The sequence below is a fragment of the Balaenoptera physalus genome, assembly GCF_965194825.1.
Source record: "Balaenoptera physalus genome assembly, chromosome: 8".
NCBI classification, from domain to species: domain Eukaryota; kingdom Metazoa; phylum Chordata; class Mammalia; order Artiodactyla; family Balaenopteridae; genus Balaenoptera; species Balaenoptera physalus.
This window is the reverse complement of record NC_138887.1, coordinates 117842648-117906897: the sequence shown is the minus strand read 5'-3', so window position 1 is coordinate 117906897 and position 64250 is coordinate 117842648. Positions and strand designations below refer to the sequence as shown.

General features: G+C 50.9%; 1 protein-coding gene and 1 pseudogene across 14 annotated transcripts; one reads left to right on the top strand and one right to left on the bottom strand.

Annotated features, from left to right (window-relative positions):
* Positions 1–4010: 4010 nt before the first annotated feature.
* KRBA1 (KRAB-A domain containing 1) lies at positions 4011–32098 on the bottom strand. Of its 13 annotated transcripts, none has more exons than XM_082473298.1 (18): positions 31881–32098; positions 23765–23891; positions 23237–23356; positions 22423–22557; positions 21376–21528; positions 20530–20661; positions 20140–20322; positions 19109–19264; positions 18267–18485; positions 17606–17779; positions 17011–17184; positions 14912–15064; positions 14227–14409; positions 13213–13419; positions 12994–13125; positions 11954–12058; positions 11271–11516; positions 4011–9724 (listed from the first exon to the last, which is right to left on the bottom strand). In XM_082473298.1, the coding sequence occupies exons 1-18, from the start codon at positions 31890–31892 to the stop codon at positions 8826–8828; spliced, it is 3510 nt and encodes a 1169-aa protein (XP_082329424.1). In that variant the 5' UTR covers positions 31893–32098; the 3' UTR covers positions 4011–8825. The 13 variants fall into 13 exon arrangements, with proteins under 13 accessions (XP_082329424.1, XP_082329430.1, XP_082329434.1 ...); XM_082473304.1 differs by having other exon boundaries at positions 11954–12055; XM_082473308.1 differs by having other exon boundaries at positions 17011–17112.
* Positions 32099–60430: 28332 nt separating this feature from the next.
* Positions 60431–61059, top strand: LOC309666180 (large ribosomal subunit protein uL22 pseudogene; annotated as a pseudogene). The gene has a single exon. The product of its transcript is annotated as a large ribosomal subunit protein uL22 pseudogene (transcript).
* The last annotated feature ends 3191 nt before the right edge of the window (positions 61060–64250 follow it).

Genomic DNA, 64250 nt, shown 5'->3' with positions numbered 1-64250 from the left:
CTGATGGGGCCCGGCGGGGTCAGCAGCCTGAGGCCAGTAGCCAAGCCATCGCCAGCTCCACAGTGGTCCACGGCCACCTCAACCCTGGGGCCGCTGGAGGCCCCTCTCCCCAGGCTGTACCCTCTCTCCCTTCCTGGGGACAGGGACTTGGACAAAGACTCTGGAATCCTCACCGGCCGCTCTGCTTGGATTTCCATCCCTTTCCCCAGGGTCAGGGAGGAGACTCGACGTCTCACATCCCCTCAGCCATGAGCGAGGTGCGCTTTGCAGGCTGGAAATTGTAGTTCCTGGCAGACGCCTCTCCTTCCCTCATGTCTTCCCTGGACCTGGGAACTCTGAACTGCCTGACACAGTGAAGCAATGAGAGGCGCTCAGCATTCCCTAGTCTTGATGAGAGCCTTGAACCTGAATCCAGTCATGAAGAAACAATGAGGCAAAACCAGACAATGGGGTGTTGTATAAGACAACTGCTCTGACATATTAAGAACTGTCAATGTCCTTAAAAAACTAAAAATAGAGTTACCATACGATCCAGCAATCCCACTCCTGGCATATATCTGGAGAAAACTCTAATTCGAAAAGATACATGCACCCCTATGTTCATAGCAGCACTATTTACAATAGCCAAGACATGGTAGCAACCTAAATGTCCATCAACAGATGAATGGATAAAGAAGATGGGGTATATATACACAATGGAATATTACTCAGCCATTAAAAAGAATGAAATGATACCATTTGCAGCAACATGGATGGACCTAGAGATTAGCATACTAAGTGAAGTCAGAGAGAGAAAGACAAATATCATATGATATCACTTATTTGTGGTATCTAAAAAAAAAATGATACAAATGAACTTATTTGCAAAACAGAAACAGACTCACAGAGATAGAAATCTTACCAAAGGGGAAGTGGTGGGAGAAGGATAAATTAGGAGTTTGGGATTAGCAGATACACTGTACTATATATAAAACAGATAAACAACAAGGACCTACTGCATAGCACAGGAAACTATATTCAATATCTTGTGACAACCTATAATGGAAAAGAATCTGAAAAAAGAATATATATATATATAATGTATATATATATACACAGAACTGAATCACTTTGCTGTACACCTGAAACTAACACAACATTGTAAATCAAGTACATTCATTAAAAAAAAAAGAAAAAAAGAATTGTCAATGTCATGGAAGAAAAAAAGTAGGGGCGGTTCTAGATTAAAGGAGATGAGAGATGTGTCAGCCAAATGCAATGCATAACATTTAGTTGAATCTTGGACAAAAATAAATTGTAAATCATTATTGGGACAATTGGGGAAATTTGAATGTAGACTGCATTATGCAATGAGATTATTATGTCAAAGTTAAATTTCTTGGTAGTAGTAGTATGATTATGTAAGAGATTGTTCTTAGGATATATATGATGAAATATTTCAGAGAGAAATGCCATGATGTCTGCAGTATACTTACAAATGGTTCATCAAAAAAGAAAAAATGTCTATACATATGGGGAGAGAGAGGTAAAGCAACTGCGGCTAAATATTAACAACTGGTGAATTCTAGGTGAAGCATGCTTGGATGTTCGTAGTACCATTCTCTTGCATTTTCTGTAGGTTTGAAATTAAAGGGAAACATATCAATTCCACTACATGATATATATTTGTAAAATTGATACAGACATGTATTGTTAATGCTAAATGTCTTTCAGAAACCATTTGACTTTCCCTGTCCAGAGCCTTAAAATACATATTCAGTGGTCCTATTTTAGGGGATTTCAAAACAGGAAAAAAGCCGTGGGCACTGCAAACACCAAACAGTGAAAATATGTCCAAATAAACGATGGTGCCTCAGTTGCATGAAATATTGTCCAGTGATTAGAACTATAATGTGAAACAATCCACATAGTCACATGGAAACACTTAGGATAGACTCGCGTCTGGCTGCAGGAAACATGGTGGAGGTACCAACTTTGGGCTTTGCTAATAAAATGGACTTTGCCCAATAAAATGTGAAAATTGAGAAAGGGTATTTCTGGCAGGGGGAACAGCAAGGAAAAATGTGAATGTTTGGGCTCAGGTATGCGTAAGGAGCCGGGCTGAAGTATGAGTTCTGTGAGAGAAGTCAGTGCGTGAAGAGATTGTTCAGCTAAGTCGAGGCCAGCCCATGGAAGGCTCTGGATGCCGGGGTAAGCTGAGGGACCTGATTCTGCCGTCCATGGGGAGTCTCTGAAGGACGCTGACCCCACTCCCCACCCCCAGCAAGGTGGCAGCAGCATCAAGCTCTGCTTTAGGGAGAGAAACCTGGCGGCAGTAAGACATGGGCTCACCCCACATCCAGGATGCACACACAGGATGACCTCATGTGCTGCACAGTGGAAGCTTTGAGGGTCCTTCAAATTGTTTAGGAATAGAAGGGGCCTATTCACCGCTTCTCAGTCTTCCTTTCAGCCCTCAGACCACACTGGTTGCAGCTTTGATTTGTAATTGCTTGTCCTCCCCTGCAGGTGGCGCCGAGGCCCTGGAACTGAAGCCCAGCAATTGCCTCCTAAACTGGAATTCAGAAATGCAGCCGCTCTGCCTCGGTTTGACAGAGAAAGTGGTCTCCATGCAATTTGGTGGACGGTGAGAGAGGCATCCCAGGCTAAGAAGAGCCTCCTTTTCTGCTCACAACCACCTGAAAGTCAATATATAGGTGACAGAGGGCCAGGCCTCACTCCAGACCAATAGAATCTGTGCAAGTCGGCCCCGACCTGACCCCAATGTGTGCCCAGGTCTGCTGCTCTAGGGTCTTGTCCTTCGTCACCTTAAAGTTCAGATTACCACCAAGCCAGAAACATTTACAACATTGAGAGTGGAGAGGTTGGAGTGTCTGAGCCAAGTGGACACAGATGCTCCAGGACTAGGAAAGAATGTTTCTAACTTCTTTCCTGTAATAATGCGTGACCAGCCTCTTAACGGGGGGGGCCGGGGCGGGAAGCAGAAACACAGCGCTGAACCCCAGGTGTCAATGGTATTAGCTCACAGTTTTAATTAGAATCCAAGGGTTCTATAAACTCTTGGAGATTTTCAATGAATTCATTCCAATACCCTCACTCTCTGGTGTCTCAAATCCAAATAAAAGCGTTATTCAGATATTCAATACATGTTTATTGAACCCCTACTATGTCCCTGACCCAGTGTTGTTGCAGAAATACAATATGTATCCGCCCTCATTCATAGAGCTTAGATTTGGGGGTGGGGAGCATTCAACAAATAATGCACAAATAAATGTTTCAGGTTAGTAGTTTTAAATATAGTCTTTTTTTCTTCCTCTCTGAATTGCCTCAGACTTGAAGGTGCAGCTTTCAGTGCGCTCTTGCTCTGCATGTTTTAGGATCTCACTTTGCTCTGAAGCCAGATTACCCAAGCTCCAAGCACACCTCAGTCCCCTAGTGGCTGTGTGACCTTGAGCAAGTTTCCTCATTTGTAAAATAAGAACGAGGTAATGAGGGGCTTCCCTGGTGGCGCAGTGGTTAAGAATCCACCTGCCAATGCAGGGGACACGGGTTCGAGCCCTGGTCCGGGAAGGTCCCACATGCTGCGGAGCAACTAAGCCCATGCACCACAACTACTGAGCCTGCGCTCTAGAGCCCTCGAGCCACAACTACTGAGCCTGTGTGCCACAACTACTGAAGCCTGTGCACTTAGAGCCCACGCTCTGCAACGAGAAGCCACCGCAATGAGAAGCCTGCACACTGCAACGAAGAGTAGCCCCCGCTCGCTGCAACTAGAGAAAGCCCGCGCGCAGCAACGAAGACCCAATGTAGCCAAAAATAAATAAATAAAATAAATTTATAAAAAAAAAAGAGATGATAGTATTTACAGCTACCTAAACTGTTGTGAGAATGAGGAATGAAGGAACTCATAAAAAGTGCTCAATGGTTTTCTTCATATAACTCTTTTTTGGATTTATTCCTAGATACTTGAATTTTTGTTACTATAAAATGTTTTATTTTCTTTTATAAAAAAATATTTACTTATTTGGTTACACTGGGTCTTAGTTGCAGCACGCGGGCTCCTTAGTTGCGGCATATAGGATCTAGTTCACTGACCAGGGATGGAACCTGGGCCCCCTGCATTGGGAGCGCAGAGTCTTACCCACTGTGCCACCAGGGAAGTCCCCCCCAATTTTTTTATTTTCTAACTGCCGTTGTTGGTATATGCAAATACAACTTACTCTGATATATTGGCCTTTAGCCATTTATAAACTCTCCCATTAATAGGTTACCTATAGATGTTTTCAACAGTCTATATATATAGTCATATCACCTGTGAGTAATGACTCCTGCGTTCCTTTTCTGATCGTCAAACCTGCATCTTCCTTGCTCACTGTTCTGCCTAGGACATCCACTGCAGTGCTGAATTACAGTGTGAAAGTCGGCCTCCTTTACTTGTTCAATATGTCATCATTAAGTATTATGTTTACCGTAAGCCTTTTTTTTTTTTTTTGGTAGATAATCTTTATCAAATTAAACGATGTCCTTTCTCATCCCAGTTTACTTAGAGTATTTATGGATGTTGGCTCTTATCAGATGATCTTTATGCAGCTACTGAGATGATCTTTCTCCCTTATTATGATGGCGTGTTACCACTAGTGATTTCCAAACGTTAAAACCATCTGTGAATCTCTGCAATAAAACCAACTCAGTCATGATGTTTTTTTCTTTTTATAAACTGCTGCATTGTTTGATAATACTTTAAGATTTTTGCTTCTTTGAACATTTTCGGAGATTAGCCTGTGACTTCTCTTGTACTGTTCTTCCCAAGTTTTGGTTTCAGGGTTATGCTAGTCTCACAAATGAGTCAGAGTATTCTACATTTTTCTGTTCTTTGGAATACTTTCTGTATTAGTGAAATTACCTTCTCCTTAAATGAGGTAGCATTTATCATAGAAGACTTCTAGGTCTGTAGTTTTGTGGGCAGATGTTTGATCACTGATGCAATTTTTCCAGTGTCATGGGACTAGTCAGGTTTTCTATTTCTTCTTGAGTCTGTTTTGTTAAGTTGTATTCTTGTGGGAGTTGTCTGAGTTTTCAAATTTTTGGCAAAATTTGAAGTATCTTTTTATCTTCATACGGTCTGTAGCAGCATCTGTAGGGATGTCACCTTTTTCATTCCTGACATTGGTGATTTGTGCCTTCTTTTTTCAGTGATGAATCACACCACAAACTGGTCAAGTTGTTAGGTTTGTTAAAACCACAATTTTTGGCTTACTTGATTGTATCTATTATGCGTATGCTATTTCAGTAATTTGTACTCTTATGTTTACATGCCTTAACGTTTTGGGGGATTTCTTTTGTTGTCCTATTTGTACCTCCTTGTAAATTCTCAGCCTTTCTTTTTTTTTTTGCACGCTCACTTATTCCTACCCATTTCTAAGCACTGATTTAGCTTTATCCTACAAGTTTTGATATGCCGTACTTTCTTATACTGCAGTTCAAAGTATTTCTTACGATTTCTTCATTGACACACAGGCTATTTAGAAGCACAATTCTTATTTTATTTATGTATATGTATATGAATTTCTCATTTCTTGTTATTTGCTTCTAGCTTAAAAGCTAAAGTATGGTTAGAAAGCACATTCAGTGTAATTTGAATACTTTAAAATTTGTTTACACTTAGGGCGTAGTATAGGGTCAGTTTTTGTAAATGTTCTGTGTATGCCTGAAAAGAATGACTATTCTGTAGTCCTGTGGTGCAGTGTTCTAGATATTCATCAATCGAGCCAATTTTGTTAATTGGCTTGTTCAAATCTTCCATATCCTTCCTGATTTGGCCTATCAATTTCTTAAAAAACTATGCTAAAACTTCCCAAATACAGCTGTAAATTTGGATGTCTTCCCTTTTACTTCTTTAAATGTTGAGGCTAGTTGAGGAGAAAATGGAATGACTGAAAACAAACAAAACCCACAACACTGTCAGTACAAAAGGTGGCAGGAAAGCCGGGAACTCCCCACCACCAAGTGAGACAAACATAAGCACAAAATAAGATGCTATATTCAAATCTCAGTGTATCAGCCATCATTTTGCACATAAATGGATTAAGGGCTCTGAGTAAAGGACAAAATTTGTCAGGCTGGATTAAAAGACAAAATCCGACCGTAGGCTGTTAACAGAAGCCACATCTAAAACACAAGGACACAAGGTCTAGAGCAAGCCTGGTCTGCCCGTGCGCCGAGCTCCTTCCGCAGAGAGCGGTGACGTCGTGGGGCGTCTCAGGCAGGGGACTGTGGCCCCCGCATCCCTTCACCTCCACCGCGGCCCCCCTTCTACTGGGCTGTGGGGAGCCCGCTCCGATGCCGACAGGCTGAGGCGGGACCTTCCCACCTTCCTGCCTCACAGTGGCCTCGGGCTGGCGGGGCAGATGGGACGCCGCGGACCCTGACATGAGGGAGCTCCGTGGGAGCGAAGGTTCTCTGCCCCCATCTCCAGACCCCGGGAATTCCTGAGTTCCAAAGGCCCCTCGGTTTCTCCCACCAGAGTGACCCCATTTCCTCACGAAGTAGTTGGAGATGGACACAGGACCAAACTCCTAAACTGCATACAGATTGCTCACCAAATCAGAGATTCTAGAAGGCTTTTCAGTTAATAAAGGGTTTTGTCCACGTGGCAGGCAGTGGACCTGGGGGACGAATGTGGCTGCAGACCAAGGAGTGCCTCACCATTCATTTTATTACTCGTTTTCTACATTCTCGAGAAAGGACTTGCACTTTCCCACAGGGTCCAGGTGGGCCCGGAGCCCCCGGCCTGGGCCGCAGCCGCCGCGCGCTCCCCGGCAGCAGGAGGCCCGCGCAGCCCAGAGCTACCGCTCCTCCCGCCCTCTGGCCCGTGTGCTCCCTCGCGTGTTGACGTGCAGGCTGATATTTGTAAAGCCCACAGAACCGAACCTTCAAGGGTCACGCAGAGGAGGACGGCGCGCCCCGCCCCGTCCCCGCTGAGAAGGGCGCGCAGAGGGGAGGCCGCCCGGGCGGATGGGCAGGTGGATGGGCGGAGGCCTCCTCCGCGGGGCCAGGGCCCCTCGCCGGCAGCACCGACCCCCTCTCCCCGCCAGGCCGTCAGACCCTTCCTACTGGCTCTGAAACGGGCCCAGCGTCGCTCCTGCACAGCCTGGGAACGAGCTGGACTCATCTTCCTGAGTGGAAAGCCTAAGCCTAGAACTTTTCTGTTCCTTATTCTCCATCAAGTATGGCTAACCGTGAAGACTGTCTCTTACATCCTACTTACATGATCTGACGAACACTAGCTTCCAAGACAGTCATCTTGGGACTTACTCTAGTCCTCGAAATGTTCTAACACCCCTTCGATGGTCTGTCTGCCGGACACCCCGCCGCCAGCACGAGTGGCCTGCTCCTTCCACAGGGGCAGCAAGGAGCGCAGGCCAGGCGTGTGTCCCCAAAGACCCTGATTATAGGGGCGCACTGGGTACAGTAGCCACAAGGCCCCCCTTAAGCACCCATCGTGGCCACAGCCGCTCTGGACCCCGAGTCCGCTTGGGCCTCAGCGCCTCACCCAGGTTCCCTGACAGCACAGCTAACCAGGCCACAGGGCCTTCCCGGACGACATGTGTGCACAGACCGTCCCGAGGATTCCTCAAATCAAGTAAGAACTCGGGCGGGGAAAGATCGGGAGAAAAGATCTGACCCTGGGGAGGGAAATGCGGCAGACGACATGCAGGCCGTTCCCCGTGCTACACCGAGTGCCACCTGAGGGGTGGGGCCCAGGGCAGGCTGGTGGCCGCCGCGAAGGCAGATCTAGTGACCCCGGTCATGCCTTCCCCCACGAGGAACCCAAGTTTAGCTCAGCCCCTCACGTGTGTTAGGGGTTGGAGTGTGCACTCCTCCCACCTGGTTCGGATATTGGAGTCCTAACCCCAGTACCACAGAACGTGATCTCAGCTGGAAGCAAGGTCTTTACAGAAGTAATTATGTTACAGTGAGGGCACGAGGATGGTGTCCTCAGACGAAAGGGACATTTGAGGCATGAGTTCAGGAACAGCACCCTGTGAACACGAGGACGGTCAGCGACCAGCCACGGAGAGGGGCCTCGAGCAGCCTCAGAAGGAACCAACTCTGCCAACACCTCGACCTTGGACACCTGGCCTCCAGAGCCGTGGGGATATAAGCGTGTGTTGTTCAGGGCGCCCGGCCTGTGGTACTGTTACTGCGGCCCCAGAAAGACGACACGTGTGCCGCTCCTTCCCAGGGAGTCGTGTGCGAATTCCGCCCCCAGCCGCGGAGGGGGGTTGGGGGGCGGGGTAGGGGGGTTGCGGATTCTCTGGAGGCTCTGGGAGGGCAGGCTTGTCCCCAGTGTTGGTAACAACCCATCAGCCACGCCCTGGTGTGGCCCCTCTGGGCTCCTTTCTGTAGGAGCCACGGGCCTTTTCCTTAGCAACCAGGGTCGGTAATTTTAGAATCCACACAGGTATATCCCGCTTAGGCCAGGGGGCGGAGTTCTGCCCCAAATGAAAGCTAAGCCCCCATCCGCCAGGAAGAGGACAGCCACGGCTTCTCGGCGCTGAGGTCAGGACGGCAGGTGGGAAGACGGGCTCTCCTGCGTGGCGCCCCCGCAGCGGCTCGCAGCGCCCCGGTGGTGTGCACGCGCGTGTACGCGTACCACCCCCTGCCGGCGCCGGCAGTTCCAGCGGGGAAGGGCCGGAGGGGAAGCGACATTTAAACAAACCTGAGTCAAGAAAGCCAGAGGCGTGGCTGGGGAACGCACCTCCCTGAGCATCGGGCATCCTGGAGTCCGGGGCAGTCAGGCCAAGGGCACACTCCCGGCCCCCTCACAGTCCAGACACGGGGAAGGTTCGGCTGCAGGGGGCCGAGGGGGGCGGCCGGCCCCCAGAAGAGGCGGCCAGGGGTGGGGCATCCTCGGCAGGACGCAGCCCAGTAAGACGGCGGCTAGGGGGCCCCCACCCGGGGTCCCTGTGCTCCCCACCCCACAGCTCCCCCTCAAGGGCTCTCTGGAGCCCCACCAACAGGCAGCTCGGATCCTTGGGCCACTTTAGGGTCCTGGGCGGTGCCGCTGCTGCAGCCCGAGGCTCTGCTCCTGCACTGGCGGCCACCTCGGGGGGTGGGGCAGCAGGCAGCGAAGGGGGCGGGGGGCTCCGGTGGCCCTCCGGGCATCCGAGGGGGTGACACGCGGTCAGCACAGCGGGGCTGCTGCATGCCGAGGAAAGAGGCTGTGGGGAAAGGCCAGAGCTGGGCCCCGAAGCCTCTGCCAGGGGCACGTCCGGGGGCAGCTGAGGCACCAGGCGGGGCCTCGCGCTGGCCAGGCCTGGGGAGTCGCCGGCCCTGCAGCCTTCCACTTGGCCCCGCAAGATCTTCGGTCTCGGCCTGCGGGGGCCCTTGTGCCTCCAGTAGGGCGGGTGTCTGTGAGCAGGGCCACCGGTCCAGCGAGGGCCCCGGAGGAGGCCCTTCGGCCCCGGGCCCCGCGGGTGCCGCCTCAGCCGATCCACCTGGGTTCTCACGGCGGCCACTTCCTGAGCCAGGCCAGCCACGGCCCCGGCCAGCCGATCCAGCTTCTCCGAGAGGGCGACACCAAGGCTGCGGAGCTCGTGCTGCAGGGAACTCCCGCAGGGGCACGGTGGCCGCGGGGAGGTGCGCGGCAAAGCCCTAGGGATGGCGGCTCCAAGGGGAGGCCCAGGCGGATCTCTGGGAAGGGGCCTCGGGTGGGTCCCGGCTGAAACCAAAGCGGTACGCGGGTGAGGGTCCTCGAAGTGTCAGGATCTTCTCTTCCCCCAGGGTCCCTTCAGCTAGTATCTCATCCTGCCCCGCTAAGGCCGGGCTTCGGCCGGGCTTCAGACGGGCAGGATCCTAGTGACTCAGGCTGGGGAATTATGGATGGCTGTTCCCCAGATTCACGGGCAGGATAAATCACAGACCGGGTCTCCATGGTAACCAAGCTGCTTAGAACAGTGGCCTTCCCATCTTCTAGGAAAAGGTGGGTTCTCTATGTCACCTTTGGGCCCTACTGGTGTCCTGAGTGCCTAACTCTGTCTGCCCTTGGGAGTCAGTGGGCAGGGCCTGGAGAAGCCGCAGAAGGCATGAGGCCAAGGCCGTGGGCAGCATCTGGAGAGGGCCCAGGAGGGCCAGTCCAGCCTGGGTCCCAGGTGTTTCTAGTGGGGTGACCAGGGGGCTGTATCAGCACCCAGTGCTACTGGTCACCAGCAAACCACAAGCGTCCCCACCCCCTCCTGACCTGTACCCTCCCTCTTCAGAAGTTACAGACATAGGACTTTAAGTCTTAAGTTACTTTAAAAAAAAATCACCTGCTCCTTCACCCTAAGTTCCCTTGGAACTGGTCTCCACCCGAGGCAAGCCTCATAAGGAAGCCCCGTTACCACCTGGAGCCGCAGGACAGACCTGCTCTCTGGCCACGTCTGAGTCCCCAGCCCGGCTCCGGCCTGCACTTCTCAGGACCCCAGAGCTTCAAACAGAAAAAGTGGAGACTGGAGCCCAAGGACCCAAACGATGCCTGGCCACGTGCTTCAGGAAGGATCTCGGCTAAGGGCCAGCGATAGTGCTGCTGGCCTAGGTGTCCTTCTACCCGAGGCGCAGGAGCGGGGCTGCCGGCCTCAGGCCAGCTCAGCGCTCCTGATAAAGCAGCTGCGCCTGCAGGGACGCCAAGCCCCCGATATGACGGAGCCCCCACTGCAGGCTTCAAGTGTGGGCATCTGGGTGCACGTCCCAGAGCGGACCAGGGACCGAGCCCTGCCCTCCCGAGGCCGGTCTCTGACGTGGTGTAGGGAAGAGCTTCCTCGGGGTCGGGTGACGCAGAGCCACATCTCTGGGGACGCCCCCGCCAGGCCACTCACTACTGCGCCTGTTTCCCCCTCTGTCCTCTAAAGTCGCCTCAAACCCCGAACTTTGATTCTGGATCCATCTATTCTGGGGAAAGTCTCAATTTCTGTTTTGCCTCTAAAAAGGGTCTGCATACTTTTATGAAACAGCCAACTATTCCTGTAGGAAAACCCTGAAATGAAATAAGCAAGCTCAAGTGAGTTCAACGTGAGACTCTTCCTGCCTGTGACCCAAACGAGCCTGGAAGGCTGTTATGAAAAAGCCTTTCCCAGGCTGTGAGCCCGGGGGTCTGGCTGGCCCACCCTGCCACAGTGAGCTGAGCAGCGGGGAAAGAGGGCGGGTGGCCGTGCAGACGCTGAGCCCCCGCCAGCCCCGTGCTTGCAGGGCTCCCGACACTCGAGGGGGCGGGGAAGCCACCAGCTCACCTGTAACACCTGGGCTTCCGTCTCCGGGCCCCAGGCCCCTGGACTCTTCACCAGCCGTCGGATTCCAGGACAGGGGCCCGCAGGCTGACCCAGGAGGCTGGCAGGGCCCAGACCCCGACCTTTTCCCCAGCTGAGAGGCAGGGCAGGGACCCACAGCTGCCCCCGCGGGAAGAGCACAGAGCACTTGGGGTGTGGACACACATCGTGTTCCCAGAGCCACTCTGACCGGGGATATTTGGACACGACCTAAAAAAAAAACCCAAAACAACCAAACTTTCAACTTTCAAATACTGGTTAAACGAGATGCAAGAGGGATACACTCGGCTCGTTCGGAAGCCCGTCTCTGGGCACCAGGGCACACAGCACGAGGGTGGCCCGGGTTACTTCCGCAGTCCTCTGCGGCTCCGGCATGATGCCTCTGGCTCTCCCAGTAGGTGGGGGCTGGAGAGCAGGTGGAGAGGGCCGAGGCTGCAGGTCCCACCCCCAGTGAGGCCCCTCCGGAGACCTGCTGGAGGCCCTGTGGGTCCACGCCTGGCCCCCTCTGCTGTTTCCCGACAGGCCCACAGCCGGTGAGGAATGTGGGTACAGCCGGGGCTTGCGCAGAGGCCAAGTGGTGGGCGGAGCCACTGGCCTGAGTGCGGGGGGAGCCTCCTTCCCCGACCCTGCACCCCACCCATCCCTACCTCCTCCGGCGCTGCCCAGGGGGCCAGGCGGGCCCAGGCTCTCCAAGCACACTTCTGTCCAGGGCGGATGGGACCGGCCTCCCACCTTCTCTTCTGCTTTTCCTGCTGGGAATGAACACTGGGTCAGGCTCGGACTGAGAACTGAGGAGGCCTGGAGTAGCAGGCAGCCGTTTCCAGCTTTCCCGACGGGACAACCGCTTAGTTCCCCAGGTGGAGGGATCTCACTTGTGACACTGTTTCTGTTTACTGCCAAAGCTACTGGCAACACAACCAGGTAAGGAAGCAGGCAGCCCCCCAGATGTGGGCGACCTAGATCAGTGACCACTTGAATGACCCTACTTCTCCCTTCTTGGGCCCCAATTCCACGCTTATGCTTTAAATAAGCCAATAAAGAGTGAACCTGCCAAACCCTAGATACCCTACCCTCCACCCTAATAAAAACACAGTCAGGTCTGCGCACTCTCTCTCCCCCACACCTCGCCAGTGGGCGCGCCACGTAACCTCCACGACCTGCAAGTAATACATCCTGTGCCTCCAAGTTCCCTGATGGCTTCTGCCGAAGTGCGTCCTACAGCACACAACACTGGCTCCAGTGGGGCTCCAGTGTGTGGGGCTGGCCCGCTACGAGTAATACGAGCTGGGGTGAGGGCCCCAGGTGTTCCTAGCTGAGAGCTTCACTATCGATATACTGGGACCGACACAACAGTATATATACACGTACATACGTTATTAAGTGTGTGTAATGTGCATATATTATATACACATATTTAAAAAAATATATATATATATATATCTCAAGTTTACTGTCAGGCTTTCCAATTAAACACACTCATTTAACACTCCTGGGGCCCCATGTGCCTCAATATCCCCGCCTTCTCTCTTGGACACAGCTGAGCCTACGGGGAACTCAAGCGTGACAAAAGTAGAGAACTTTCTGGCAAGGGTCAGGCAAAGTGATGGGTGGGACTCAGAGAACCCAGTCTCTGGACCCTTGGTCCTCCTGGGGGACTTGCCCCCTTCTCAGGAGACCCCAGGCTCACCTGCACTGAGACCACGGTGGTCCCCGGTCTCGCCTCTTCTCCGGCCTTCACCAGGGCTGCTGCCAGCGCGAGGGCCGCCAGGGAGTAGGGAAGGAGGGCCAAGGCCCTTGCAGCTGGGAAGGCGGTCCCTCTCTGTCACAAACAAAGCCGGGGTCAGGGCGGTGCCTACACCCTGGGGCGGGGCTCCCGGCTCTCCCCTCCTCTCCCCAACAAGCTCACCCTGCAGGCGGGGCTGCCAGAGCTCAGGCTCCAGCCTTGGGTCTTCTCCTTCCGAGCTGCTGATGCTGGAGCTGCGGCTGGAGCTGGGGCTGGGGCTGGGGTGCGGGACAGGGTCGGCCAGGCAGGCGAAGCGCAAGGGCCCCCCGGGTAGAATCCCCTTCAGAGAGTTCTCCAGGCAGTGGAGTGGGGAGGGCTTGGTGGCTGGCCCTGGGCAAATGGCAATAAAGGAGCCCGCTGTCCATCAGCCCAATGCCAGGCAGGAGGGCCTCTGCCTCAGTGGGCAGGCTCGTGGAACTGGTCCTTTTTCAGCTCAGCCCCGTACAAGCTCTGGTGGGCCCTGGACAGCTTCCTCTCTGGCCATGGGAGGTGGAGAGATGCAAAGCCAGAGCCTGGCCCGGCCGCCAGTCACTCTGGAAAGGCCGCCGGGGACCCTTCCAGAAGTCTCAAGACCCTGGAAGCCATGAGCAGTCTGGTTCCAGCCAGGCTCTGGGTCTTATAAGCCAGGCGGCCCCTCCTACTCGCACTCACTCAGGACCAGCAGCCTGAGGAGAGATTCAGTTCTGTCCACAGGAGGCCCTCCCAAACCAGCTCTTTCTTGCCTGGTGGGAGTATTAGAAATACTGTACTTATTCAAGTGAGTCAGACCCTACCAGCCTACTTCAGCAAGTCTGGGAAGGAACTCTGCTGTGAGTTCAACTACGCTGCAGCTGCAGCAGTACGACACACGCCTCCACCCCCAGGCAACTAGTACGATAACGGAAGCAACCAGTCTTTCCCCCAGAGAAACCCAATGTCTGGATAAAAGCAGTGCTCTCCCCACTTCTTTTCAGCACACCTCGGGGTGCTCCAGACAGCAGTCTTGGGGAAATGTACACACACTCCAGCTGGCAGTCCAGAATGGGTGAGATAAGGAAGGAACAGAGGAATACAGAGGGAAGGGGAAATCTGTTCCCTCATCAAATGCTGTATCGGGAGGGAAACATGCCAGCAAGTCCCGGCGCAGAGGCAGCTCACCATCTGGGAGCCACGTCCACGGTCCTGGCCTGGCGGCCCCGGGGTCCTTGGGGCCTCGCTGGTGGCAGGCAGGGATGGTGCCAGAGGCAAGTGCCTGTGGGCTGGCCAGGCGGAGGCTCCTGGTGGGCACGTCACCCCCTCGCTGTCCCAGGTGGGCTGGCTCACAGGCCTCGCCCCTCAGTCCTGTTTCAATGAGAAGCCAAGAGGCCTGTCAGCCCGGGGGCCCCGCATTGGCACCGAGGCCAGGAAGTCACTGGACAGAGAACAACTTCTGCCATGTTGGATTCTCGGGCTCACAAGCTCCTGGAGCGGGCCATACCACAGCCCCGCAGACGCTCCCGGGAGCCTCCCGAATCCTCCAGGATCTCCTTATGCCCCGACCCAGCTACCCAGACTCCCGGCAGCCCCACAGCTCAGCGGCCGTGCTGGACGCCAAGGCACGTGGGGCCGACAGCCAGGATACAGACACTCTGCGGCCAAGGCCCCGGCTCAGGCCCGGATTTGGAGCAGCAGCAGTGGGGCTGAGTGTCCCGTCCCGCCTCACCGCCGCCAAGCCTCTGCCCAGGCCGTTTCCAGGACATCATCTCATCTCAGGCCGGGATGGGGGCCCACCAGCTGCTCTGGAAGGCTGCCGCGGAACCTTCCAGAAGTCTCAAGATCCTTCAGACGCCAGGCAGCGCTTTACCTTCCATGCCTGCCGTCCAGTTCTTGGGCTCCACTCTCCATGGCCCCCTGTGCCCTGCCGAGGAGCAGGACCAGGTGGGCTGCGGCCCAGGTGCGGGTATCTCTCTGAGGCAGTTCTCCAGGCCCTGGAGCGGGGAGCTTCCCACGGGGCTTCCTGTGAAAACCCAACACTCGCGGTCTTGGCTGGTCAGAGCTCAGTCCTGTGAACCCCAGGAGCCTCGCCTGTGCCCTGTGTCCAGTGCAGCCGGAGCTACTGGAGGAGGCGCAGGGCCCGAGGCCGGTCACGCCGGCTCAGGGCACCCGGCGGGGGGTACCTGGCCCCAAACCCGTCACTCCTGCCTCCCGGCGGCCCTGGGAGAGGCCTCCCCAGCTCGGCCGCCTACACAGAAACCGGTCAGCGGGTTGTGGTGGGGGAGATGGGCCCTGAGGCTGGAACGTCGTCAGGCTGCCTTGGCTACTCAAAGACGGAAAGGCCAAGGATGGAGCAGGTCAAGAAGGGCAACACTAATGCCTTTCAACTTGGGAAAAAACCAAATTGCCAAAATCATATTTCTAGTGACAGAGCTGTGGATACAGTAGGAACTAGATGGACTGAAATTCTTTTTCTTTTTTTTTTTGGCTGTGCCATGCGGCATGTGGGATCTTAGTTCCCCGACCATTGACTGAACCCACACCCCCGGCAATGGAAGCACGGAGTCTTAACCACTGGACCACCAGGGAAGTCCCTGGACGAAATTCTAGAAAAGGCCCTTCCTGGGTCAGCTGTCATCTCAGCCATGCTCTTTCCTGAAGGCGTTTGCTGATGCTGGGCCAGGCACAGCAGGAGAAAAGAGAAACTGCCAGAGCTTCAGGCCGCCGTGAGGCTGGAACTGCAAAGTCACAAGAGGAACCCCACAGACAGCTTTCCCCACGGACACTGCTGAGTTCTGGGGCAACACGGGGAGCTGGGGAGCTGGGCTGGAAGCGTCTACAAGGCGGCGTGAGATCGCCTGCCGTTTGGGTGACTTAGAAAACCAGGTCTGTTGATAGAGGATGCTCGAGAAGGAATGTCCTGGTCCCGACCGCAGCCCACCGCGCAGCTGCGGGGAAGAGAGGAGGGGGCAGCACAGCGCTGAGGATGCCAAGACCAAACGTGGAAGACGCCAAAGGGAAGCATGAAGACAGAAAGCACGGTGCAGAAGCTGCGCGCAGGATGCCGGGCCACACGCAGCGTCCCCGGAAGTCGCAGCAGCGGGTGGCTCAGCACCACAGGGCAGCAGAGGGGGGCAGACGCCACCCTTCCTCCGCACCCTTCCTCCGCACCCTTCCTCCGCATCCTTCCTCCGCAAGCTTCCGTAGCTTTTAAGCAAGACTGAACGATCTATTACCTACTAAGAACTAAAAATTAAGAAGAAAATTCGGCTGCATGTTGGGAGGTAAAAGCCCCCACACCCAAGGGGCTGACCCGTGGCAGGTGCAGGAACCCAGGCCCAGGGACACCGGAGGCCCCAGGCCGGCCCGATGGCCCCGGCTGGCCTGGTGCAGAGCCCTGGGTGCAGCTCCAGGCCTTTCCACTGACAGTGGGTGAGGCCAAAACACAGAGGAGAGCCCCGGGGACCGGCTGTCCACGGACAAGGCAGATGGAGAGCACAGGGATTATTCAGGTGGAGAAAAAGGTCCAGTCCTGCAAGGTCCCAAAGAGGGGACAGCTCACACGGAGGCCTCCACGAGGAGGTACCCCGACGCGCAGCCGCCAAACACACCCTCTAAGGTGGTTTCACACAAACCTCACGACGTTTTTCCTGAAGTTGGAAAGTCAGTGGATATGACAGACACTGACTTCTTCGTGGCTGGGATAAGGAAGAATTTGATGTTCAAGGAGATCTTTTTACTTTTTAAGACATCTTAGATGTTGTCCTGCCCCTTCTGAGCCAAGTCACTAAAAGAGACCCCCGTCCCCCAAAACAGGCCCTGCGTCTGCTCCCGCCGCGGCACCCCCGCTCTGCTGCCGGCACCGGGCACGATGGCCTGACTTGGTTGCACCGGACACATGGGGGTGGGCGGGGGGGGCCTCCCGTCCGTCCCCAGAATCCACGCCCAGCCTCAGGCCGGCCAGCTCACCTTTTCCAGGCCGATGCCCCTGGCTGCCCTCAGGGCTCTGGAAATCCAGGTCCCCGTCAACGCTGCTGGACGAAGAGAAGCTGGTGGGGGTGCCTTGGGAGCCTGCAGGGAGGGCAGGGCTGTCTCTCGTGCAGCCCTGCAGGCCCAGAGCCGGAAGAGGCCCCAAGACCACCTCTGCGGGAAACAGCACAGCTGGCGTCACGGGAAAACCACAGGAGATGAGGTCCCCTGGGCCCTGGGCTGTGGACGGGCACCCAGAGCTGCCCCAACACCTCTCCCACTGGGATCTCCCCTTAGGTTAGGGCACTCGTGGCGCTGATTAAAATCCCGTAGCACGTTAACCCACATAAACCCAACCACTGGTCTTGTGAGCCTAGAGGGTAAGTGAACCTCTCAGTGGAGACAGTGGGCAGAAGAGTTTAACTGGCTTCCATCAAATGCAGGGGCTGTTTGGGGGTAGGCATGAGAGGGGGCTGGGGTAGAAGGGCTGCACCCCTGAGGCCTGGGATGAGGAGGGGGGACCTGACGGTGTCCTTGGCATCCCCCGTTCTGTGCACAAGGACAAACGCCACGCCGAGCCCATGACGCAGTCTACCTTTGCTGTGTGATTCGAGGCGCTGCAGCTCGGGCCTCTGAGACCCAGGGTCTCCTGGCTGGGGGCTCCGGGACCAAGAGCTGGCCGGCGGCTGGGAAGGTAACGACCCACTCAGGGGGATGCCCCTCAGACAGGCCTCCAGGGCTTCCAGGGGTGAGCTCGAGGCGCTGCCGGCTGGGACAGGGGAGATGCCCCATCACCATCTCTGGCCCATCCCCCCGGCCCAGCCCCGGCTGGCTGCCTGGCCTGCCTTCCGCAGGGGTGGCGAGTCCTGTACCAGGCGTGGGAGCCTGCCAGGCAGGACGCCCTTCTGTGCGGGCTCTGATCTGCTTTCTGCTCCCCAATCTGGGGAAGCGACGCCAGCTGTACCCAGGCCCAGGGGCAGGGTTGGGAGAGCCACACGTAGGGGCCAGCTTCCCGACAGTTGGGAATTCTCTGCAAGACCACGGTCCTTACAATGGAAGGCTTCCTGGGCAAGGGCCTGGGTTAAGGAGGACGGGGATTAAGGGAAGGGATTAACTGCCTGAGAAGGACGGCCAGGTGGATGCCTCTCCGCCCAGGAGACAGGCAAGTGCCCCGGCCCCTGTGGGCTGGCAGAACCTTGTTGGGGGCGCGGAGAACCCCACCTGGGAAGACTCGAGCAGACAAGCCCAGGCCTCACCTCGAGCTGCAGAGCCCCAGCTGGGCACTCGGACCCAGGCGGTGCCTCCATTGTCTCCGGGGCCGCCCGCGGCAGAAGGGCCGTGGGTCCGCTTGCTGAACTGACAGGATGCGGGCTCTGGGGGCCCCTGGGCCCAGCCGTCCTCCACCTTCACTGCAGAGAGCACGCTGCCAGCTCCAGGCCCAGGCCCGGGGGGAGGGGTCTGGAGGGGGCGGAGCCCTGTGGGAAGCCCCTCGTGAGGCCTTCATAGGGTTAGGACGGGGCATCCAAGGCCCCCGGCCTCCACAGCCGTCTCAGCTCCAAGGTCGTCGCTGCTCAATCATCAGCAGATGGACCCAGTCCCACCCCCGCCTCCAGAGATTTCTGCTGAGGGGTGATGCCACGCAGCCCCCCCCCCAGGCAGCACCGAGCCAGGGTCCTGCCTTCAAGGGCGGCACGACCATCTCAGATCGACTTTCTCAAAGTTCTGGGACGCTGATGACCAGTGGTGAGCCCAGGCGAATGTGACAAGAATCCCCTCGTCAAAATGATACCCGGCATGTCTACTGCCTGGAGCTATGCCTCCTATTTTCCGTCTCTCTCCCTCCCAACCATCCCCTCCTTCCTTCTGGAACCCTCAGCTCCTACTGTAAGAGCCAATCTGGAATGTTACCGCATTGCTGCACCTCCTACATGCCTACGCCCTTTTACAGCATGATCCCCGACGTCTGGCTACTCCAACCGACACACTGATGTGTGCGCCCAGGTGTCTGGCTGTGGAGGGTCACCTACTGCCCTGCTTGGAGCGGAGAAAGGCAACGGTTGACGTCCAGGGGCCTCCCTGCCCAGCCAGTGGCCCTTACCTCCAGAATTCCTTTTCCAGGCCCCTGGGTCCTCCTGCAGCCGTGGGTCCCTTGCTCCTGAGGGGCTGGGTTGCTTGTCCCGGGCCTCTGGGATCTCCTTCAGACAGTTCAGCAGACCCTGGAGGGGACAATCCCCTGAGGCTGTCTCTGTCTTCACTACAGAAAAAAGGAACACATGTTCCCCCTGAATCGGTGACTTCAGTCTCGGTGACAAACCACCAAAAGAGGAATTCAGTTAAAAGGTCCAAGGCCAGAAATCTGGAGATGCAGGTCTTCTTATAACTCACTCAGCCTTGCACAGGCCACTGTCTTCTTAGTGCTTGGTTTAAAAATGCCTGTCTACACACCTCCCAGAACTGGATGGATGAAAGGAGGATGTGGAAATGCACCGTACGGGCAGAGCATATGGTGCTACTCTGAGTACAAACGAAGGAGGTGGGCGGGCTGGGTTGCTACTTGTAGATGGTTCTCTGGGCCCTGAACAGAACTTAACTTGAGGAGGCCCAAGCTTTTTACACACACACACAGCGTGTACCTAAGCCTCACAACAGCCCTCTGAGGTGGGAACAATTATCCCCTTTTACAGACTGGAAACCAAGGCTCAAGGCCTTGAGGAGCCTCGCACAGTCTGCCCAGCTAACAGGCGTCAGGGTCCAGGGCTGGGGCTCCTGCCTCCACCACGTCACCCTGCTCCCCCAAGCCCACCGCAAGCATCCCACTTCGTGTGAACATGAAGTGACACTCACTCATCATCTCCTCCTCAGGTGTCCCATATTAGGACGAGTAAAGAACCCAAAGAATCCAGGGCAAAGTCTATTTCTGAGTTTTCTTATACCAGCTGACCAATGCTGTTCCCCTAAGACAGCCATCTGGCTCCAGAAATGTGACACTAATGATACGGGAACGGCCAAGTTGGCAATGATCCTTAGGGAGGATGTTATATTTATAGACAAGGATCTATCAAAGGGCAATTCGAGCTTTCTGCGGGCTCAGAAACCTTGGCGCGAGGAGACGGGTCCGCAGAGACTCACCTGCCCAGGGCGGGCTCCCAGGCCGCGGCTCTGCTCCGGTCAGCGGGGACGCACCCAGGCTGGGGACGGGCGGCAGTACGCTCAGGGGCCGCTCGGGGTGTTGGGGCTCGGGCTCGAGGATTTCCTTCAGGCAGTTGATGAGGCCTTGCAAGGGGCTGTTCCCAGGAGAGATTCCTGCAGCTCCTGCAAGGCCAGCACGCTCAGGGCAGCCCTGAATGCGGCAGCTGTGGGACCTTCAGGGGTCAGATTTCCCACCCGTGAGAATGGGGACGACGTCTGACCGCCATGTCGGGCTGTCGGGAGGCTGAGGTGGGAGCCACACGATGCCTCCCTCTTCCCACCTGCTCAGCTCCGGCGCAGGCCCCGCCCTCAGGAAAGCCAGCCCCTCACCTGCCCCCGTGGTCCCTCTCCCCCGAGTCCTGTGGCCCTTCCACCTGCCGGGGCTACAGGTGGGAGGGCTAGGCTCCTCGCTGGGGGCTCCTGGGCTTTCCTCCTCCACAGGCCTCGGCATGTCAGCAGCTTCTGTTGCAGGAGACAGGAAGGCCTCTCTAGCCCCAGCTCCTGACCCTGAGAAGTCACCCAGGATCTGGTCCCCCGAGAGGACAGGCCTCTCCAGGCTCTAAATCCCTGAGGGGCAGCCAAGTCCTGGGAACGTGGATTTGCGGCAGAGCCAGCTCCCGCGGGCTTGTTCCAGAGTCCATCCTGGGGAAGGCGGGGTCTTTCCCTGTTTCCTTCTGGTGTAAATGTAAACACAAGACTGTTCACTCCGGACCCTCCCCCAACCCCAGCCTCTGACTTTGGCTCAGCAGGTCATGCCCACAGCCTCAACACGCAGGCCCAAGCCTTGTACATATGTTTCTCAAAGCTGGGCACGTGGCAAAGGTGCCAGGTGACACCTGAAACTACAGGCTAAATGGGGTATGTTTTTCAGGAGTGCCAATTTTATGCCATATTAATTTGAAATGTTTCAGATAAAAACAGATATTCAGACAAATGTATAATTTGCAAAAATTGTAAAATAAAATGAGACCCAGAGAAATTCCAGTGGCCACCTTGTCCTCCCCGACTATTAACGCTGCCCTGGCGAGGAGCTCTGAGAGTCAGGGCCGGTGCCACAGGCACGCCACACACAGCACCCTGCGAGTGGGGCCGAGCATCCCGCATCTTTGCCTGTCCACGGGTGGAGGCCCAGCACTAGGCCTGCTCCCTGGGGCCCCCGTGCTGGGTCATACTCACTGATGGGGAGGGGGCTCCCCTGCCCCCTGGCTCTGGGTGGGCTGCTGGATGAGCTGCCGCTGGGCATGGTGGCCAGGCCAGGCCGGCTGACAGGTGTGTCCGGAAGGCAGCCGAGCAAGCCTCGGAGAGGGCAAGTATCCCCCATCACAGCTGCTGTTGGGGGGCGGGACACTGGAATTACGCCCGGCAGGAGGTAAAATGCCCCCACCATTGTCCCATCCTGGCCCTTCCCTGCCATGTTCCACTAACAATGACCAGGACGTCAGTAACCTCTGCCCTGTCATCCCTGGGCTCTGACACGTAGATTCACAGTCAGGTCTTGTTCTGATAAGATCCTTCTCACCCGACCATCAGCTGAGGGACTCAAAGGAACCCTACGGGCTGGGGCTGCTGGGGACAGACCCCTGAGGAGGTGAGAGTGCCTGGCGAGCAGAGCTCGGGGAAGGAGGGAGAGTCTGGTGAGGCGGGAAGAGTGCAGGCTGGGGGGGGCCTGGCCACTCATCTACAGAACAGGGCCGGCCTCGCCCACCACGCAGGGCACGCCACGATGGGGGCCCCAAGGGCATGGATGAAGCCAGGTGGAGCCACTAGAGAAGAGTCAGAAGCTGCTGTCTCACCACGATCCAAGCACTCTCAGAGGACAGGCACGCCGCCCGGGTTCATGCAGTGGGGCGACTCCACCCAGGGCCGGGCAGGGGCTGGGCAGTGGGGCGACTCCACCCAGGGCCGGGCAGGGGCTGGGCAGTGGGGCGACTCCACCCAGGGCCTGGCAGGGGCTGGGCAGTGGGGCGACTCCACCCAGGGCCTGGCAGGGGCTGGGCAGTGGGGCGACTCCACCCAGGGCCGGGCAGGGGCTGGGCAGTGGGGCGACTCCACCCAGGGCCGGGCAGGGGCTGGGCAGTGGGGCGACTCCACCCAGGGCCTGGCAGGGGCTGGGCAGTGGGGCGACTCCACCCAGGGCCGGGCAGGGGCTGGGCAGGCGCACAGCGCTGCCCACAGCTTGAACTTGTCTGTGGGATGCAGAGGGACCGCCCGCTGTCGACTCACCCTCGGGGCTCGCCCCCTCCCCGTCCAGGCTGGCTCCTCCGCTCTCAGGGCTGACTTCCCCGAACAGGAACTCTGGGATCTCCTTCACCAGCTGCACCAGGGCGCTGAGGTGCAGGCTGTGCTGGGGGGCTCCTCCTGCCGAGAGGCCACAGGGAACCCCCCGCGTTAGCTCGGCACTCATGCTGCTGCTTGCGGCGTCACGCTGCGTCTCATGTAATCCTCCCACCACGTGAGGGGCAGCAAAGGAGAGACCCGTGTCCATAGACAAAGAGGACCTGGGCTCAGGGCAGGCGACCTGCCCACGGCACAGCCAGGAGCAGGACGCTGGGGACCACGGGTAACTGAGCTCCTGTCGCTCGTTCCCTGTTACTCCTCCGAGGGGACCGCCAAGGAGGGCTGCCTCCCCGTGCCCTGCCACTATCTGGGCCCCTGCCTTTCCTGGCACCCCCTGGACCACATCCACCGCCCAAAGTCTCTGGACCTTCAGGGGCTGCAGGCTGGCTCTGCACGGGTGGTGGCGGGAAGGGGGCCTAAGGGGGGACAACTCTCCAAGGGTGACCCCAGCTTTCTTCTGAGCACTTCATGCGATGGGCAACAGTGTACCAGGCTCCTGGCCCAGAGGGGTGAGGGGTGAAAGGTCACAGAGGGGTCGGTGTGGCGAGGTGGGGAGGGTTGAGGTCCCAGCGTCCCGGAAGGAACGGAGCCAGGGGCTGAGGACACGTGGGAAGGACACGAGTGAGTCCACCTGGGCCTAGCCTACCCAGGAGGACCAGGACCCCAAAAGGGCCTGCCCTCGCCTGCCAAGATTACTCACCCAGGGGCCCTCCTCCCCGAGGAGGCTCCGGCCCATCACCAGCACAGCTCCCGCCCCCCGTGGCTCCTCCAGGCTCCGAGGGAGACAGGAAGGCAGAGAGGGGCAGCAGCTCCACTGTCCCTGGGGAGGAAAAGAGGGACAGTCCCCCGGGAGCGGAAGCCGGCCTCCGCCCTCCCACACGCGATCACGCCAGCAGCCCAGGCACCTGCAGTCCATGCACCTGTGCACGTGTGTGTCCGTATGACCACCCAAATCCCAGGGCCCGTCAGAACCTCAGGGACCAGTGCTGTTTCGCCAGTTTTTTAGGGCCCCCACTGAATCACACCCAGCACCCTAGTACAGTCCACAGAAACAAGAGCATAAAAGACCCGCGAGGCCCCCAGCTCGGCGCAAGGCTCTCGACGCCACCTCATTGTGTAAACAAAGCCCAAGGCCCGGTGGGTCCCGGGGTCCAGAGCGACTCAGGACCCGCGTGGTGCTGACCCGGCCTCCCGTCCACCCGTCAGCCAGCTCCTGCCTGCTCCTCACCCAGGGAGGCCAGCGTCTCGTAGTTCTCCCGCATCACGTCCAGGTAGAGCGCCCTCTGCCCCTCCCCCAGCAGCCGCCACTCGTCCTCGGAGAACCGCACGGCCAGGTCCTGGAAGGCCATGGACACCTGTGGGCACAGTCTCAGGGGAGTTGGCTGGTTCCCTCCCAGCAAGGCCAGCCTAGTCACCCTCAGCTTGGTGACGCAGCCTGTGGCTCCAGCTGGACACCAGAGAGGGGGGAGCAGTGACAGAGAGCATCGGGAGGGCGCCTGACACACGGGAACGGGCCAAGGGGCAATGGGAATCTGCTCAAGAGACAGTGACGGGGGTCAACTGTGTCCCCCAAAAGATACGCCGACGTCTTCACCCCAGTACCTGAGAATGTGGCCTTATTTGAAAATAGGGTTGCTGCAGATGTAATTAGTTAAGATGAGGTCATAATGGAATAAGGCAGGTCCTTAATCCAATATGACTGGTGTCCTTAAAAGAAGAGGAACAGAGACAGACCCACAGGCAGGAAAAGTCCATGTGACAATGGAGACAGAGGTTGGAGTGACGCAGCCACAAGCCAAGGAATGCCCAGGGCCACCAGAAGCTGGAAGAGGTGAGGCAGGATCCTCCCACAGAGCCTTTGGAGCAGGCTTCATAAGATTAAAGAAACATTTTGTCCTAATTTCTTTAAAAATAGTCATTAAGTGGGCTTTAAAATGCCCGCAAGACCCTAGAAGATGACCAGCATCTAGTAGGCATGAATTTTAAATACAGCAAAAATTAACTTCATGCAAACTTAAGCACAAAGTTTATATTTATATTAAGCAGAATATAAATTACGGGAAGGGTCCTTCTGGCTTAGGAACAAATGCTAAACTATTTATCTGTAAGAAAAAAATTATTAAATAAAATGAAGACACTCCTAATAAAGCAAAGATAATCTACTGCCTTGTTTCATCAACTCAAGTCAGTGATTTTAAAAACCATCGCTGCGGGACTTCCCTGGTGGCGCAGTGGTTAAGAATCTGCCTGCCGGGCTTCCCTGGTGGTGCAGTGGTTGAGAATCCGCCTGCCAATGCAGGGGACACAGGTTCGAGAGCCCTGGTCTGGGAAGATCCCACATGCCGCTGAGCAACTGGGCCCGTGAGCCACAACTACTGAGCCTGCGCGTCTGGAGCCCCTGCTCCGCAACAAGAGATGCTGCGATAGTGAGCGGCCCACGCACTGCGATGAAGAGTGGCCCCCGCTCGCCGCAACCAGAGAAAGCCCTCACACAGAAACGAAGACCCAACACAGCCAAAAATAAATAAATAAATAAATAAATTTAAAAAAGAAAAGATGACTACTATCTTTAAAAAAAAAAAAAAAAAATCCGCCTGCCAACACAGGGGACACAAGTTTGAGCCCTGGTCCAGGAAGATGCCACATGCCGTGGAGCAACTAAGCCCGTGCGCCACAACTACTGAGCTTGTGCTCTAGAGCCCGCGAGCCACAACTACAGAAGCCCATGCGCCACAACTACTGAAGCCCACGCGCCTAGAGTCCGTGCTCCGCAACAAGAGAAGCCACCGCAATGAGAAGCCTGCACACTGCAGCGAGAGTAGCCCCCGCTCACCACAACTAGAGAAAGCCCGCACGCAGCAATGAAGACCTAACATGGCCATAAATAAATAAATAAATTTAAAAACCGTCACCACTACCAACCGTGGCCTTGTCATTGTCACCAATGGCATCCGCTCCTACTCTGCCTGTCTCCCGCTGACCACTGGCACCACGAGGACACACCCGGCTGGAGGCAGCCTCTCCACGGGCTACCTGCCTTTGGTCCAGAGTCCGAAGGCCCACAAGTGGTCAGACACCGCAGTCTCTTCCTCCTCGGCCCCCTGTGCATTCTGACCACCGGACAGCCGCTCAGCAGGCCAGCGGGCTCTCCTGAACTAACCTCTGCCCCTCTGGCCGGGTATGGGCACCTCCTCTCGGGAATACACTCAGACGCCCTCCGAAACATCTCTCAAAGAGCCACCCCCATCTCTTCCTGGCCTTCTGGGCAGATAGATCGTAGCCGACGTTCAGGTCCGTATGGAAGAGCAGGCCTGACGCTGCTGCCCCGAGAAAGGCTTGCCTGCGAGGCTGGCCTGAGGCTGGTGTTGGGGAACTTGGATTTTGGGAGGTTCCCACTGTTTCCTGACTGATAAGGATGGGTTGCTGGGCCCAGACTGTTTGTACAAACAGTGTGGCCTATGCTGAACACTGCTTTCCTTCTGGGACTCTGGGATTTCAGTACATGCCAGGAGAAGGGTGCCTACGTGGCCTGCCCCCAGTGAAAACCCTGGGTGCTGAGTCTCTAGTGAGCTTCCCTGGGAGAGAACATTTCACACCGGTTGTCACAACTCATGGCTGGAAGAACTGAGTACGACCTGTGTGACTCCACCAGGAGAGGACGCCGAAGCGTCTCCTGCTCCCTCGGGACTCTGCCCCCGTGCCTTTCCCCTCGGCCGATCGTGACTGTGTCCTCTGGCTGTAATGAATCACATAGTTGTGAATACAACTATACGACGGGTCCCGGGAGTCCTCCTAGCAAATCACTGACCCTGGGGTGGTCTCAGGGACCCCGACACAGGGCCCCATTGCACTTCCCAACAGGACACGAGCACTGTGAGGGCCCAGAGGGTGTCCCCCCGGCACATCTGGCAGGGAGGCCTCACGACCCAGTCTGGCCCTAGTTTTGCAGCCTCATCCCCCGCTGTTTCCACTCGCGCCTCCCTCCTGGCATCCACAGCCCCCCTGCCTCGCTCTGTCCTCTGTTCGTCTCTGCTCCTCTTCTTCCTTCTCTCCCTCCCAGAGTCCGAATCCCAGCCAGGCTTGGGAACCCTGGGGCTGGTGGAGCAGGGAGACACTTTGGTTAGGGATTCCCTGTCTGCTCTGCGGACCGTGATGGCATAAAATTTGTTTTTAAGGCAGAACAAGGAAGCTTAAGCGTAACATTCTCCCTGCCGGTACTGGGCCCCCCTAACGTGCAATGGGCGTCTACATCATACATCTACATCATACGTTAAGCAGACCTGCTCAAAGGCAGGAATGTCTGCTCAACCATAAAGATCAATGCGTTTTTTCCTTCTTCATTCTTTTCCTAATTCTGTACGGGGTCATGGTGACCTACTGTACGTGTAGATCTGGGCTGTGTACCTTTGGTGAACTTTATGTAAAATGTCAGTGTGTCATTCTGACAAATGATCCTTTGTCTCTAGAGTGTACATAACTGTGCCTTCGACCTCTAACAAGTGCAACAGTCCGCAGAGTTTTCTGAAAGACTGTCTCCCGGGTTATAATCCTCAGGTTGGCGTGAATAAAATTCTCTATTTCTCCTTTAGATCGACTACTGGTTAATATTTTGTCAATGTTCGGGAGGCTCAGACTTGTCCCAACAGGCCCAGGGGCTGAATGGCCACAAACACTGCCAGTGGGCTGGGTACACACGTTTACAGACGCTGTTGTGATGAACACATGTGTGTCCTTTAAAGGTAATACTGAATTTATTTTAAAATACATGGAAAGGCTAAATTCTAATGTACTAAGTTTTCAACATTAAGAAAGAGGGTCACAGAATCAAAAAGGTTGGAACCCCCTATCAGTAGTCCCACTCTCTCACCACCACAGCCAAGGAAAAGTGGGGAGGGGGCAGGAGAGGGTCAAGGAGTTACAATTACTTCACTCTCTTTTCCCTTAGACACTCAATTACGTGTTAAACTCCCACTATGACCAATGCGCTAGAGAAGAGTAAGTGTCCCCAGAACCTGGAAACAAGTCAAACCAAGCCCTGGGGGAAAGATCAGCCACCTGGAGGGGACCTAGCGATGGCAGGGAGTTTGGAAGCCCCAGGTCCTGGCCTTTGGACCTGTCAGGGAGGCTGGAGGGCAGGCGGAGGGGCTGGAACCGGGTCACTGCTGCCCGAAGGGAGAAGGCACCAACACTGCGGCACTGTCACCATGGACCAAGCCTAGAGAAGGGCACTGGGGGCTCCAGAATCTGTCTGGGCTTCCTGGCCTTGCCCAGGTGACAAGAGTCTCTGTCCTGCACCGCAGGGCTCTTCCTAAGGGAGACGGATGCTTCAGGCCATCCACGATGCCAGCTTATCCAGCAAACCTCTGTGCTCGGACTCCGTTAACCCTGGGCTTCCCATGCAGATTTCACGTTAGGTGGTCAAACACTTAATCGGCCACCATATAGTTCCAGTTTGATTGTCAGCTCTATTCTTCACCGTAAGTTAAGGAACTGGCATATTCTCTGTCCTTTGTGAGTCTGGTTAGTGTACGTTGATCCCCAAGAACTATAAGGGGGGGGGTGCACCAACCGACACCAGGCTCTGCAGCTGCAAAACAAAAATGCCACCCAAAACACACGCCCATTTTATAGGAGGCCGGTAAGGAGAGCCAAGGTGGGCTTCGAGGCCACGTCTTCTCCACCTCCTGGCAGCTCCACACAGGGCTGGCTCTGCAGGTCCCTTAGCTCAAGGGAAGAACACGCTGATCCCAGCTACCGAGCTGCAGAGGGCCCGCCTTGCTAATGAGGCCCCTCCCCCGGCCCTCTCTAGGGGACACCAGCCACGCTGAGAACTGACACGGCCTCAACACCTCCCTATCTGGAGACGAGAGCTGGGGTCGTGGCACCTTCTCTGCCTGTACACTTTCCCCAACACGCCACATTTTATATGTGGACCAGGTGCGCGAGACCCCAGCCAGCCTCTCAGCTCCATCCATCTCTGTCCCTCCCTCTAACACCCACTTGGATGCTAAGTGAGAAGTCACACACAGGGGGCCTAAACACCAGCGGAGGGGCGATCCCTACACGCTTCTGAGCACTTCAGGTCTCTCGTTTGGTTGACAGGACGGCCCTACGCGGGCAGCTGCTCAGGCACTTCATCCTGGGCTTGGGGCGAAGGTTCCAAAGCACGGAGGGGTGATGCAGCATGAGCAGGCAGACAGCCAGGGGCCAAGTCGAGGACCCTAGACTGTGCTTGACTGTGACTATAACCTATCAGAAGATCGGTAAACCTTAACAAACCAAGCATCAAACATCCACTTTTATTTTTTTTGGCCACACCTTGCAGCATGCAGGATCTTAGTTTCCAGACCAGGGATCGAACCCACGTCCCCTGCATTGGAAGCACAGAGTCTTAACCACTGGACTGCCAGGGAAGTCCCAAACATCTGCTTTTTAGAAAATCATTATTACCCAGTACAGTTTGTAGTGATAGATTATGGGAGTATCTGTAACAAACAAATTCTCATGCTCAGTAACCTCTTAATAAAAGCTGAACTTTTAACAAGATTTTCAAGGTGGTGATGGAGGGGAGGGGTAGGGTCTTGGGTAAAAATAAATGATCCTGTAGCCACTGATAATGGCAGAGTCCAAATGGCATGGCCCTGGCTGGAGCAGGAAGTGGGGAGAGTAAGGCAGCAGAGCCAAGTGGCAGTTCTGTTGCAGAGCTAGTTCAAGTCAGCAGACAGCTTCTCTGTTTGTCAAACTGGGTGAAAAATACTCTGTGTCCTTATCTTCTCCCATCAGAAGCTATTTACTACCTAACATCTAAAAAAACAGAAGGGCTTTTAGGTTCAAATGACTTACTTCAGAATTTCCTTTTAATTAGGACTGATTTTGTCACCTCACCTTAGATCTACTAAATCATGATTATGTTTAGCGCTTTCAGAGCCCAGAAATTGACATTTTCAAGCTTCCCAGATGATTCTGACACATTCTAAGTTTAGAATCACAGGGCCAGGGGAGAGCTGCCGTCCAGTCACGGCCGGAGACTGGGCAGAACCTGCCCGGCCTGCCGGAATGAAAACTACTCGGCTGAACGGGACCCTCTCCTCCCACCAGGGGCCAGCTGTCCACCATAGCACGTCTGTGAGCTAGAAATCACCGACAACTGCTGTACACCTTTAAGGCGCAGTGAACATTTAGTGCCAACTTCCACTCACAACAGGGGGTGTTCTTCAGTTTCTACTTGAACACCTATAGCAACGGAGGGCTCACCACAGTCCCATTGGTGGCCTGATCTGTCAGTTAAGAAGTTCTGGAACACGAACGGGCAGAGTGTGGGGCTTTGGGCTTGACCTCAGGAGCCAGGCTGCTGGAATTCCAATCCCTGCTTTGCTTCATATTAGCTAAGGGCTCAGCAAACTCGTCTATAAAACGGGGATCAAAACAACCTCTCTCGGGACTTCCCTGGTGGCGCAGTGGATAGGACTCCGTGCTCTCAATGCAGGGGGACCGGGTTCGATCCCTGGTTGGGGAACTAGATCCCACATGCATGCTGCAACTGGGAGTTCGCATGCCACAACTAAGGAGCCCGCCTGCTGCAACTAAGACCTGGCGCAACCAAATAAATAAATATTAAAGGAAAAAAAAAAACCTCTCTCATAGGGATGTTGTGAAGATTAAGTGAATTAACATAGGAAAAGTGCCTGGAACAAATGCTGGGACGTGATAAGTGCTACGATTCCTATTCTTACAGCCGAATCTGTCTGCCTAACGTCCATCTGTAGGTCACAGCCGGCCACCTCCAGCTACAGAGTGGGCTCTTACACACACCATTCCTGACCTTGAGTGCCTCTTTATCTCCTGGCTAAATATACCAGCTCTTTTAGACATCTGGAAGAGATGTTTTCCAGGCCATTCATCACCTCAGCCAAAAGATAAACTCTTGTATGACAAAGTTCTTATAAAACGTGAACGGGAATTGATCGTGGCCAGGGGAGGTGGTTCCATCAGTAGTCTCCCCCTACCCAGAAAAAGGAGAGGAAGAGAGTGTGTGTGTGTGTGTGTGTGTGTGTGCGCGCGCGCGCACGCGCACGGAAGAGGGAGGGGGCAAGCATGATGTGCAAACACTCAGGCCACAGACACGGCCTTCAGGTCCTTCTCAGCGCAAACCCGCTCTCCCAGCATGTTTCAGGCTCAGACTCGGGCTTCCAGATCAGATCCCGAACCCTGCTGCCCCCACGTGCGGGCTGTGCTCCCACGCCCGAGCATCTGGCAGTCACGCTGGACAGGAAGACAGGAGACCGACCCTGTCCCTCTCCCTCTGTGACCTACCACTCCTCAAGGCCACTCCTGGGCACCTTCTCCATGAAGCTACACAGTGGGAGGACACACTCCAGAACATGAGATCTAAAAGCTCCAACCCCTCATTGTATAGAAGAGGAAACTACGGTACGAGGAGGCCTGAGCATGGGGCCAGCGGGCATATCTGAGCTGGGGTGTCCGTGGGCTCCCTAACTACACGGCCAGATCTGCAGAGGGGACTGCCCTTGTTCCCACAGCATCCAAACTGCTTGGCTTCTCCCTTTCTCCCAGGAGCTTGTGGGGCATTCATGTCGCCAAGGTCCTGGCACAGCGCTGCTCTGCCTGGCCACAGACTGCCCCAGCCACTCTCCCAACACCACCACCCCCTCCCCCGCCCTTAAACCATGGAGCCCACGGTTGTCTGAGGTTGGCCCAAGCTCATGAGCCACCACAATTACAGAGCTGGCCCCAGGGGCCCACCCAGCAGAACGTGCAGCAACTCCCCTTTGGTACCATCAGGTTTCCTAGCACCTTCACACAACTTGCCCAAACTGGTCCCAGGCTATGACAGATGGGGCTCTCCCTCCACCTCTCGGACCTACGCATCTCATCTAATGGATAAAACCTGGTACCTTGTTCTATGCCCTCCCCCCCCGCCCAGAGTCCAGGATCCTACCAAGAATGAAAGTGAACAGATTTACTCATTCTCCTTAGGCCTTCGTGCCCATCGCTCCCAGTATAATTTATCATTAAAAGCCAAGAAGAGAGGGTGACGCTTAATCCAAAGGAACGAGTTTCCAAAGGTGGAGAGAGACTCCAAGAATGCGTACACTGCGGGGCGGGGAGAAGGGAGGGGGGCGTCCGGGGACCTGGACTTCTCCGCACCAAATCCTGCGCACCAGCACTCCCCCCACGCCCGGCCAAAGTTGGCGGGTCCCAGGCTCGCCCCCGCCCTCCAGGCACGCACAGCGCCGCGCGGAGCAGACCCGCCGCGGCGTCCGTCTGTTCTCGCCGGCTGGCGGCGGGGTCCCGGCTCGCGGCGCCGTCCGCGCTAGCCTTACCTGGCGCGCCATCCCGGACTCAGCCTCCGCTCCTGGCTTCCGGCACGGCCGGGGGCACCCGCTCCCCGCCCACAGGCTGCGCCGCGACCCTCGGCGGCGGCAGCGACCTAGGGCGGCGCAGGAGGAAACCGGGCCGAGCGCGCAGGCCGTTGAGGAGGGGCGGGGGTGGGGCGTCGCATCCCAAGAGAGGGGGACCAGCCTCCGCGGCCCTCCGGGCGCAGGCGCGAACTACACTTCCCAGAAGGCGCCGCGGCGCCGGCCGGAGGAGGGGCGAGGTGAAGGCGGGGCGAGCCTGGTGGGCGCCCTCTCCCCACTGGTTCAGCCGAGACCCCGAGAAGCTGCCAGGGGGGTTTGGCGCCGGGATCTGCCGGGTGGTCAGCTTGCGGTGTGCTTGCCCGCGTAAACCCATCCATCCACACATCCATCCATCCATTCTGGCATCCAATATTTACTGAGCGCACCCTATGTGCCAGGTGGGATGCTCGGATTAAATGGGAACCGCCTCTCCCAGAGGACGCGTCCCGTAAACCGACCTTGACTAGGGCCGCCGGGGAGGCGTGGGGGAAGCGGGTCCCGAGAGGTGCGGAGGGGGCTGCAGGCCAGACCGCTCGGCTGGGATAGTGTGTGGGTCAGAGTGGCTGCCTGACCCCAGCACATGCTCAGATCTGTCACCCCGCTCCCGCGCTCGCCATAGCATTGACCCGTGTGCCGCTATATCTGTGTGATTATTTGCTGGTCTATTTTGTTGATTGTGGTAACCCCATAAGTTCCTGACACGTAGTAGGTCCTCAAGTAAATGTGGTGAATGAATGAAGCGTGAGCCCACCATTCTCCAGGTCAGAAAGGAAGCAGCGGGGCTTGGGGAGAGTGGCGGACTCCGGGGAGAGGACCCCGGCTGAGCCCAACAAGCCTCATTCCTGGTCTGGAGGACCCCGGTTAGGACAGCTCGGAGAAGGTGGGCTTCTGGGGCAAACCTGCTCTGCTTGACAGAGGCTTACAGGAGCAGAGGAAGGCCGGGTCCAACGAGGAGGAGGCGCCTGCCGCCCAGGGAGCCCTTCCCCACTCCCGCGCCCCGACAGTTCTCTTCCTCTGGACTCTTTGGGGAAAGGGAATGCCTGGCCCAGCAATCCCAGAGTTGTTCCCTGTAGCCGCTCTAGCCTGCCATGGGTCTCCGCTGGCCTTGTTGCTGGTCACCTCCCAGAACTTTGGGATACAGTGTTGACAATCTTGGCCTGGCCTCCAGGGAGAGGCCGCGGGAGACCACTCTCAGTCCCTGCCCAGCCCCATACCTGGGCAAAGCCCCCTCCTCCACACCCAAGGAATCACTGACACAGGACCCGTGTCTGTGTAGCCCACTGTCCTGAGGATCTGAAGATATCACAAGGTTTCACGCAATGGAAAAGGACAGTTTAAAATTCAACATCTGATCTCAGGATTCCTAAAGGCCACAGTGCCCCTTGGTAAGTGCCTTACCTGTGCTTTGGGCCTATGTCCCATCATCTTGCGGAGGTCAGCTTCCTCCTTATAGGTGTCCCTTCTTCCAGCTCGTGCCAACGTGCCACCCTCAGTCTCAGAATCCCTAAACTTTAAAATCTCTTAAGGGATTAGCACACTTCTTTTGTCTAGCTATCCTTATCGTCCATTTGACCATTTATTTATTATTTGTTTATGGCTGCGTTGGGTCTTCGTTGCTGCGCAGGGGCTTTCTCTAGTTGCAGGAGCAGTTACTCTTCGTTGCGGTGCACGGGCTTCTCATTGCGGTGGCCTCTCTTGTTGTGGAGCACGGGCTCCAGGCGCGTGGCTCACCGGCTACAGAGCGCAGTCTCAGTAGTTGTGGCGCATGGGCTTAGTTGCTCCGCAGCATGTGGGATCTTCCCGGACCAGGGCTCGAACCCGTGTCCCCTGCATTGGCAGGCGGATTCCTAACCACTGCGCCACCAGGGAAGCCCCTGACCATTTCTTAATTTGACTCCTTTGCTCAGAACAGACAGTTCTTGCTGAGCTCTGTCTTTCCTGTGTCTGGCATTGATTAGAACTCAAATATGTCTTAAGTAAATGGATGATTCCATAACATCCACTGCTCTGATGTCTGTAAGCATCGGGAGGATAGAGTGAGGGGGCGGGTCACAGAGCCCATGCCACTGTAGAGAAGATGCATTAGGGACAGTGGCGTGTTCAAGCTGGCTTGCACCAGAGAGTCACTTGTTAGCATGTCTTCCCAACTCCATGATCAGTGATCTTATGTTTGTGGCTTGACATTGGATACGGTGAGATTATTTACACCATGAAATTGGAAAACACTACAAATCAGTGCTGCCCCTCCCCCCAAGAGCTGGTTGTTAAACACTAACCAGCACAGCACTGATTTAGGGCAATGAAAACATGCAGAAACAAGCCTATGTAGAACAATACCTGTGGTAAGTGAAATTAAAAAGTCAGAGTTGGAGGAACTTATCACTCTGGGGTTGTAGTGCTCGGTGACAGGGCTTTAAGTTATCCTGGACTTTTTCCCAGATTTGAGAAGGCTCGGTATACTGAGGCCCGGTATTAGGGAAAGGAGCTGAACCTTCAACACCAGCTTCTACTAGCAAAAGTGAAGGACAGCAGGGGGCACCCGGATTTGAACCAGGGACCTCTTGATCTGCAGTCAAATGCTCTACCCCTGAGCTATACCCCCTGACATAGGTTCAGGCCTTAGTACTACCTTATACCTGTGCAGCCATGCCCAACATTCCTATACATTTTTGCCACAGATGTTCATCACGCTGGACCTGCTGAAAGCTGCCAAGCTGGCCTCACTTTAATTTTATTTCCTTGATGTAAAATAAGCAACAGTTTCCCCCTCCCTGTAGCCACCTCCCTGCTCTTTCTGGAAAAGCACTGACACAGATATTTATAGCAGGAAGGGACTTCAGGGTCGCTAGTCTATGCCCTTCACAATGGGATCTGAAAACAGAGATTCAGGATTACTGGTCTGCCCAAGCACACACAGATCCTTACAGATAGGCTCAGGACCTGAATCCATCCTCCTGACTTTGGGTTCAGGACCCTGTAATTAAACCAATGACTCTCTCATCTTCCTCTTGTCCCTATCTTCCATCCATCAGAAAATGTAAAGACTACATAACGGAAGCCTCTGAAGAAATTACTCGGGACCATCAAGGGGACTAGAATGTGGGCTTAGGGGAGCAGAGTGCCAGGCAGCTCAAGAACCACAAGGAAAAGCTAATGGGGACACCAGGATTTGATCTGGTGCATGGACTGCACCCTTTGGGCCAGTCCTCAGATTTCCTGTGCTTAGGAATCATCTTGGGAACTTGTCAAACATGCAGATGCGATCTGGGGTTAGGAACAAGCTCCTTATAGAGGGTCGGGAGACCCCACTTTGAGAAACACCTGCCACAGATCTACATCGGCTTCTTCTGCGCCACCTACAGGAAGACTTAGGTACTGAAACACCCAAGAAGGGGATGGGTGAGGAATTCTCTCACTTGCCCCAGGGTCAGCCAGAGCTGGTGGGAAGAGGCAGGATGAAAACCAAGGACCACGAACAGACTGCTCATCCTCTGAACTCTGTTCTAGACCCGTGGTTCTTAATTTTAGGGTGCGTCAAAATCATCTGGAGGGCTTGTTAAAACAAAGATGACTGGGCTCCCCCCCTGAAAGTTTCTGATTAGCAAGTTCTCAGGTAATGCTGACGCTGCTGGTCTGGGGCCACGCTTTGAGAACCGCTGCTCTAGATCCACACATCTGTGACCAGGCCCTTTCACACTCGCAGTCACACCCAGGGCACCTGTTCACCGTTGCTTCTTCTGTGTGTTTACCGGGCACTGGTGCCTCCACTCCACCAAAGATGGGTGTCCTGAGACCCTCTCCCTTTCCTCCCAGTGCCTGCCGGGAACCCCTAGGGTGGTCTTCTTTGTCCTGGGTTAGTCGTCTTCCCAGTTTACCATTTAGGAAACTAAATCTTAAGAAGCTTCTGCCCCCCTCCCCAATATGGGGAAAACTCGTTCAGGCAAGTCAAGGAGCAGACCCACCTCTTCCATCCAGAGCAGCACAATTCGAGCTGAAGATCCCAGTTTGTCTCAGAAAAATCCAGCCCCAGGGGGTCGTGTTATTACTCCTATATCACAGATGAGGACACAGAGGACGAGAGGGTATCTTCAGCCCCACAAAGGAGAGTATCCAGGTTGGAACATGGAAGCCTGGAGTTCTCTAGAGATGCAGACGTCCTTGACTTTGGAGGTTTCTTGGAGCTTTTATTCAACTTTCATTTTTTAGGGTCCTACTTTGTGTTGGGCACTGTGGTGCCCTCAGCAGAAGCTGAGATTTCAGTGCTCTTTGAGGAGAATAAATGGGCACACATGTGTGAAACAAATGTTTTTGAGCACTTGCCATGAGCTGGAAACTGTGCTGGGCTCTGGGGATACCGGCTGAATAATGTCAGCTCCAGAAAAAGTGGGCAGTTTCATTCTTACTGGTAAAATTCCACGCAGCAGTTTCTGATAGTCTCTGATTTTAGAGAAGAACATTTCTCTAAGAGGATTGTTTTGACATTTTACAACTGCAGTGCATCGGTGTTATCTGAGCAGATTTTTATTTTCGCCCTCTGAGCTCATGTTCACTTTCTCAGACATCTTTGTGAGGAACAGTAGGGAATAAATAAGATGGATGTGAATTTGAACCAGTGACCTCTTGATCTGTAGCCAGAAAGCTTTGCCTCTGAGCTACAAGCCCTTGCATGTCAACAACCCTAGTGGGTACCTTTTACTCTTGACACCACTTTCAGACTCCAGGAACTCACTGCTGCTTCTGTGTGTCTAAGGAGCAGGCAAGCCTTTTGTATGGGTTGAATTGTGCCCCCCAAAAGATATGTTGAAATGCTAACCCCGGTACTTGTGAAAGTGACCCATTTAGAAATAGGGCCTTTGCAGATATTATTAGTAATTAGTTTAAATTAGGTTATAGTGGATTAGGGTGGGTCCTAATCCAATGACTTGTGTCCTTATAAAAGGAGAAGAGACAGACACACAAACAGGAAGAGGGACGTGTGAAGACAGAGGCAGAGATTGGAGTGATGCAGCTACAGGACAAGGAACACCGAGGATTGCCGGCTACCCCCAGGAGCTATCATTTTACCATCCTGGCCAAAGAAATGGGAGTGAATACACGATTCTGCATTTCCACACTGACAAATATTGGCTGCTAAGAGTGCTTGCGTGAGTTTTTGAAATGGGAGAGAAGATTAAAACATTTCTTCAAATTGCTGAGAAGGCCCATTTCTATGGCCTTGAGGCACAAGTGGAATATCTCAGGTGTACAAATATTTTGAATATCCAGAATCTATCCCTCCAGGGCTTTAATACCATGCTTTTTTGTTGTTTGGTTAAGAAGACCTGTTCGTGGAACAATAATTCAATAGTTGTGTTTAGCTTATTCCCTGTGCATGATGATTTTGTTAATTCACGGTAGAGACAGGAACTAATGGTGTGTTACTAGGCATATGTGAAAACCACATCCAAATGCTACAGAAGCATCTAAGGAAATACCTCCCAAAGCCAGAGTGGACCAGAAATCCGTTCACTGCTCTCTCCCATGTTGGCGTCCTCAACTCCCAGGTTTAAGGACCAGGCACTTGTCAACCTCATATCTGAGTGAGTGCAGAAAGCAGTCTTTAGTGAGAAATTTGAATAACCATAATTATCTGCCAGGATCACCCAACACTTGCTACTATACCTTATGACCTTTAAGTTATCATGACTTAACAGAAATAAAGAATATGAAATGAAATACCAGATCTGGAAATCTGACCTATGGTTCAAGCTAGCTGTCATTAAGCCAGATAAAGATAATTTGGTGAAAGACTGCAAATGGTATCATGCCTCTCTCCATGGAGAAACAACTGTTACTCATCTTAAAATATTACATTTTACTTTTTCTTTTGATGAAAACAAATCAATCTATCTTTTTTTAAGAAACAGTATGTGTCTTTTGTGTTAAGAAATCCTTCCCTTCCCTGAGCGTATAAAGATAGTCTCCTATTTTTTTTTTTTTTTAATGAAAGAAGTGGAAAATTTTATTTGAGGCAAATTTGAGGAGTATAACCTGGGAACAGCATCTCAGAAAGTTCCACGAACTGTTCCTGAAAGTCTCCTATTTTTAATTCAAATAATTAAAAAAACTTTTTTTTCACATTTAGGTCTTTAATTCATCTGGAATCTACCTTTCTGTGTGGTGAGGGTTTTTCAGTAGCAGTAGTTGTTGTTGTTTTTAATATGGAAAACCAGTTATTTCAGTACCATTTGTTGAACAATTTGGCACTTTCCCCGCTAGTTTGTAATTCCACTTTCCTCACGTGTTGGAGAATCATCTATTTATCATCCAACCAGGAAACCTTTGCGAGAGAAAAGGGATGCTGTTCATGTTGATGCTGGGACCACAAGCATCAACTGGGACTGTCCCAAGCAAATTAGGACATAGGGTCACCTTATTAGTCAGGGTTCTCCATAGAAACAGAACCACTAGGATGCATATAGTTCTATATAGAAATAGAAAGTGATTTATTATGAGGAATTGGCTCAGGGATTATGGAGTCTGAAAGGTTTCACCATCTGTCTTCTGCAAGCTGGAGGTCCAGGAAAGCAAGTGGTGTAGTTCCATCCAAGCTTGGAGACCTGAGAACCAGGATAGCCAATAGTGTAAGGTCTGGTCTGAGTCCAAAGGCCGGAGAATCGGGAGCACTGAGGTCTGAAGGCAGGAGAAAGTGATGTCCCAGCTCAAGCAGAGAGCAGATTCACCCTTCCTCCGCCTTTGTGTTCTGTTCAGCCCCTCCGTGGATTGCATGCTGCCCACCCTATAGGTGAGGGTGAACTTCTTTGTCTGCATGTTGATCCGTTTCTTTGTTTAACGTTTATTCATCCATTTATACAACAAATAGTTTTGAGAGCTCACTAAGCGCCAGACACACAGAAGAAAACAGATGAAGGGTCCGCCTTCCTGGAGCTTCCATCACGGTGAGGGTGACAGATAATTAACAAAAATCTATATTGCTGTAATGCAGGTCATAATAGGGACCGTGAGAAAAACAAAAACAGAGCAAAGGGCTGAAAAATGATGGGGTGCAATTTAAACAAAGCGGCCAGAGGAGGCCTTGCTGCTGAGCGGACTCTGGACGGAGCCGTGAGTGATGGGAAGGGGCCCCGGCCTGTGTCCAGGGAAAGGTGCCAGGCTCCAGAATGGAGCGTGTTTGATGCTTTGGCGGAACAGCAAAGACCAGTATGGCTGGGGGCAAGTGCTGGGAACAAGAAAGGAAGGGGTTGGGGGGAGAAGCAGCCAGGGCCAGCTCCTGTGGGTTCCAAGGAGGATGGATTTGGGATTTCATTCCGACCAGAGCAGGGAGCTACTGAACCAAGTGGGACACAGAATCTGACTCACGTTTGAAAAGATCACGTTGGTGCCCAGTGGAAGTAGATGGACGGGGAGAAAGGAGACCTGTCAGGAGAGTGTGACAGTGGGTTTGGTGGGGGACAGACAGTAGGGCCTTGACCGCAAGTCCTGATGGTGTGCGGCCAGATGGGCTCAGATGCTGATACATCCTACCGAAGAGTCGGCATAACTTGCCGTGGGCTTTGGATGCAGAAGGGATGAATTGACAGTGTCTGGCAGGTGTCTGGCAGAGTCGCTGGGAGAATCGTGCCTTTACTTAGTTGGGCAACACAGTTGAGGGGCGGGGAGCAGGTTAAGGGTGAGAACTAATAATTCCCTCTCGCCCGTGTTTGGTTTGAGAAGCCTACAGGATCTCTAAATGAAGATACCAAGTAGCAGACCCTAGCTCAGGAGAGAAGGTACCACAAGGGAGTCATCCTTCAACTTTGCATTCTCTTGTTTCTCCCCGGGTTCATCTCCCTTCTTTCTCCTTCTTAATTGAGTGAGGTTCTGCTCCAATAAATGCTCTTGGTTTTGCACATCTGAAATGTCTTTATTTTGTCCTCTTGCTTGAATGTTAGTTTACCTGGGTTCAGAATTCTAGATTGGAAGTTATTTTTCTTCATACCAAAAAAATATTTATTTTATAATGTTATAAAATGTCAGTAAAGACAACTTTATTATTCAATTGCACTTCTCACCAAAGCATCAAATTTTTAAAAAATTTTGAAATACATGGTTCATGTGTATAAAAGGATATGTTTATCAGTGCTTAATACTTTGGATTATAATTCTTAGCTACAACATATTTTTTAAGTAACACAAATAGTAAGGGAAGAAAGTACATAATTTAGAAACAATGAGAAAATATACATTTTGAACAATCCTTAGCAATTACGAATATCCTCGGTTTAATTCAGAATATTTATGTTTTTTAAAACCCTGTACAGCTATACACCTGAAACTAACACATTGTAAATCAAGTCTACTCCAATAAAAATTTTTTTTAAAAAACCTATACATTTAACAGTGCAAACAGTACATTTGAGGTTGCGGAGATTGGAGACATGGTTTGAGTTTTTTACTTCCTTGGGGGAAAAAAATGTGTTTTTTTCCCTGCTAAAGTATTGGGTTGTCCAAAACGTTCGTTTGTAACATCTTACGGAAAAACCTGAACGAACGTTTTGGCCAACCCAATACATATCTGTCAGAGCTATTTAATTTTACTTTATTTATGTCTATATTTTCACTTATACAATTTTTAGAAATAACATTTTCCTATTTATAATAAAGCAATAAAAATGTATAAATCCACAGGACAAAAAGCAGATGGATGAGGGATAATTAGTTTCACACAGAAGAAAAAAGAAAACAAACAAACAGCTGACATTCAGTCTGTAGAGGAATCATCCAACAAGAAGTAAGCACTTTTGTGGGAAATGAAGGGGAGGTTGGTGACCAGAGGGCATCACTGAGGGATGCAGTTCCGCAGGTTCTCACCAGCTCGCTGAGAACGGCTGATAATTGCAGTGTACAGCATACCTGGGTATTGAGACATACTGAAATGATGCAAGTTAAGGACCTGGAATCTGTGTTGGGGGTATAGCTCAGGGGTAGAGCATTTGACTGCAGATCAAGAGGTCCCCGGTTCAAATCCGGGTGCCCCCTGTTGGTTTTCTTTCCATCCTGAATCCACACAGGTGGTCACTGTAGACCTCCTCAGTACCGACACTCGCCCCTTGTTAGGTAGCTCTCTAAATTTGGCTACTTTCCTCTAGAGGGGCTTAGCAGACAGGACAGGAGAGGGGAGAAAAGGTAGGAAAGGTCATCTTCTGACTCAGGAAATGGGTGGAAGTGTCCCTCATCCAGAATTAGAGGTTTTGTCTTGACCCGAGGAGAAACGTGTGTGCTAGGTCAGTTCTCCCATTTACTATTTCTCTTTTCAAGTGAGTTAATAGGCAGGAAGGTCCAGGGAGCCGACTGAATTAGCAGCTGTGCCCCAGAGACTCTCAGGAGGGATCTGGATACCTTTATTTTAAAAACAGCACATACTCTACTCTTCCTCCCCTGCAAGCACTAGCCAATCGGACAGACACGTTTGGGGGAAGACGATACCGGATGATTCTAAAGGGCATTTTGCCTAAACGTGTATGATTATCAAAGCCGGTGCCCTTTGCAGGGGCCTGAGAAGCTGCCAGGTGGGCAAGGAGGGAGAGGGTGGGAAGGAGACCTGGTGGGAAAGGCGTTCATCTGCCATGGGGCAGACCCCCGGCTTCGTGGAAGGCCACGAATCCCCAGGTGGCTGGCTGAGTTACAGATCCAGGTAGCATTATGGGTGGAAAGATGCTTCTTAGATAATAACAGCTCATAGGTAGATCATTTAAACGTGGATCATGGGGCCTCTGATTCATAATCCAGGTAGCCCTACCTGCTATCACTTTAAAAAAAAATTAATAGACATTGTTTTTTAGAGCAGTTTCAGGTTTACAGAAAAATTGAGCAGAAAGTATAGAGAGTTCCCCTCTACCCCTCACCTCAGCTGCCCTCTCCCAGTTGCCCCATCATTAACATTTTACATTAGTGTGACATTTGATAAAAATGGTGACTGAATATTGATACGTTATTATGAACCGAAGTCCATGGTTTACATTAAGGTTCATGCTTTGTGTTGTACAGTTTTGTAGAGTTTTGTGGGGTTTTGGCAAATGCATAACGTCATGTACCCACAACTGCAATATCTCACAGAATAGTTTCACTGCCCTAAAAATTCCCCCTGCTATACTTATTCATCCCTCTCTCCCTCCCCAACAAATCCCTGGCAACCACTGATCTGTTTGCTGTCTTCACAGTTTTGCCTTTTCCAGAATGCCATATAGCCGGAAGTATACAATATGTAGCCTTTTCAGACTGGCCTCTTTCACTTAGTAGTATGCATGTAATGTTCCTCCACATCTTTTCGTGGACTGATAGCTCATTTCTTTTTATCGCTGAGTAATATTCCACCGTGTGGACCTGGGTGACTGGAGGTCTGCGGAGGGAAGAGGCACACGCAGGGCTTGAGCCCTCCCGCCCTGGGGCAGAGGGAAAGAGAGGTCTCTGGCCACACACCAGGGCCCCTTGGTCCCGGGGTTGTGGGCCCCCAAATAATAGCCTTTATGCCTCATCTCAGCTTCCCGGGTGGCGCTACCCGAAGGATTCAGGGCTGCCGCCTCTGGGGTGCTATCTCCCCTGGGTTCAGCGCAGCGCCTAGGACACCGCCTCAGGCGGGGACCAGACCCGGGAGAGCGGAGGAGAGCGGAGTGCGTGATGGAGGGGTCAGTGAAAGAAGGAGGCTGGGGCTGGGGAGGATGGCGCAGAGCAGGGGAGCGGGGGGAGGAGGGAAGGAAGGAAGGATGGGGTGGGCGGGGGTCCCAGCCCTGGAAGCCCTAGTTCTCAAGGCTGTTGCCTCCCTACTTGCAGCCTGCAGTTCTGCTTGCAGCTAGAGTGGAAATGCTCTTATTAGACAAGGAGGGGCCTCTGGGGGCTGGAAAGGTGAACTCGTGGCCCGAGAATGGTCTCCAGTCAGTTTGTGGTGGGTGTGTCCGTTTCAGAGGTGGACGTGGAATGAATCAAATTTACGGTAACTATGGAATGCTTGGGTGTGGTAACACGAGAAATAAGGTAAGGAGAAGCCATTGCAAAGGAACATGGTATGGTTCAGGGGTAGAGCCTTTGCCTCCAAACCAAGAGGTCAGTGGTTCAAATCCGGGTGCTTTCTAGTGCCTTGCTTTATTGTCAAATACAGGTAAATGGCTTCGCTGCTACCACATCCTACTTAAAGACATGTCTTCCGTGGCCCTCACCACCACTTTTCCCCAGACTGTGTTGTTTTTTCAGATGTCTTCTCTGCTCTGTCACAGTGAAGTGTGGTAGGTTGACCTATGGGCTGTAATTCACCTCTCTCTGTTTCTGTGCCTTCTGATTTGTGACTTTTCTGTTTCTCCTCCAGAAGCCGGTGGGCTCTGCATCCCTTTGCTCTGGGCTCGGCAGAATGTCTCAGTCTAGGCCAGTCAGGAGACAGAAACTACACAGTAATTTAAACAAGGGAAGTTTATTATAAAGAATCATTGTGCTATGAAAATAGGATAACTCTTAAGGTGCAAAGAAAACTCTAAAGGTACCCTTGAGGTGAGGGGTCCAAGCAAGGGCAAATTTGGAAGGGGAGCCCCCTCCCCAAAGCTAGGATCCAGACCTCATGGAGGAAGGTGGGGTCGCGGCCCACTCACCAGGTTGCCCCAGCCAGACCCGTTCACGGTTGCCAGGCAGGCAGGAAGCAGCCTTTGGGGACACAGGTAAGCCACGTGGAAGTGTGAGTCCTGGAGCGTGCAGTGTCTGCGCCTGGAGAATCTAAGAACCAGACCTCTGGGCAGAGGCAGGCAGGTACACAGAGGGGGTCGGGGGCCTGGGAGTGGGGTTGGGGGTGGGGTATGGAGGTGGTCACCAGCCCAGCGAGGTCACCAAGGGATTTCATTCTCTGGGCATGTGCCTGGGGCAGAGCACACCAGGTGTCCTTACACACCTGCACCACCGCCCAACCTGCAGCAGGAGCCAGAGAGAGAAGACCCCTTTCTCCTGCAGTGTCCCTCCTGTGCCCTCTACTGACAACTGTTGACATTGTGCTCGCTTAAAGGAGAAATGCTTAAAGAATCCAGTTCGTTATCCCACAGCAGGTACAGAAGGGTGAGTTTGGAGCTGCCAATCAATAAATTGATAACTGGCACGCCACGTGACATGTTTTGGCCAACAGGATGTTGGTAGATATGATACAAGCAGGACCTTGAGATCTACTTGCAAGGTTGGGTTTGCCCTCTGGGACTTCCACCCTTACCCTGAGATGCGCTTGCCCTGTAAGGTTCTCTCCTTCGGCCTGGGCCCCAACATGAGCACACAAGGCCCAGCCCTGAGCCCAATTCGCTGAGAGGAGCCAAGGCCAGCTAGACCCACAGCTTGAAGCCCACCCACCTGGCCAAGTCCAGCCTAGACCAGCTGATTGAAATTCAACCTGCAAACCCATGGCATGACAATAAATGCTTATAATTGTGTGTTACTGGTCGGGGGTGGCTTGTTATGCAACATTGTTGTGAATAAGACTGGCAAATCCTGAAAGCGGTATCTAGGCGGAGGCTCTGGCTATACCCAAATGCAGAAGGGAGCGTGGCCGTTTCTTTTGCATACCCAGTTTCTGTGACTTTGTGTGCTTCCTATTTTGTTCAGTCTTTGACTGTAAATGTTTATTGCGATAAGTCTGTTCCTGTACTGTCACTGCATTTGGCATATGTGAGGGGTGGATAACTTATCTTTTAAGTTCATATGTTTCCAGATCAAGAGATCTTATGTAGATTTCACCTGGATCTTATGTAGATCCTGGACTTTGTCTGACTGCCTGAGGCTCTGGGGACTTGGGATAAAGCTGAGTATATTTTGCACGTGGGAGAGATGTAAATAATTATGACCGAGAGGGCAGACCATGGTAGATTAAACAGTTAGCCCCAGTTCTTCACTTATTCTATCTGTGCCCTTTGCCACAAGACTTTTCAGATCCTCCCATTAGAAGTGGGATATATTTCCCTGCCTTTGATTTACGGCTTGGTCCTGTGACTGGCTTTGACTGATGGGATGTTAGCTCACGTGATACAAGCAGAGGCTTGCAACCTGCTTGCATTGTTGGGCTTGCCTTTTTGCGTTTCTGCCATTGCCCTGAAAAAAAACTTCCCCTGCTAGATGCTACTCCTCCAACTGGGACTCCAGAATGAACAGACAGAAACGAAGCACAGACGGACCCACAGCTTGAAGCAGGGCCACCAGGTAAAGCCCAGCCTAGATCCACTGTTTGGTATCCATGCTGCTGCCCTATGAACATGAAAATAAATGCTTATTGTTGCACGAATCCGAATCTTGGGATGATTTGTTTTGAAGCATTACTGTGGGAATACCTGACTAATACAGCTATGATTCTTACAGTCTTTTCCCCTCCCCCCACCCACACTGCTCACCAGGATCTGAGTGAGGGGAGAGGATGAGACTTCAGTTTTTGAAGGAATTCAGTTTGTGGCTACAGGGTAGAAAAGTGCCTATTAGCCAAGTGAGGGGTCTCCGGGGAATGGAAAGATGAACTCACGGCCAGAAGTCAGTCTCTAGTTAGTTTGTTGTGGGTCTGCCAGTTTCCACAGGCTGACTGGGAGTGAACAGGTTACAGCACACTGCACACAGGTGAAATAAGCCAAGGAGAACCTTCAGTCAGGCATGGGGCTATAGCACAGGGAGAGAGAGTTTGACTGCAGAGTATAGAGGTCCTGGATTCAAAACTGGGTGTGCCCTGTGGGTGGCTTCTTTTATTGCCAGATACAGATAAATGACCTTTCCTATTTAACATTTTTCTTACGGTGAGTCACGTCGTCACCACTCTTCTGTGGTCATTGTCAGCTTTCTCAGGTCGCTTGCATTCTCTGGCACAGATCATGGTTCTGACTTTAATGATCTGCGTGTATTTCAGTTCTTAATGAGTTCCTCTTCTTTAAAGTTTACGTCATGGAGGACACACTGAATGAGAAGTTACCCAGCTTGACTGCACCAGAATTACTTAGGGAACCTTATTAAAAATAGAGATTAGCAGGGGGAAGGGGCAATATAGGAGTAGGGGATTAAGAGGTACAAACGATTAGGTTATAAGGTAAGCTACAAGGCTATATTGTACAACACAAGGAATATAGCCAATATTTTATAATAACTATAAATGGAATATAACCTTTAAAAATTGTGAATCACTACATTGTACACCTGTAACTTATCCCATGTTGTACATCAATTATGCTTCAATAAAAAGATAAAATTTTTAAAATTTTAAAAATATAGATTAGCCCCAGAAATTCCGACTTAGCAGAACTGATGAGGGGCATGTGAACTTTGTTTGGGGGAAGCACACTCCCCTGCTAACCTTGATCCTAAAATCCAGTGATTCTAAGTGGCTGGAAAATTATTTTGGAACTTACAACCCTGTATAATTCTAAACAACATCTGGTGGCAAACATCAATGATTTTCAAGCTAGTGCCTTCAGCCCAGGACTGAGGGAAGGTAGGATGCAGGGCTGTAGGCATAGACCTTAGCCAGGTGTGCAGAGGTGGGAGAATGTGGGAGAGGTGAGGACAGCACGGGCATGGTAGAGTGGTAACAGGTTGTAGTGGCACAATACTGCCAGGTGTGGTGACAGCCCGTAAGTAGTAACTCAGCTCCCTGCATCGATGTTCAGAATTGAAACAAGTTTATAGACGCCACTGGTTGTTTCTGAGTAAAGCATTTGATTGATGATTCAGAGGTCCCTCATTTCAATTCAGATGCATTGCTTTCTTTTTCTTTTTACCCCAAACTTTCAACCCTTTTCCCATGTTTTGAGGATTCTTGATTGTGTGAGCCCTGGTGGAAGAAATGGCTCTGCTTACAGCTGCAGAAGCCGAAGTTAAAGTCTATTTTCTCCCTCTGTCCCCCTGGCACTTCTGACTCACATTATATTTACTCGTAGACTGAGTGACACAAATCCCAGGGTTGGCAGAGGTCAGGCATCACCCAGCAGCGCCCTAACCAGTGTGACTTGCCCAACAGACTGGCTGGGTTCCCTTGGACCATCCCTGCTTCATGAACCCTCATCTCCAACCTTCCTTCAGTGACGTGAGCTCCCCAACACCAGACAATGCTTGTCCTGCCAGTTTCTATTTCTGTGACAATGTGCTTAGGCTGATACAATAATTGGAGTGAGTTGCAGGCAAAAAAACCTTAAAGAAAATGGGGCAGATGTAGGATTGGTTTTCCCTTACAGTGGAAGTGTGGAGTCCTAACCACTGGACAGCCAAGGAAGTCCCTGGGCTTTCTATTTCTTATCCAATAATAAACTGAGCTTTGTAATAAGAGAAACAACCTTGGTACTGAGTTCAAAGGGATATTTGGCAGAAGCAAAAGGTAAAGAATAGGAAAGTACTGAACTCCCAATTTGTCTATTCCCTCATATGTCCAATTGTGACAACATAAAACTCTTAGACGAGAACATAGGCAAAACATTCTCTGACATAAATCATACCAATGTTTTCTTAGGTCAGTCTCCCAAGGCAATAGAAATAAAAGCAAAAAATAAACAAATGGGACCTAACTAAACTTAAAAGCTTTTGTATAGCAAAGGAAACCATAAACAAAATGAAAAAATAACCTATGGAGTGGGAGAAAATATTTGCAAATGATGCAACCAACAAGAGCTTAATTTCCAAAATATACAAACAGCTCATACAACTCAGTAACAAAAAACCAAACAACCCAATTGAAAAATGAGCAGAAGATCTAACTAGCCATTTCTCCAAAGAAGACATACCGATGGCCACTAAGTACAGGAAAAGATGCTCAACATCGCTAATTATTAGAGAAATGCAAATCAAAACTGCAATGAGGTACCACCTCACACCGGTCAGAATGGCCATCATTACGAAGTCCACAAACAACAAATGCTGGAGAGACTGTGGAGAAACGGGAACCCTCCTACTTACACTGTTGCTGGGAAGGTAAGTTGGTGCAGCCACTATGGAGAACAGTATGGAGGTTCCTCAAAAAACTCAAAATAGAGTCGCCACATGATCCAGCAATCACACTCCTGGGCATATATCCAGAGAAAACTGTAATTCGAAAAGATACATGCTCCCCAGTGTTCATTGCAGCACTACTTAAAATAGCCAAAACATGGACGCAACCTAATGTCCATCAACAGGTGAATGGATAAAGAAGATGTGGTACCTATCTATATACAATGGAATACTACTCAGCCTTAGAAAAGGAATGAAATAATGCCATTTGCAGCAACATGGATGGACCTAGAGATTATCATACTAAGTCAGAGAAAAACAAATACCGTATCATGTCACTTATATATGGAATCTAAAATACGACACAAATGAACTTATCTACGAAACAGAAACAGATTCACAGACGCAGAACAGACTTGCAGTTGCCAAGGGGGATGGGGTAGGGGGGTGGATTGGGAGTTTGGGATTAGTAGATGCAAACTATTATATAGAGAATGGATGAACAACTGTATAGCACGGGGAACTATATTCAAGATCCTGTGATAAACCAGAATGGAAAAGAATATATGTATAACTGAGTCACTTCGCTGTACAGTAAAAATTAACACAACATTGTATATCAACTATACTTGAATAAAATAAATTTTAAAAGTAAAAATAAATAAATAAAATCTCTGATTTTCAAACATGTTTGAATGAAGGTTTAATCCAATCCTATATTCGAAATGGTTTGAATGATTATTTGCAGCATAGACCAGATGACTTTCCAGATTTTTCCAAATATCCTTTCAGATAATATGTAAAAAATGATGTGGGTTTTTTTAAAATGAGGTGGGTTTTTGCTTACAAAAACATATTTTCTGCAAAAGTTACTGACAAAGTGGGGCTTTTCTCAATTTGCTTTATATACTTGATTTCTTTTGGCGGTAATGTTTTGTTTTGTTTTTGTTTTTTTTCTAATTTTAATTTTAATTTTTGTTTTTTTGGCAGTCATGTTTTTATTATGGATTTTCATTATTGTCTCAAGTTGGTTATGTCCATAATAACATCCTTTCTACCCTTCACATTCTCCTTTACAGTCCCAGTCTTTCATTAAGTATAAATTCCCAAGGCCACAGCTTCGATACTTTCCCAGTAGCACTTTTTTGAACAAATCTTCTATGCCTGGCTTTTTTGGCAACAAACCCTGGGTGTCATGAGAAGACAGAGCTGGGTGTATGGCTGCTGTCTCCTTTCTCTTCACATCCCAGGAACCCTTCTTTTGCTCCAAAAAGATGACCAGTTCTGGCTTAGAGACAATGAGAACCAAGGAGACCAGGTTCCTACAGTTCTCTAACATCACATCCCTGTACAATCGCCATTGAGTGAGGTCGAGGCATTCTCATGTTCCGGAGAGAATTTTAAGGTCACATGTCTGAATGTCAACAGTCCCTGAGAACCTGCCATTTCCTCCTCTTCCTCCTCCTGCTATGGGTTGTTTTCTCAGGCAATACTGTGTTGAGAAATCACACCTGCATCTTGAGAATAGGCCTTCAAAGGTGCCAGAATAGCTCCTTTAATTGCTCCCTTGAAGGACTTGAAATGCTAAAAAGGCCAACCTCTCCTGTCCTTTGTCTCAGGAGAGATTCAGGAATGAATCTTCTGAGCAGTGAACAAAAAATGACTTCCTTAGCATCTTATTTATTATATTTTTTCTTTTTGGCCACACCACACAGCATGCAAAACTTCCCTGATCAGGGATCGAACCCATGCCCCCTGCAGTGGAAACAAGGAGTCTTAACCACTGGACCACCAGGGTAGTCCCACTTTATCATTTTAAAATATTCCTTTTATCTGTAGAAATTCTTATTGACTTAAAGTCTATTTTGCATCATATTAATATCTACACTAGCCTTTTTGTTTAGTATCGCATAATGTATCTTTATTTATACGTTCACTTTCCACTTTTCTGTGCCCCTGTATTTAAGGTGATGTTCATGTAAGTAGCTTATGGTGGGTTTTATTTTCTCAAGTCTAAAATCTTATGTTTTAATTGGAGTTTCTTTGTTTTTTTGGTTTTTTGTTTTTGGCTGCACCGTGCCACATGCGGGATCTTGGTTCCCCGGTCAGGGATCGAACCTGTGTCCCCTGCAGTGGGAGCACGAGGTCTTAACCACTGGATCACCAGGGAATTCCCTTTAATTGGAGTTTAATAAATTTGCTCTTAAAGTAATTATTGTTGTATAGAATTCTAGTTGGGCTGTTATTTTCTTTCAGCACTGTAAAAATCTTATTCCATTGTCTCCTGGATACCATAGTTTCTATTGAGAAGTTAGCTGTAAATCATAAAATTCGCAGTTATTTCACACGCTGTTTTTTAGATTTCTCTCTCTCTTTTTAAAAATCAGTTTTTTGATGATGTATCTAAATGTAGTTTTCTTTGTATTTATCTTCCTTTTGGCTCACAGAGTTCCTTAAATAAGTGGGTGGATTTTTTTCATCAGTTTTGGAAAGCACTCAGCAATTACTCCTTTAAATCTTGATTCTGCCTCATTTTCTTTCTTATTTCCTTTTGGGATTTCAAAAATATGTGAGTTACAGCTTTTAACTGTTCCATTTGTCTCCTTTTTCAGGGGGTCCATTCTTCCCCTTTTTTGACTTCAATTTAAGTATTTTTCTATTGGTTTGTTTTCCTGTTTACTAATCCTGTGATCTACTGTGCCCAAGTGTCTGTTAAACGCATGCATTAAATTCTTAATGTTAAATGTTATACTTTTTAGTTTTGTAATTTCTTTTTTATTTTTTCTTATGAATTATAAGTAGTGAAATTCTCCATACTTTATCCATTTTCTCCATTTTCCTGTTTTCTTGAATATATCATTAAAGTTATTTTAAATTCTATTATAATCCAACATCTAGATCACTTGCTTATATTGTCTGTTTTTCTCTTGGTTTTTGTTTGTATGGCTCTGTCTCCTTGTATATCTAGTAATTTTTATTGAATGCCAGACATTGTGCATTAAAAGAATGAAGACTCCAGATGAAATTGTATCCCACTAGACAGAGTTCACTCTTTTTCTGAAATAAAGATATAGTTTAGAGCTGATTATCTTAAACCAATAAGGAAATGAGCAGTCTTTCCTGCTAAGAAAAACAAAATGCAGTTTGGGTAATACTCCTTTTACCTGTGTCTTATCCCAGTTCTAGAGTGTGGCCCTCCCAGGTTTTCAACTGCACCCCTGGCAGGTCTTTGCCTCTTCAGCCCTGAAATACAGGAATATCCACTTTTCTTTTTAGAGGATTTGGGCTTAGATTTCTAGCCTCTTGATTCATGGAGCTTCACAATGCATCAATTATCTTGAGGGAGGGAAACAGGTTACATGTTTAAGAAGTCCAAACTCTCCATTTTTTTTTCACTCCATCACTGCACAATTGCCAAAAGCTCTTTCGATTTTTCTGTTTCCTGGCACCTCTGTGCTGGAGCAAACACTGCAAGCTCATACTCTATCAGGGCGCAGGATTGGCAATTTCCTAGGGAAACAGTGGCTGCAGATCATCAGTGTCAATGCTCTGGTGTCTTTAAGATGTAAATTTTATTGCTTAACTGACTTTCCTGGTTCTTCTGGGCAGGAGTCCAGGCATGCCAGAACTCCTTCATCTTACCTTGAAGAAAATTCCACGAATGTAGTTTTAAGACTTATTTTTTGATAGAAACAGGACATCAACAATTAGAAAGACCTGATGATAAAACTGAACTCTTTAACTCCAGCTCTCTTTTTTTTTCTTCTAGTTCTTTTATGTATTTTTAATATTTTATTAAAAAATTTTATACAATTTTTAAAGGTTACTTTGCATTTCAGTTATTACAAAATATTGGCTATATTCCCTGTGTTGTACAATACGTCTTTGAGTCTATCTTACACCCCATACCAATTCTCTTTTTTATTTTCAGGAAAGGAATAGGAGTGTTTCTAAGTGAGCACAGAAGACCAATGTGAGAGAAAGCCTGATAGTGGACCACCAAGAGGATAGTGATTAGCTTAATTTTCTCCTAGGGAGAAATTTGATTCTAAACTATAATTCTTGATGAGTAAGCATCAAAATATTAACATTTGTTAAACTGATGACATTACAGGAAATTTTTTTCTTGATGCTTACTTGTTTTCTAACTTGTTAACCTTTTAACATTTAACATATTATATTCTTAAATTCTATAAAGCACATTAGAGAGATTCAAAGAAATTGTATTCTCTGTATTGGAAGTGTATTTCCTGTCTAATCAAAATGATTAGATTATTGCTCCAAGAAGAAAACACTCTTTCTTTGCCCGGATCATTCTTTGCAAATCACAATGAGTTTTGGGCTCCAGCCTCCCTGACATCATTCCTACAGTTCTTTGCCTCCATGTGCTATGCCCCTTTGGATGATTGTTCTTTCTCTGAATCCTTGGGATCTAGGGGAAAAGTCCACAGAGGAAGAGATCCCTGGTTCAGGGCATACGGGAGACCTGAGTTTGGGAGCTCAAATAGCCAGTCTCTGTGCCTGGTCCCAGCCCACCCAACTGCGCTGAGCTGATGGTTTGGGACCAGCAGGATGCTGTGATCTCTCTGGCAAAGCATCTCCCTTTCAAAGCCAAGGAGTAGAAAATGAGAAGGGGAGAAGCACAGAGAATAAGAAATACAAGACAAAGCCCAAAGTACACCAATGTGCAGAGGTTGAGAGTGAGATTGAGAGAGAATACAGGAAGTGGGTTAGCACAGATAAAACCAAGTAGGAGGGAAGGAAAGAGGGAAGATTCCAGTTCTAAACAATGATTCTCTGGGTTGGTGCCTCACACAGGTGTTGAGAAGGAGGCTGCAGGGTTCTGGGCAGGGAAGATTCCTAGAAGTCATGTGATAGGTCTTTGGGGAAGGACACAGCAAGTTCAAAGCCAGATAGGATCTGTCTAAATGAGGTTAGTCAGTCTGTTCTCACTAGTTCACTAGAAATGAGGAGAAATTACAATGCACATTGGATCCTCAGGTGGGACAACACCGGAAATCAGGAAAGTCTAAACAGATAAGGGGATGTAGTTCAAGGCAGAACATTTGACTGTACATCACGTACTCTCTGGCTCAAGTCTGTGTGTCACCTGTTGGCCCTCCCTCTTGTTCTGACCACCTGTTTGCATTCACTCTGTCCTTTGTCTATGCTCTAGGGACCATAAATCTCTCTCATTCCCACTTCATCACTTTTCCTTGCATTGCATCCTCTCTTTAGGTTACTTTTTCCATCTGACACTGGAAGGATGCAGCAAATGGAGAGGGAAGAGGAAGAAGAGGAGAGATAAAGGAGGCGGTTCTTCTCCTGCCCAATATGTTTAGTGCAAAGAGGCCCTTAAGCATACCCGTGGATTCTAGTTGTGACTTGGTCATTAATCTGTTGTGTTTTGTTTGGGCATGATTTTAATTACTACTGTCATTTTTGTCAGATCTGTACCATGAAGATTAAATCAATAGCTCCAAAACTATCTGTGAGTCAGAATCATCAGGAGCTTGTTAGAGGCACACACTGTCCCCATGTCCCCTTCCCAGAGAGTCTGGTTTAGGGATTCTCAGGCGGGGCCCAAGAGCATTTACCTTTGCCCAGCCCTGCCCTTTCCACTGTAACCTCAAAGAGTCTGTTGAGTAGCCAATGCTTTGAGTCCTGTTCTTCTAGGTGGGTCTGAAGGATGTTCCAGCTGCAAACCTCAGTGAGTTCAATGCCAGTGCCTTCAGCCAGGGGAAGGGGGTGGGCACAGTGAGAAGAGCATCCATTTGCAGGGGTGTAGGATGGCAGAGCACTAGCAAGTACACACCTCAAAACGTGACACGCAGGGTGTGGCTCTGCAGGTTTAGGGTGCTTGTTAAATGTAGGTGAGTAGGTGGAGGTATAGCTCAGGGGTAGAGCATTTGACTGCAGATCAAGAGGTCCCTGGTTCAAATCCAGGTGCCCCCTGCCCAAACTTGCTTTTACTCACTGAACACAGTGTTCTACTTCCAGCTTTTTCCACCATATTGATTCAGCCTGCAAAGGGAAGAAGAAGCAGGGCAAGTCTTCACCAGAACCCCTCCCCTGACACCTGCAGCTCTAGATGAACCCGATTTCTTCAAGGAGGAGTCAGTTCTCATAGGTCCTGTAGTGAATGTTTATTCTCTTTTCTTTTTTCTTTTTTTGCCCAGCATGTGAATCCTCTTAACTCCTTTTTTGGGGAATTCACAATTGTCTCAGTCTTGGAGGAAGAGAGGAACCTGTCTGTGGCTGAGGAAGACAAAAATGCCAGGAGAAAGAGAGAGAGATTGATTTTTTTTTTGAATTTTATTTTATTTATTTTTTTATATGGCAGGTTCTTATTAGTTATCTCTTTTATACATATTAGTGTATATATGTCAATCCCAATCTCCCAATCCATCCCCCCAACACCCCTGCCCCGCCACTTTCCCCCCTTGGTGTCCATACGTTTGTTGAGAGAGATTGATTTGAAGGAATTGGCTCACATGACATTGAGGGCTCTGGCAAGTCTTAATCTTGCAGGTCAGCAGGCTGGAGACCCAGGGAAGAGTTGACATTGCAGTTTGAGTCCGAAGGCCGTCTGGAGGCAGAGTTCCCTATTTCTCAGGGGACTTCAGTCTTTTTCTCTTAAGGCTTTCAACCGACTGCATGGGGCCCATCCACGTTATGGAGGGTCATCTGCTTTACTCAGAGTCTACTGATGTAAATGTAAATCACATCTAAAAAAAAATCTTCATAGCAACATCTAGATTAGTGTTTGACCAAATATCTGGGTACCAGAGCCTAAACAAGTTGACACAAAATTAACCAGCACAATTGGTAATGCCTTAAGCTTGGCCAACTATATGCCCATAAATAAGACTATGAATGTAGAATAAATCACACCTAGAAGTAGGACAACTTGGAATTCTTTCTGGAGGTGGCAGAAGTGTGGCAAGGACAGTGAGGCCATTGGCTGCAGCCAGTATCCATTGTGGTGACAACAATGGCTCCCTTACCAGGACCTGCTGAAATCCTGCCCACTTTATGAGCATTTTATAAGGGAAACTCTTCTGGCCTCCATTCAGTGCTCTGAGCTCCTTGCCATCCTGGCAAGACTGCCTTCTGTGTTTCCATTAGCCTGGGATGGCCTCTTCTTTAATCAAAGTGTCCTGATTGGTACCAGGAATGAGTAATAGGCAGAAGATCCTCAGAGAAAAGATGGGAATGTGGTTTGATCCTGGCCTTATTGGACCTGAAGATAATGAAAATCTAGGTAGTTGAGGGGATGCTAATCTAGGAGCCCATATGATATAGTAGAAAAAGCTGAGTGAATATTTGCTTCCTGTTTCCAAGGGATCAAGTCGAGTTCCCATGGAATACTAGAAGTGGCTTCAGGCCTGGATGGCTGATCCTAGCAGTTTAAAAGAAAGTTAATCATAAACTCAAGTGTCACTCTGTATGTACTGAAACCCGGGACTTTCTCTGACTGTACTGGGATCATCTCTCACCTCCGGTCACACAACCTGAAATAGCTGAAAACGGAAGCTGATCCCGAGGGTTGCCAAACATTAATGTCAGTGGAATCTACAGCTTTCAGCAGTCTCCTTGCTGAAAATAGGTCTGTGGTTAAGAAAGGGTGGGACTTCAGGAATTACAGTGTGGATGTATGAGAGCATTTGGAAAACTCAAGTTATACCAAATCACCTATTGTACTGAATCTCCCTTGCCAGTCAAGGCAGCCCCTTCTCCCTGTCTGACAGCTGAATAGTCCAGATTGAGGGGTTTTCATTGCAAGAGGCCATCAGTTGCCCCACCCCTCATTGTCCCTTGATGTACAGCTACCGAAAGACCTTAGCTGACTCTGGGTACCAATTGCTGGGAGGTGAAGATTCACACATGAAAATAATTTCAAACTGGCTAATTTATATCAGCAAAGATCTAGAGAACACACGTGGGTATGGATTCTTGGAGTATTTTGTAAAGTACGAAGAGTATAATTTTAAGTAAGTCTGAATTTTTTTTTCTGAGTGTAGCCAATCAAGCTTCTAGTTAAAATATCACAGCTGGAGCAGCTGGGATAAACTTGTTTGCTCAGTTGTTGACTTGAACCAGGATTCACAGGAGGCAGATTCTAAATGCATGTGGAGTATAGAGATCCCTTGGTATACTGTGGAAAGAAGCCATAGACCTCCGGGGATAGGAAAACTGGAGCGGATTTATCATGTGTGACTTGCCCATCCAAACAACGACTCCCTTCACTAAAGTCTTGGAAGGGCACGGGTATGTGGAGCTTCTATGTCTTTGAAAAGCATTTTAGTAGCTGTTCCCTATAGACAGGGATGCTGGCTGGAGACATTACAGCGGAAAAGGATTCTCTGATTTCAGTGGGGACGGGAGGATCCTAGGGTGTCAGAGTTCAAGAAGTGTGATTCTTCACCTTCAGATGCAAGTTAAGGGTTACTCTACGTGGTCTGTGCCACACAGAGCTTGGTTGTGGTTGATTGGTCATGAGGTCCTTGGGGCTGACAATGGGAAGCCCACCCCAGTCCTACTTGATTTGTAGCTCCGAGCTAACCCAATAGTTAGCACAAAAGAGATTCCTGACCTCTCAGCCAGTTCCCAGATCTGAATCAGTTCAGAGACCCTGCATCCCTTGAAAGGGAAATCTGAGTAAGCTTGAGTAAAGGACTCTTCCAAAATATCCAACCATGGGATGTGCATCTTACTCCTAGATTTCCCCAAAGGGTCCTTCAGCCATTTACCTGGAAACTCTTTACTGGGGAAAGGCAAATACCCACGTATCTTCCGGGTTATTGGTGTCTATTGTCTCTGTGAAGCTTCTGGAGGTCCAGTATTTGGGGAAACATCAGAATATCCCAGGAAAGACTACATCCTGCACCTTGCCCTGTTTAACCACCACCATCAAAGCTGATAGCCTCTCCTGGAGGATCCTATCAACCAAGGACTAGGCCATGAGCAGAGGGAGGAAGAGCAGAGAGCAGGAGATGTGAGCGGAACCTTAGGTCTGTCCGGTGGAGCCCAGGAGGAGGCTGCAGGGGAGACGGGGTCCTGAACGGGTCAGAGTAGATACAGCGTGGGAAGGAGGGAGCCTCAGTACCAACTACAAGCCATGGCTTCACGAGCAGTGCCTTCAGCCTGGAATTTGAGAAGGCCGCAAGATAGTGGGGAAAAGAGGTGGTGGGGCACCCAAGGGAGCAGCCTGTGGGAAGGAGAGGTGAGTTATTGGACACAAGAGGGTCCGTTAGCAGTGAGATCAGTCAGCCAGATCTACAGAGATGAGGCCACGCAGTGTTTCTCAAACCTGACTATGCATTCAAAATATTTGAGAACTTGTTAAAAATTCAGATTCCCTGGGGATCCTGATACACTACATCTGATAGGCACAGCCTCCTGTTAATCCCTCCTAAACTCCAAAGACTCTGAGAGACAGCCAAAGTTTATGGGAACCACTCTTCACGATGATTCTAAAGACACTTCCAGCTGTAGATACCAAAGCTGGTGCCCTCAGCCAGGCAGCAACGTTAAACCATTGGCAGCTTGATATTGGCCATGGTGGGAGTACTTACAAATTGGCAAATACTGCAAATCAAACACTACTGATTGTCTTTTCTTTCCCCTTGAGCTGATTTACCAGTGCTTCACTCCGTAAGGCTACAGGCATAGATAGCTGCCAGGTACGGGGGCTGCGGGAAACGGAGCAGGGAGACAGGAGGGGCCAATTCACCAGGGCATGGGCTGCCAAGTGGCACACCCAACAAGCAAGCAGAGGTCTTAGTGTTGAAGTTCAGGACTTGGTCCAGGAGATGAAATGCGCTCATCAGATGAGATTCGTTCTTCTTAGTCAGGAAAGCAGGTCATGCCATCCCAGGTTCAAATCTGGGCTCTGAGTGTTGAGATTCCAGTTTCCTTTCACAGGCTGATCTACAGGAAGATCAGATCAGATCTACAGGAAGGCTCCTCTGCTCTGCTGCAGCCCCAGGTGACTTCCATTATCCATGTCCCCACTCATGTGGGCTGTGGGGAACGTTTTCTTTTATTGACGGCACAGCATCTGAACCCTATCACACGTTTGGGGAATATGCAATTACGTGAATTTTACTGAAAGGCATACCCTCCTTTCTTACTCCATAAGCCAAAAATACTAGGCACTTGGTCTCCCACTGTCTGGTAGCGAGGACTCGGGCATATGTCCTCAGCATAGCCACTGCAGACTTTGGACATTAAGTGAGTGAAACACGGAAGCAGGAGGAGTTGAGACTTCCTTCTGGTGACATGGATCTGGCATCGGCTCCAGCCTTACTCTTCTTCACAGACTGGGCCTCTGTGCAATCTTGGTTCCCCTCGGAGCCCATCGAGTGTCTACACCTCTTTCCCTTCGGGGTCGTGAACTACCTGACAAGGGCTGCCTCATCTGTTTCAAAATTAGTTTCTGGTTTTGCACCCAAATTTCCTACCTGGTACATACGTTGGTGTTAGGAGTGGGTTTCAGGCAACAGATCCTCATGAAAACGGTATTAATTACCCAGACTAGTTAAAACTAGAGTTAGGGGAAATCCAATGAGTTCTTCAGGCCTGGGAATCTGTCATAACCTATATCCCACACTGGCATGATGGGAAAGTAAATTATTGCTGGTGGTCATCAGGAATGCAGTGCCTACGGGGTAAGGTTTCCGGATACCTATGTGCTTCTTATCATTGAACTGGAAGCTGACTGATGCTAAAGGCACCAAAGTAGTCTAGAAAAACAATGAAAATCCCAATGAGAAGAACCAAAATCTCTTCTCTCTAGCAGCCATATGACTTAGCAGAAAACCAAAGGCAGTGTTTGATTCTGCAAGACTGCTGAATGACAATGTCAGTTTAATTCACAGCTTCCCCAGTGTGAAAGCTTAGGGCTCTGATGTGGAAAGAGTGAGATCCCAGAGTTGTCATGAGGATTCATAAGAAGATTTGTAGAACCCCGAATATACCTCACCACAACAACTTCGGAACCTCCTTTGCCAGCTAAAGAAGCCCCTCCTTCTCTCCTGCGGATACTGTTCCTGCTTTACCTCCTCTCTCACCTCAACCCCCGCCCCGGCCCCTCTTTTTCTTTTGAGCTATAACCTGAGAAAATCCCACCCTACCCTGGAGAGCCAATTAAAAAGTCCCCCTTGCAGGTGAAGGCTTAAACGCAAAAATAATCACAAGACTCGGCTGATTTATAACAACAAAAGTCTAGGGAATGTGTGTGGAAATGAATTCTTGACAGCATTTGGCTGAGAAGGAAAAATCTAGTGATAAACTCTGCCGAACTCTGGATCCAGTGTCCTACTTTGAAGAGCTGGGCATTATTTTTATTGTTTGCTCCACTTGTTCATCAAAACCAGGAATCAAAGTTGTTCAAGGACAGATGAAAGGGAGACGCCAGAAAATTCTTGAAGACTAAATCTAAAGACTTTAAGGGATTGGATAGGTGGCATGTACCTATGATGCGTGACATGCCCCCACTCTCACCACAAAGCTTCAACCAACACAAGGGTTAGAAGACAACCCCAACGATACAACCTTAAAAACGCATTATTTACTAGAGTTTTCGCATCTTTGAAAACCATTTGCATCACGTGTCTCTGTAGACTGGGATTGTTGGTGAGAGACGCTGTCATTGAAATCTGTTCTCTAATTTGAATTAAGGATGGAGGTTCTTAGTGGAAGAGGCTAAAGGGTGCCCTTGATCACCACACCACATGCTGGCTGGAAGTGACTGCTTTGACAGCCTATAGGTCCACAGCCTTGATCCAAAGTGTCCCTCCCTGTGGAGTTCTTAGGACCTACCCAGAATGCACATCTCTGCAGCTTATTTTTCCATTTTCACAAACAACACTGCAATGCCCAACCGTGTACATGCATCTTTGCACACCCATATGAATAAAGCAAAGGCATGAATTTGTCTTTTGATTACCAAGTAGCCTTCCAGCAAAGATACATCAATTACATTCTCACCAGCCCTGTTTGGAAAGTACCCACCAACTTTTTAAGAATTACAGTCATTTTGCCGTGAAAGAAAGACCAATGAAGACATATGCGTGCTGTTATATCCCCAGTTCTTATCTTTAAAGAACAGGACAGGGAACATTGCTAAGGGAGAAATGCAGCCTGAATAGGATGACAGCTGAATGTAGCTGGAAATTGACTCAACCCCCATAGCAGCAAAAATTAGATCCCCCAGCCTAGGGCTATATATTTTTAAGTTTGGAAGAATAGAAACCAAACTGTTACCAGCAGTTATTTTACTTGTGAGATTAATTTTTATTTTCTTCCTGATGCTTAATTATGTTTTAAAATTTTTCTATATGTTTTTTAATCAACAAATGTTTGTTGAAAACCTGTAATGTACTCAACAACAGGCAAGGCATTGATGCGAGGTATTCTTAAAAGAAGCAATATTTTCTTTCTTTCCGCCCCCCTCCTCCTCTTCTTCTTCCTCCTTCTTCTTCATTTTACCATACAGAACTTATCCGTGTTATATGAATAATCGGCTTTTCCGGTCAGTGGCCTGAGGTGACCTCTAAAAATGGTTCGCTATTCACTTGACCCAGAAAACCCCACAAAATCACGCAAATCAAGAGGTTCAAATCTTCGTGTTCACTTTAAGAACACTCGTGAAACAGCCCAGGCCATTAAGGGTATGCATACTCAAAAAGCCACCAAGTATCTGAAGGCTGTCACTTTAAAGAAGCAATGTGTGCCATTCCGTCGTTACAACGGTGGAGTTGGTAGGTGTGCCCAGGCCAAACAGTGGGGCTGGACGCAGGGTCGGTGGCCCAAAAAGAGTGTTGAATTTTTACTGCACATGCTCAAAAATGCAGAGAGTAATGCTGAACTTGAGGGCTTAGATGTAGATTCTCTGGTCATTGAGCATATCCAGGTGAACAAAGCCCCCAAGATGCGGCGCAGGACTTACAGAGCTCATGGTCGGATCAACCCATACATGAGCTCTCCCTGCCACATTGAGATGATCCTTACTGAAAAAGAACAGATTGTTCCTAAACCAGAAGGGGAGGTTGCCCAGAAGAAAAAGATATCCCAGAAGAAATTGAAGAAACAAAAACTTATGGCCCGGGAATAAATGCTGCAAAAAATAAATGCAAATAAAAGTAAAAAATTAATAATAATAATCGAATCCCTTTCCTAACAGGACTTTTCCACGGTCCTCCATGGCCCCCTGGGTGGCAGCCATCCGATGTTTTAGCTGCTAAGAAGGGTCAGGTAGTGACATCACCGCCACGTATCTGCCGGAGGAAAGGAGCCCATCCTTCAGTGGGGGGTGGTCTGTCCTGCTGTGGGGCAAGGCTTGGCAAGGAGGGTCCCAAAAGGCCAGGCTTCGCACCGCTGCAGCTGTGCCCACCTGCTGGTCTGGGGCCTCCTGCAGGAACCGGGGCTGCATTTGGGCCTCGCGTGGAGGCTGCAGCCTTTGTGGCCAAACACCTGCCCTGGTGTCCACCAAGTCTCTGGAGACTCTGCCAAGGTCATGGGCTTGAGGGGAAAAGACCACAGAGGACGAGCTGGTAGAGGGACCCAAAGTCCCTCCCGTGTTTCTGGATGGGACGGTGAGGTGGCCCCAGGTGGGCGCTGAGGGAGGGAAACCTCAGAGGAGGCTTCTGGGTTCCCACAAGGCACAGGGGAGCCATGAGGTCATGGTCAGAAAAGGGTCAGTTTGCAGTGAGACCTGTCTGCCAGGTGCCCAGGGGCAGACTAGGGGTGAATGGGAATGCCAGTGTGCTCTTGCTGGGGGGGCAGGTGGCACACACTGGTGAACAGCACTAGACCACACTCCCCCCAGGGAGGGGCTCCAGCCCCAGGGGAGAGCATTTGACTGCAGATCAGGAGGTCCCTGGTTCAAATCCCGGTGCCCCCTAATGAGCCTCCTTTTATCCCCTGAAACAGCTGCTGTCCCCCACACTGAAATCTCTAGGAGGACAGAAGAGAGAAGAGGTGAGCTCAGGACACAGGTCACAGCCCTTCCTTTGTCACGAACCCAGATGGGCTCCGTCACCCAACCCCACTGTGCTGGTCAGTCCCTTTCTCGTGGCTTCAGGTGGACTTTTGAATTATTCCTTGTCAGCCCAGCACTGGAACATCCTTCCTCTGTTTTAGCAGAAGAAGCTTCTGGGCACTCACATGAGGGCCAGTAGGAAAAGGAGCTTATGGTCAGGCAGGTGGGTCAGCCAGGCCATGGGGCCAACCAGGGAGAAACAGAAATGACTGGGGTCCTGGAGGACCCCTTCCTGGAGAGGCCACAACCATGAGATGGTGTCACTTAGGAAAGGGTTTGAAGTGGGCTCCTGGGGCAGGGGAGGAGCATCTGACCACAGGTGAACAGGTGTGTAGTTCAGATTTTCAGGCCCCTGCAAGCTTATCTCATTTAGTACCAGACATCGGGTAGAAACCTTTCAGGTCGTCTCTTGGGAAGGCCTATCTCACTCCACCCAGGCAGGGCTCGGCCATGGGAGTGGGAAGCAGTGGGAAGGCAGCCGGCCAGGTCGTGCCTTGCCCCAGGGTTGGGGGAACAGGAAGAGCCTGTGACTAGCCATGTGGATCTGGCCCCAACCCTATTATTAATCAGGTGTGTGTGCTTGGACATGTCTCTTAATTACGGCCTCTTTTCAACCCTATAATATGGGGCCCAAAACTAAATTGGTGGTTCCTAATTTTCACTTTCCTTTGGGATCTTCTCAGGAGTTTGTTAAAAATAGAGTCCTTTGGTCTCACTCCCAACCCTTCTAATTCAGGAGGTCCAACCTGGAGCCTTGAACTTCATTTCCATGAAAGCCCATCCTCCTCTCACCACCTCACACGCCTGTGTGTGATGGGCAGCCCACTTGGGGGACTGTGGCCTTAGTTTAGTTCAGAGACCCTCCACTGATACAGCCATGGCTTTTACACTGATGTCCTTGGCCCTGAACGGCTGGGCGTGGGCAGAGGATTGTGCAGAAGCGGGTGGCGAGCAGGGATGCCTTCTGTGGGCGGTAGAGCAGGTCTCGTGGACTCATTAGACAGAGGTGCTGCTCAGTGTCTGAAGGAGTTCTGAATATAATTACAGAGGTCAGAGGTCTTCATTAGGCAGGAACAATGAGATGAGCTTTTAAGGACAGATGCGTCTTACCCGTTTCTTATTTTTACGTTTTCCCTGATGTTGGAATATAATTCCAGCTTCCTTTCCCTGGCCAGAGCCAATGATTCTGCATGGAGGAGAAAGAGCAAAGAGACAGGGAGGGTCAGGCCAGCGCTTCCCCCACCCCCTCACTCCTTGGCATTAGTCCCACAGAGCCAAGCAGACTCCTGTTCTTCCCCAGACCCTGGTCTGGGTCTGTGAGTCTGGAGTAGACCCAGTGGGAGCTTTAGGACCTGGGGACACAGAGCCTAAGTCCAGGGCCTCTGACCTGCAGCCCAGCATGAGGGGCTCAGGAAGCTAAGCAGCTACCCCACTGCAGGAGTACAAGGGCTCCTCTAGGTTCATCTACTTCAGTGTTATAACCCATGGGGGTGCAATGAAGACACACCAGCCCCCCTCCGTGGAGAAGGTGTGGATCTGTGAAAGGTGAAATCTCTGGCTGGAGCTGAGGAAAACCCAGAGGGACTGGAGGAGGCAGGGATCTGTGCCTTATAAACTTTAATTTTCCTGCAATTCACCTGAAGGTGTGTCTTTTTTTTTTTTTTTAATTTATTTTATTTTATTTTTTATTTTATTTTATTTTTGGCTGTGTTGGGTCTTCATTGCTGCGCGCGGGCTTTCTCTAGTTGCGGTGAGCAGGGGCTACTCTTTGTTGCAGTGCGCAGGCTTCTCATTGCGGTGGCTTCTCTTATTGTGGAGCACGGGCTCTAGGGTGCGTGGGCTTCAGTAGTTGTGGCACGTGGGCTCAGTAGTTGTGGCTCGCGGGCTCTAGAGCGCAGTCTCAGTAGTTGTGGCACGTGGGCTTAGTTGCTCCGCGGCATGTGGGATCTTCCCGGACCAGGGCTCGAACCCGTGTCCTCTGCATTGGCAGGCGGATTCTTAACCACTGCGCCACCAGGGAAGGCCTGAAGGTGTATTTTTAAATTTCAGATTGAGTCTGCACTTTCTGAGGAGTTGTGAGTCAAAGAGTTTTATATAGCCTTCCTCTTTCTTCTCCAGGTGTCCTGGCCTAGGGAGGGGGAAGCAAGTAATGCCAGACCCACTCTGGGATTAAAAGTGAGACAGGGGGCTTCCCTGGTGGCGCAGTGGTTGAGAATCTGCCTGCCAATGCAGGGGACACGGGTTCGAGCCCTGGTCTGGGAAGATCCCACATGCCACGGAGCAACTGGGCCCGTGAGCCA

Excerpts from the sequence above, each read along its gene's own strand:
- KRBA1 (XM_082473298.1), bottom strand. Across the intron at positions 17,780-18,266 it reads CTGGGGCTCTGCAGCTCGAG|CCGGCAGCGCCTCGAGCTCA; the intron begins GTGAGGCCTGGG and ends CCCCTGTCCCAG. Across the intron at positions 17,185-17,605 it reads CCTCGAATCACACAGCAAAG|AGGTGGTCTTGGGGCCTCTT; the intron begins GTAGACTGCGTC and ends TGTTTCCCGCAG.